The following is a 72,089-nucleotide window of genomic DNA, read 5'->3' on the forward strand; positions in this document are numbered from 1 at the left end:
GTCTAACTACAACATTTGCGTATGCATCAATTAGATACATTTAGTTAAACATATTACTTTGAATTTTCTGCACAATAAATAAGTTCCAAGTCTATCTTCCAATAAATACACCCAATTAATTTACAATAATATACTTACAGTATAAATTACATAATAGAGTCTCCAAAAATGGACTACTGATACATGCCATAATACTTAATTACATAACATACTAATCAACTACCAAAATATCTCTTCAGCTCTGATGCTACTCTTTTGGTCTTCAATCAGTAATATAGACTCCAACCTACGCGTGATAAAATCAACACGCTGAGTATAAAACTCAGTGGTGCTCATAAAACACAACAAACCAATGTTGCGATGGCAACACACTTAAAATATCAATTTTCATCAAAAGATTTACAATCATAAAATCATTAACGCTTTAATATACATTTACATTTATAACAAAATGATCAAATAAAACTATTAATATTTTATTCGTTCAAATCATAAATTCATTATTTGAAATTGTAGTACACCAATACATATACTGGTTATTTAGAAAACCATGTAACGTAATATCCTGCTTTGACAATTCATTTAATAACAAATAATCATTTATTTCCAAGCTACCTGAAAAATATGTTTACAAGGGCTCACATACACTTAGAAGAAAAAGAAACAGATAGGTTTTCAGAACAGATTCAGAATGGCCTTAGGTCGCCAACAGATTCAGAACATATAGAGCGCGTCCGCCCTAACAGAACAGAAGACACCCACGTGTCTAGCATATGATCATAGCTTCTTATCAGAATGGCATCAAATGCCGAGCATGCTCATCAGACAGAATAAAAATCAAATCACGCATCAAATTCACACTAAGTATATGAGAGCCCAAAATCCTTATTTTAATTCTTACTTCATATCACTTATCAGAAAACTTGTCTTATTCGTTAGTCTTCCTAAATTCATAATGTAAGCTTACTTTAGAATCATACTTAAACATAATTACTTAACATAAACAATTTCTTATCATATGAAATCATACATGTAAGCTTACTTTAGAACTTAAGTAACTCATATACTTAAACATAATTACTTAATATAGGAAATTTATCATAAATCCCTTTTCTTTTAAAACTTTCTTAAAGTCATAATGAAATTTATCATAAGAAATTTCTTATCATATAAAATCATATTTTCCTTATTCAAAATTCAAAGCACATACACCTTAAATACCCATTTCTTTGTTAAAACTCTAAACATATAAAAGTTATCAAATAATCATATTTATATCATATATATAAAATAATTAAGTAAGCTTTACTACACCAAGGTGGTACCAAGGGGAGGAATTTCCTTCTCCAATCAAGCATGCTAACACAACTCTTATGCACAAAAGTATCAATTTCAACCCTCATCATGCATTATCTAAACCAATTCCACACTTTTTCAATTTATATCCATTTCAACATATCCACTACAACACTTGTCAAACTTATTGTCAAGTAAATGCTAAACCACACAAATAATCAAGAGAACTTCATCACACATGATTTATACATACTTTTATCCAAATAAACCTATGATTTAAGACATAGAAAATTTCCAGCATTAATATAATCTTGACCTTTGCTGGGTTTTTAAGACATAACTTAAGTTCTGTGTCTCCAAATTGAGTGATGTTTGATTCATTAGAAAGCTAAGACAAAATACTACAAATGTTATGAAGGGACCACAGCCCAGATCAATCTTTAAGATGGCAAACAAAAGCTAGGAACATAGACCAACAGTCTAGACCTGATTCAGCCGAACTAATTTCAATGTTTATCAAATTCCTACTTATCCAAACACTCAAATCAAACCAATCCAAAACCAGAGAAGTCTCAAGACACAGGGAAACAACTGTTATGAAGAACTCAGAACATAATATTACCATTATAGTGGTCAAAATGGGCACTCAATTCAGTAATGCATGTGGCCCGTCATAACAGAGTTAGTTTAGGTGTTTTAGCCATAAGTTGAGCTATATATATCCAAATTGGACACAAGAGGATGGGTTGGAAAGCTAAGAAGTAGACCTAAAACTTTCATGAAGGATTCAGACACCAATGGAAAATCAAAAGGATCGAAAAACAGTCCTTAATCACACCCAATAACACTTTGTCCTAATTTCAGCTTACTTAAATCATATACAAGGTAGAGATTTCTACCACATACTCAATACTCATCAAATATCATCTTAAGATCACAAATCCTCAAAGAATAACAAGAAAACTTAAGGCCTTATTCATCAATAGGTTCTGCCACTCTTGGAGGATGAAGAAGAAAATGTTTTCCTCATCAATTCAACATATAAGCATGCTTAGAAATCTCCCAAGAACACATGTATACCACCAAAATTCAATAATCAAATTATTTCATATAAAATTTCCAATTTTCACAAAATAGTATAAACTTCACAAAATCAAAAATTTAAACAAGGTAAGAGGATTTATGAACACTTACCTTAAACATAAGCTCTAATAAGCTTAAATAAGACTCTTGATGCCTTAGTTTTCCCTTGTCTTTGGTAGGAAGTTATCCACCCTTTGTCCTCCAAATTACTTGAAATTATTCACCAAATATCATTTCTCAAGCTTTAATCTCAAAGATTGATAATTAGATCAAGTTGAATGGTGTCAAATTGGTGGATTTAGTGAGTATAAGTGAAGAAAACAAAGAGAAGAGAAAGAGAGGCTCAAGTTAAAATGGAGGAGAAGAAGAAAGAAGTTCACGTTAGATGGATAGGAAGAGGAAGAAAACATGTTGCTCAAATAATGGAGTTGACTAAAGGGTAATTTGGTCCTTTCACCAAAATTGGATGGCTAGGATTGAGCAATGTAATTCAATCTAATGGCTACAAATATTCTCCAAATTAAATTCCTTCAAAATATTATTTATCTCCATAAAAATTCTTAAATTTAATCCTTAAAAATAATTCCTCTAATTTCCTTAATTAATATAACACCATCTCAAATTTACTCCATAAAAATAATTTCTCTAATTTCTTTAATTAATATAACAACATAATTCACTATTCACTAATTCTCTAATTTCTCCAAAAAATATTCATTACTTACTTTCTACCCATAAAAATAATGTATACATACTCCAAAAATATTAAAGAAAATATTAAACATACATAGTAATTTTTCCGGACACAAATAATATTTATTCTCGGACCGATGGCACTATTCACAGACCGATAACTTACTATTTCAGACACAGAAAAATGGGCGTTACATTGAATCTGATAAGGAGTGCGATAATTGAAGCTTACCCGCGAGAAGATAATTGGATTGTAAATGTAAGTAAAAATGTGTGAAATACACTGACTGATACCCACAAAATAAAGAAAAAAAATTCAATATACAAACTAACAAAAGAAAGAAAGCAAAGTAGTAACCATATAGGTATACAATTAAAAACAAACTAACTATATATTTTATGCAAAAACAATCATCTTGTTTATTTAAGCCAATAACTACGATTATATATAGGTATAGATATAGGTACAAAATTAAAAATTTTCAAAAGCCAAATTATCTTTAAAAAATTTTAAATTTTGAAAAAAAAAACAAATATCAAATAAAATAGAATACTTTTGAAATTAGATTATATTTCAAAATATATTGCTATTATGTAAATATTAATTTTTTAAAATTAAAAAAATATAATCATCCAATCAAAACATAGAAAAATAAAGAAAAAAATTCAAAAATTCCAATTAAAATTTTTCAAAAGCCAAATTATTTTTAAAACATTTTAAATTTTAGAAAATAAAAATCAAATACCAAAAAAATAAAATAGTTGTTAAATTAGATTAGATTTCAAAATATATTGCTATTATCTAAATATTAATTTTAAAATTAAAAAAATATAACCATTCAACCAAAACATAGAAAAATAAAGAAACAAATCTAAAAATTTCTAAAAAAAGATAAACTAGAATTCTCAAAGATTAGAGTGCCAACTCACATCTTTTTGATTCAGGATTATATATATATATGGAAATAGGGGGAATAATGAGATTTTCGATAATATTTTTAGTAAAATTTAAAATATTATAAAATAACCTTAATCATAGTCAATTAAAAAATTTTATCTTAAAAACATATTTATAATATTTAATTATAATTTTAAATATTTTGATTAGGATAGATATAAATGTAAAGAAAAATATTAAAAATATATAATATTTGATTGTAATTTAAAATATTTTGATTAGAAAACTTTTAATTCTTTTAAAATTTGATTGTAATTTTTTATAAATTTATTATTAAATATACATTTACACATAATTAAGCCGTTGAAAATTATTAATTTTTATTTTATTTTTTAGAAAATATTTATTTTTAAATGTCTATATTCTTTATTTCCTACAATTTGGTTTATATAAAATTGATATTTTAAATTTTCCTTTGATTTTATTGGATATATTTTATTGAAACTAAATTTTTAAATAAATACGTGTAGATAATTAAGCCTTTGAAAATTTATAAGTTTTAATTTATTTAAATTTATTTTATTTAAATAAATAAATATGATTAACGAATTTGAAAAATTTTACATTTTGACTTTCAAAGTTATTTTTAAATATATGATTTTATTATTTGAATGTGATTTAAAAGTTTTTATATTAGGGGAGGGAAAGAAAACAAAAAATATATTCTTTATTTTTAATATTATTTTTTCCTTTATATTTGTATAATTTGATTGGATGTATTTTTTTGACTTTGGTTTTATTTTTTTTTTCGTTAAAATAAAATTTTATTAACTCATGGCTTTCCAGTTAAAAGAGAAGCAATTTTCAAGATTCAAATTGGTATTTTTTTTTTAAAATAATTTGGTTCTTATTATATTTGCCTTTTGGAAATAAGTTTTTATTTTCTACTTTTTTCCATTACTCAATCAATTTTAACTATTATCCCGTTCATTTAGTAAGAGATTTGTATCTCTATTGCAATAAATAGATAGCCTCTTGATGATTAAATATTTTTAATTTCTATCTCTTATATCCTAAATTTGTTTGATTCAAAGGGAAGTAATATTTGGAAAATTGAAAAGAAAAATAGAACTATATATTTCTATTTTTGGGTCATTTTTTTGAGTTTTAAAGATCCGCGTATATGAATATGTTCATTTGTCTAATGCATTGAGTAATACACTATTACTGCAGCCAAAGTAGTTACCACTAGCATTTTGGCTCACGTTATTTTTTTAACAATTCAAATTATTTTTTCCTTGCTTTTCTTTTTATATAGCCAAATACGTACATTGCCCTTTGAACTATAGCAAATTAATTCTATTGTACTCTCAACTTTACAGAGACTAATTATGCACCTGAAGTATAAAATTTTACACCAAATAAACAATTTTCCATGCTCCCAAGGGTGTGTATATAGCAAAGAAGATGGGTAGGATAAATCAACGGAAATGAGTCCAATTTCATTTAGACATGCGAAAGTTTAAAAATAAAAACAAGTAACGTTGTTTTGTTGTTTTAAAAATAAAATTTCATTTTTAAAGAGCTATAAATGGCGACATTCGAGCAAGCACCACCCAACGATCCTCAAGCTGGAGAGAAGATCTTCAAGACGAAGTGCGCCCAATGCCATACCGTTGAAAAAGGCGCTGGCCATAAACACCTGATTTGAGTGGGCTTTTTAGGAGACAATCTGGCGCAAATGCTGGATATTCCTACTCTACAGCTAATAAAAACATGATTGTGATTTGGAGCGAGAATACATTATATGATTATTTGCTTTGTGATTATCCGGTGACCACAATTTACAAGTACTTTTGAAGGAAAATATAGCTTCTGTGAAGGAAAATTGAAAACAATAAAGTTGATATTTAAGAAATAAGGCTCTGCACCTGAGAAAGTCGCAGATTGATAGAGATGGAACCTATCATATTGAAACTAAAGTTACATCAATTTTTTTATATCCTTTTGTCTCTCTCCCTTACACTTTTTAATTTGCTAATCCATACATGACAAGTTTCATTGTCATCACTCATGTGTCTCAGGCAAGAAGGGCAACATTTTGATTTTTGATAGCTTATAATGACCATTGCATTAGCTTTCTTGAGTCTGTCATCTGGTGTGGAAAATCTTCTTATACTAACACCAAAATCTTTAATTTGATCTTCATTTATGGCGTGTTGAATTCAATAAATTAATGTGTTTGCAGGTAAATTGACATTCCATTAATGGAGATGAGTGCAAAAAAATGCTACGAATGTAGAGCAGGCTTTCATGATAATGGCCGCTAATATAAAAAAGAGATAGGGTTTTCGAATGTCATTGTCATTTTTCTATATTTCGTATTATAAATGGAAATGCTCTATTTTTGCTCAATGCGATTGTTGTTTCATACGCAGAGGGAGAGAGAGACGGACAGACAGACAGAGAGAGAGAGAGAGAGAGAGAGAGAGACTTTTGGACGGGAATTAGTAAGGTTTTTTTTTATTATTTTTAAAATCATTGATGTATAAATAAAATTGGGTCCCATTTTTATTTACTTATCCTACTCAACTTTTTTATAATACACACACAGTTGCCAAAGTCGAAAGGTGTCGGAAGGTGTTTATTTGGTGCAAAATTTTTGACTTCAAGTGTATAATTGGTTCCCGGCAAAGTTGGGAGTCCTGTAGGGTTAATTTATCAAAGTTCAAAGGGCAACCTATGTATTAGCCATATTTATATTATATACAAATAAAACATTAAACCTTAGATTATTAACAATGAATTTACTACTTTTAATGCTACTAGTTCTTTTATAACGTGCGTTGCATGTTAATTTTGCTCGTTATATATTAGTTTAATTTTTTTATTTATATAATATTGAAGTGTAAATTCTTATTTAGATTAAAATAAATATAATGAATTTTTTTAACATGTCTGACAATGTAAAATCTAATTGAAAATAAAACAACATTTTTCCTTCTCTGTTTAATAAAAAAATATTATGTTATTATTATTAATTATATAAATAACTAAAAATTTGCATTTACCATATTGCTAAATATTTTATAATTTGACGATACTATGACATTAATCTAATAAATCAATACTCTATATAAAATATAAATTTAATTTTGACATCAATTATTCTAATAAGATGAAGTTAAGTTCAAATTTTATCAATGGTATGTAATATTTTGGGCTCCATGTGTTTTGCACAAAATCTAAAATTAAGTTGCTTAAAGTTCCATATAGGGATTAATGTGCAAATAATAATATTGGCAATGGAAGATCGTTTTTCAAGTTTATAAATAAATATAAATGAGATTATATTCAAAAATTTCAAAGTCCTACATATTTATTAAAAAATATTTGAAAAAAATTAAAATCTCAAAGGTCTAATTATCTTTATATCAATTTTAAAATTGCTTTAAAAAGTACATTTAATTAAATCATAAAAAATTAAATGAAATTGAATAAATTAAAAAAAAAGTAAAATAAACTATTGAATAAGAACATATAATTAAGAACATCAAAATCTATTAATTATAAAAATTATTAGAAAATGATACTGCACGATCAAATAGAGAATATAAATGTACATATTTTATCAAATTAAAATCCATAACAAATATAAGTAAAAGGATATTTAAAAGAAAAAATGGAATCTATTTTCTCAACTTAAAAGGTTCTTTAAAAGGATAAACGAATATATTTTCTCCAATTAGAATGCATTAAAAATCTAACTAAAATGATATATTCAAAATTTCAGATGTCATTCTATTAGTATCGGTGATGAACTTTTTTTTTTTCTTTTTCTTTTTCCTTTTTCTTTCTATATCTTCACAAATAGAATAGGTGGTTGTTGATTCATCGCACAATCTTCATATTATTTTGATTTATATTATTTTGCTGCTTTTGATATCAAATTTATCCAATGTAGTCGAGCTCCCAATATATTATCATATAATAGATTTAAATATGTGAAATAATATAAAATAGTATAAATTATTTAACTGATATTTGGATAAATTGGTAAATTAATTTTAAAAGATTAAAAAGTCAAGCTCTATGAACCATCAACTTTCACCTTATCGATGATGATTAAAGGGGAAAAAACTTATTTGTCAAGAAATAAATTTTTTATTAATTTAATAAAAAATTGCCAAGTTTTAACACATACTTTAGTAAAATTATACCACACCAATTGCTTGAATAATGCAAACAATACTGAATACTTGTATAAAATAAATGAATTGTATGCAAATTAAAGCACAAAAGGAAAAAGAGAAGTTTTAATACTTATCAAAAAATTTGTATGCAAACCAAAAAAATTTGTATTCGTTGGAATTTCAGTAATGAACTTTTACTATTTATTTTCCAAAAAAGAAGTTAGTAGAAATGTGGTAGGGGCAATTTTGGGCTTTGAAGAAGTAAACATATTTTGGGTCTGGTTTCATGGTGGGTGACCCGATCCAATTTTCGTCATTGAAGAAAAGAAATCGAAAACATTAGACTAAACGAGAGCAAAAACTATTTCCTTCCAAAACCTGTTTACGCAGAGGAAGATCATCAAATTTCTTCCGAAAACTGCTTCTCTTTCGCTTTGTGCATAGGCAGATAATCGATAATGTCTACTAGCAGCGGGAGATGCCTTACTGTTTTTCGGCTTCGTCGGCCAATGGATATTTTTGGTTCCGTTTCTTTTAGTAGTTCTAAAAGCAGTACTCATTTGAGAGGTAAAAGCAAATCTGATTCATTCCACAACATTGATGATTGTTTAGCTTCCTTTAATTTGATGCTTCATAGTAATCTTCCTTCCCCTATTAAGGAATTTAGTAAATTGTTATCTGCACTTGTTCGAATGAAACATTATGCTACTGTCATTTCTCTCTCTAAACAGATGGAAATGTTTGGAATTTCACATGATATTTATTCTTTAAGTATTTTGATTAATTGCTTCTGCTATCTAGACCATGTGGATTTTGGGTACTCTCTTATGGGAAAAATCTTCAAACTAGGTTTTCAGCCTACCATTGTAACGTTTAATACCTTAATCCATGGGCTTTGTAGGGAGGATAAATTTGGTGAAGCTGTGGATTTGTTTGATGATATTGTTGAAAAAGGGTATCAACCCGATGTTTATACTTATACTGTGATTGTGAATGGTCTGTGTAAAATTGGGAAAACCAATGTGGCCTTTGGTGTTCTGAAAAGAATGGTCGAGGAAGGCTGCGAACCTAATGTGGTGTCATACAGTGCTATCATTGACAGCCTCTGCAAGGATAGATTTGTTACCGAGGCATTAGACCTCTTCTTGAAAATAAAGAGCGAAGGTATCTCGCCTAATGTTGTGACTTACAACACCTTAATCCGTGGTTTGTGCATGTCAAGCAGATGGAAGGAAGCTTTTATGTTGCTTAACCAAATGTTGAGAGCAAACGTCACACCAAATATAATTACCTTCAATACTTTGGTTGATGGACTTTGCAAGGAAGGAAAGGTTTCAAAGGCTCATGGCATAGTCAAATTGATGATGCAGCGAGGAATAGAGCCTAATGTTATCACCTACAATTCATTGATGGATGGATATTGTCTACACAACCGAGTGGATCAAGCTAGAGAAATATTTGACCTGATGATAAGCAAGGGTTGTGCACCTGATGTTTGTACCTACAGCATCTTGATTCATTGTTACTGTAACAGAAAAAGGATAGACGAGGCAATGCGGCTTCTTGATGAAATGCCTTGCAAAGGCTTGATGCCTGACGATTTTACTTATAGTTCTCTTATACGTGGCTTGCGTAAAGCAAAAACCCCTTGGGCTGCACATAAGTTTTTCAAGGACTTGAGTGCTGGTGGCTATTCTCCTGACATGGTGGTGTACTCGGTTTTGATAGATGGCTTTTGTAAGCGTAGCTGTCTTGATATGGCATTGGATCTATTTCATGAAATGCAAAAGAAATTATTGAAGCCTAGCCTTATTGTTTATAATACCATAATTGATGGTATGTTCAAAGCTGGAAAGGTTGAAGATGCAAAAGAATTATTTTCTAGACTTTCTATAGAAGGGTTGCATCCTGATGTTTGCACATACACTATAATGGTCAACGGACTTTGTAAAAGAGGATTATTAGATGAAGCATTAAAGGTGTTCAGGAAAATGGAAGGGAATGGTTGCTCACCAGATAATTGCTCTTATAATGTGATTATCCAAGGATATCTCCAACACAGCGATTTGTCCATGGCAAAACAACTTATTGATGAAATGGTTGGCAAGGGGTTTTCTGCAGATGCCACTACCGTGGAGTTGGTAGTAAACAATGATCTGCTTGTGAAAAAGCTACTGAGCTGCTCTACAAGTTCTCAAGGTGTAAAGTTGGAATAATTGTTGTGCAGTCACAAGAGGTATTGTTCTGTTTTGAATTTAATTCAGTATCTTATGGTTCTATATATTTGTTCTGCAGCTGGCCTTGGCAATAATTTAGAATATTAATTGTATTTATTTGCTTTCTTTCTCTTGAATTTGCTGCGTAGCGTACCCATTGAATCTGGCATAAAAAAGAGAGAACTGGTTCTTTATATTTGCGAATTATATTTCAAACTAGTTTTCTATTTGCCTTCAATATGTAGTTTAATCTATATTATTTTGAAATTATGGTCTATTTTCTGCAATTCATTCAGTATGTGGTGGTTGTATTATATTTGAATTCAATATTTTGAATTTGCTATCAAGAGAAAAAAGGGAGCAGTGTTTTTTCTTTTCACTTGTTAATTTGTAATTTTTGTTCCCTTACTTTAGCAAAAACAACTGTCTTATTTTACTAAAATATATAGGTATTGCACTTACTTTTTGTCTAATAAATAATAAATTTTTGAGCAAATTGACTATATTACACTTAATTCAATACATCCCAAATACCAAAATTTTGAGGAATTGAAGTACTAATTATTGATCATATAGAAAGAGTAAATATAAAAAAAAAAATTTATTACTCTTTAAAATCACAAATGTTACAAATACTTTGAAATATAGTACTTTCTTAAATAAGATAAGTATTTCGAAACTTAGGTAGTTGATTATAACATAGACCAACAGTTAAAACCGTTTGATTGATATCTAATCATGCAGATGGTAATCAATGTAGCATTAATTTATCTTTGTTAAGTACCCCTTCGTCCTAAAAAGATAGTTCATCTTTCCCTTTTGATTTGTTTTAAAATATAGTCCATCTTTCTTTTTTGTATTATAGTTAATGCTTCAATTGTCTTTTATACCCTTATTAAATTGTCAATTATATCCTTATTAAATTTTATCTTATTTTTAATGACTCTCATTAATTCTTATTTATTATTCCAATACAATAATTACTCATGTGTTATTTAAAGTGGGCATATTAGGAAAGTTACATAAATAAAATTGTCTTTTAGCCATAATAAATGTTACTTTTTTAATCTATATGAAAATAGAAAGTGAACTATCTTTTTGGGACGGAGCGAATAAATCATAACTAAATAAATAATAAAATTCTAGCTAATTAAATATATTAGAAAAATAAGAAAAAGCAATAATAATTTAAATTATGGTGCAAGTAAATAATTAATACAAATTAAATTAAACTTATCATAAAAAAATTTGAAATCAAATAAAATTACCTAAATTATTAAAATAAAAAATAAATTTGGAAAGCCAGAATCAAAATGTAATATAAAAAAATAAATAAAACAAAATCAAAGCATGAGGACAATCAAAACCATTAATTGATATGCTTCCTCTAATCAACTGGTGCATAAGGTCCTGCCATTGGTACGTCAAGGCTTAACAACAGGTGCATAAGACTCTTACTTACTAGTCCATAACTGATATGAATAAAATGAATTTTTAATATTTTTGTGGACAAAAATCACTCAATTCAGCCACAAAAACTCAGATTCTCCATTCATATTAATACCAAATTGATTATGAACATCTCCATTGTATTTAAACGATTATTCTCAAAAAAAAAAAAACATATTAAATAAAGTAATATAATAATATCAAATAGCTCTATCAAAACTACGAAGAGAATACAATACATTTAGTTTAGATTAGATTTTTGAGCTTGAGAATTCTAAATCTAAACGCTTGCTAGATATTATTCTCATAAATTGTAAACAAGAATTGTTTTTGACTAAAACAATAGAATTCTCGTAAATTATAGATAAGAACGGAAGAACAACAAAATGGATTTTTATATGCAATGATGCTCTCAGCTTAAGAAGTTTTTCTTCATCTTTTTTTTTTTTTTTTTTTTTTTTTTTGAATTGATTCTCATTGATTGATTGTCTAAGATACGCTCATCTTCTTCGTAATAAGGAGTTCTTAATTTAATCTCCCAAAAATCCTTCTTTCTCTCTTCTGCCTTATGCTCTTGTCTCTTTTTTTTTTTCTCTCTATTTGTTGTTGACCTTCTTTCTCTTTTATTGTGTTTTTTCCTTTTTAGTGTTAACTCATTATTTGCCCTTCTCTATTTTTTCTCTCCTTGATTGATAAGAATCTCTTCTTTTCACTCCCCTACTCTTCTTCTCTCTTCAATTCTTATCTCTTCTTTTTTCCCTACGCTAACTCTCTCCCTCTTTTTTTTTTTTTTTTTTTCTACTGACCCTTTTATTTATCCTCCAATAGTTACTAATTACTTTAGGGTAATTACTAATTATTTTTTGAATTTTGTATTTTGAGCTTTTGCTAATTATTTTTTAGGTTTTAAATATATTCTTAGCCTAAACCAAAATTCAATTCTAAAATATAGTCTAATATCTATGAAAATTATAAACCAAGCAATCCGTAAAATTACCAACGTTAAATTAAGGGAAAATTATTATTTAGTCCTTTAGGTTTGACATAATTATCTAAGTAATCCCTGACGTTTTATATAATATATAACTCTCCAGCCATACCACCAAAAGGCTCCTCTAATGGTTAGTTTTCCCTTTTTCGATATATGATTCGATTCATTCCTGTGTCCCACATTCCTCTACCCTAGCTAGCCTGCCATCCTCGGATTGCTTTGCCAGGTCGGGATGTCACAGGCCCACTAGCTTCCGCATGGTTCTTCCTCGAACAATATATCTACTGGAGAGGGTCCGGCTCTGATACTAACTGTCACGCCCCGACTCTAAATCACCAGAGGAATTGTCCGCTTTGGTGTAGTCCACGGACGCCCTACCCCGTCGTGTAGTCCCCGCACGCCCTACACCTCACGGTTTTGTCCCACAGGTGAAATGGGAAACTTCCCAGGAGGTCACCCATCTTGAGATTTCTGTTAAGCGAGCACGCTTAATCCTGGAGTTTTTCAAACTCTCCAGCCATTCCACCAAAAGGCGCCTCTAATGATTAGTTTCCCCATTTTCGATATATGATTCGATTCATTCCTATGTCCAGCATTCCACTACCCTAGCTAGCCTGCCATTCTCGGATCGCTTTGCCGGGTCGGGATGTCACAGTGCAGCCCTCCCCTTACATTTTGCAGTCACTCTTCTACTATCATTCTTAATCATCCTTATTATGAACTCTCCCCTAACAGCATAATCCCTTAAAACTTCCCTACAACTATCAACACTTAAGAATGCATGCCCAACTCTGAATTCAATATCACCTTCAACTGGTGTTTCAAACATATTGTCATATATTTTCTTCCAAGGATCTCCTGTTTTCTTTATAACTCTTCTCCTTCTTGGTGCATTAACCTCCATGTCACTACTTATAGCTGACTGTTCCTTGTCAGTATCAACATCACTGAGACCAGCATCAACATCATTATTCAAGTCAACTTCCTCTTCTGGATCTATTTCCACACCCTCAAGTGTTTTAGATTCACTACTCTTATCTTCAGTACCAGAAAAGACATAGTCATCATCTGTGGACTGGCTATCAACAACAGTTTTTGTTTATCCCTCCTCCCCCTCCAATGGTTGTTCTTGTTGTACCCTATATCTAAAGCTGTAAGAGACTCCAACTGCAATTGTTATTTTCCCCTTCCTATTGTCCATATTCATATTTTCCTCATGAAGATTTACCCTGCCTCTACATCGCCCTCTCCCCCTCCCTTTGCCCTTGCCTAAACCGTTTACATAGCCTGAATACTTAATGTTGTCAGCCAGCACAATATCTCATATCTGTGATCCTATCAAAATTTCTACCCCCTTCCCCCTACCACTACCTGTACCCTCTGTATTTCTAATCCCACCACCTACATTTCTTGCTCAATAATGATCACATCTCCAAGATCCCCACTTATCTCAATCTATGACCCAATATTATTTTCTGCCTCCCTACACCATTACCTGGAACTTCCCTATTAGGCTGCAAATTTTCATGATGTAAACCCATATTATCTGCCACCTGACTGTGGAACACATTTGGCATAACAACACTCTGTTCACCTTGCTTCCTAACCAAATTCAGTTCAATAAAAGCAGTGTCCTTGAATCTTTCAAACATTAAAGTCACGTCTACATCTTTCTCTATTCTATAATTTTCAGAACCTGTAATATCCACATGCTGTGAACTTTGCATACTTTTGCAAGAGAACAATGTAGCTCATTCTATCAGGTTGTGCATCATACAATTACACAGTATCCCTTTCATATATGACCCCAATAGTGTAACTTTCAGGCAAAGCCATCAAATTCAAGCTTTCCTACATTACAATTTAACACGTGTTAAAAATAAGCATTGACGTCTGCAAAAACCCTAAATGCATTATCATTAAATCAAGCATTGCAATTAAATGCAGACATATTGATCAATTAAACATCGTAATGCAATGCACAATTAGACATCCATACTCAAAAGCAAATAAATAAATAAATAAATAAATAAATAATAAATGCATAATTGAATAATTAAACGAATAATAATAATAATTATGGTAATAATTAAATAATTGGAGCACTTATTTTATTATGTATCAAGTTATAAAATTAATCTAAATAAATTTATTAATCATGTTATTAATTGAGACTAGTCTAGGTTCTATTGAAAGTTCGGCAGCACCTCCCCTAAAATTTAACTAAACCACAATTCAATAATATAATATCAAAGCCCATCCGTCGGGCAATTCAAATCAACTTATTCCGTCTGCCATAATCTTATTTATCAATTATTCGATCAATCAATTCAACCAACCCATCCGCTTCAGACTACATATGTCATTCATCACACTCACATATATACACTTAATAATTCCAAATTAATTAATTAACAAATTATATTAAAAAAGCATGATTCCATGATATTATTAATTGCTCTAAAACTATTTACTTGTCTAAGCTTTAAATTACAACTCCTCCTAACGATATTTATTAAAATTACATAAATATTAGTTAGGAATTCTTATCTCAATATCAAACCTCCTAATTATAATTATAGTTCATGTAATTTATTTGACAATGTTCTAAACTAATTTGCAATTACATTATTCCAAAATCCTAAACCAATTAACTAAACACATCTGGCTATCGCAAGTACCGCGTACTAATCGATTTAATTTATTTACAAAAGATTGAAAATGTTCTATATATATTTAGGCTATTCCAATAACCTAATTTCTTATTAATCAATTTAATTTACTTAATTACTCAATTAAATTCATTAATCAATTAATTCTTTATATACAAAAATTGAGAATTGAGTCTTAGAGCGTACCGATTGAAATTTGGGCGACGATTCCACGATCCTCATGAAGAGAGGAAAATTCTGTCCCTTGGTGTCTCGCCGGCTGGTCGCTGGACCGCCTCCGTACACGGTGGCCAAAAAATCGATTTTTGCCCAGAAATTTGCGATTTGCATATCAAAATGCTCGAAATTATGCCAGGACCTCGATTATATGACCAATTTGAACTGAATGTGCCTCGTTTGGTTGGAAACCACCTCTAAACCTTTCACCAGTCGCTCGTCTTTGGATTTTCCGATCCTGGCGAAATCACCCAAGATTGAAGCCATAAAACAAAAATAGGGGAGGAGAGGAGGTCGACTGCACCTGGCTCATGGCTTAGGATCGCCGAAAAACTGCTCGTGACCCACACGGTCAAAATTTCAGATTTTTGATTTAATAAAAATTCGAAAGTTTCAAAAATAAAAATTTAGGGTATTTCAATTTATTATGCATATTTTTTTTACTAAAATCTTTTAATTAACTATGGCTTATTTATTTTTCAGTTAAATTTTTATATATTTTTAATTAAATTATTTTAATTAGTCATGACTAAGGATATTTTATAATTTTTAACTAAAATTTTTAATTGTCCCATGCTAAGGATATTTTTGGATATTTCGAACTTCACTAAGGTTATTTTTTAAAATCTTATTATTTCCTCATTTATCCCCCCCCCCCCCGGTTTATATATAGTATAAATATATATAGATAGATAGATTATAGAATATAAATATTTCATAATTTGTTGTCAAAAAGAATATATATTTCATAATATGTTGCAAATTCAAATTTATAATTACTAAATAATATCACTTACTAGATATTCATTATTTTTTATTTTTTCAAATAAATAAAATAAACATGTCACAACCCAAAACTATAGGCCATTTAACTATATCGATATGAATTTCAAACAGTCAGCCCATATTGTCATAATGATTAGTCTCATAATTATATTATACTCTAACCCAAATATAACATCTTAAATATTTCATAGCTTGGGCCTAATTATAATACAAAACATCCATAACATGGGCTAATGGTTCATGCATTCACATAAATGAATAACTAAACATCTATATAAGTTTATCGGTTATAATCCTACAACTGCGGAGTTCACTAACAGATAGATATAAATAAGTTTCCGTACATATAGCTACATAATTTAAATATCTGCTGACTCTAAAAGTTACTTTTCTAGCTTTGCGGTAGAGGAAACATAACTTTAGTCGAAACAGCAAGGAATCTACTTCCTAGAAAAATTGAATAAAAGAAGAGTGAGTTTTATAATGAATAATGATTAATGCATAACATAGGCATTCACACGAAATGCTTCCTAAAATACTAAAATGAACACAACCAGTCAAGCATATGGCACAACATCAGTACCCACAAGTAATCGCACCTTCAAATAATCAAATAAGTGAAAATTGGTCAGTGACATCACCGAAACCCCCGACAAGCCGTCCTCACACATGGCCTGCCCTCTCAAAAAGAGGTAGGGTTATCAAATATCATTGTCATTTCTTTATATTTCATATTATAAACGGAAATGCTCCATTTTTGCTTAAAGTGATCGTTGTTTCATACATAGAGGAAGAGAGAGAGAGAGGCAGGCTTTTGGATGGGGATTGGTGAGGTTATTTTTTTATTTTTAAAATTGTTGATGTGTAAATAAAATTGGGTCTCATTTTTATTTACTTATCCTACTCAGCTTATTTGTAATACACGCGCAGTTGCTAATGTCAAAAGGTGTGGGAAGGTGTTTACTTAGTGCGAAATTTTTTACTTCAAGCGCATAATTGGTTTCCGACAAAGTTGGGGGTGCCGTATGGTTGATTTATAAAAGTTTAGAGAGCAATCTATGTATTTGGTCATTTTTATATTATATGCACATAAACATTAAACATTAGATTATTAACAATGAATTTACTACTTTAAATGCTACTAGTTTTTTTATGACGTGCATTGCACGTTGATTTTACTCGTTATATATTCAATTAATTTTTTTATTTATATTATATCGAAGTAAAAATTCTTATTTAGATTAAAATAAATATAAATAAATATTTTTTTAACATGTCTTACAATATAAAATCTAATTGAAAATAAAACAATATTTTTGCTTCTCTGTTTTATACAAAAAAAATATAATGTTATATTTAATTAATTAATTATATAAATAACTAAAAATTTGCATTTACCATATTGCAAAATATTTTATAATTTGACGATACTATGACATTAATCTAGTAAATCAATACTTGCTCTATATAAAATATAAATTTGATATTGACATCAATTATTCTAATAAGATGAAGTTAAGTCTGAAATTTTATCAATAGTATGTAATATTTTGGGCTCCATGTGTTTTGCAAAATCTAAAATTAAATTGCTTAAAGTTCCATATAGGGATCAATGTGCAAATAATAATATTGGTAATGGAAGATCGTTTCTCAAGTTTATAAATAAATATAAATGAGACTAAATTCAAAATTTTCAAAGTCCTACATATTTATTAAAATATTTGAAAAAAATTAAAATCTCAAAGGTCTAATTATCTTTATCTCAATTTCAAAATTGCTTTAAAAAAAGTACATCTAATTAAATCATAAAAAATTAAATGAAAATTCGATAAAATTTTTTTTGAAAAAAGTAGAATAAACTATTGAATAAGAAGAGAGCTCTTGAACTTTCTCTTTATTTTATCTTTAAATTTAAAAGATGAAAATGGAAATGCTAGCAAACATGCCTAAATAACCACTTTTTCATTAATTCAAACTTTATAGCCTATTTTTTCAAAAATATTTCATTAGACTAAAAGAGAAAAAACATCTTATTTGATATATTAGTAAAATACTATCATTCCATAATTCTATTCTTTTTGTTAAATTAGAATTATAAAAAATTTTAAAATACAATAGTGTGTAAATAATCCAAATAAGTCTAAATTAAAGAGAAAAATTAAAAAATTTATTTTAATTTCATTGTATTTAACTAATAGACTTTAATAGTAAATTATTTAACCATATTTTAAAAAACTCAAAACATAATAAATTAAAAGAATTTAAGTTTCATTTTCAATACTTAAATTAATGTTTTTAATTTACCTCCTGGAAAGCAATACATCATATGAGAATATCAAAATTAAGAACATCAAAATCTATTAATTATAAAAATTATTGGACAATAATATTGCAAGATCAAATAGAGAATATAAATGTATATATTTTATCAAATTAAAAAGCATAAAAAATATAAATAAAAGGATATTTAAAAGAAAAAAGGGAATCTATTTTCTCAACTTAAAAGGTTATTTAAAAAGGATAAATAAACATATTTTCTCCAATTAAAATGCATTAAAAATCTAACTAAAATGATATATTCGAAATTTTAATTAAACTAAGGCTAGTATGGAAAATTTCATTATTCCCCCCTTTCCCACATTTATATATAGTGTAGATAGATAGTATAGATAGATTATTATTATTATTATTATTATTATTATTATTATTATTGTTGTTGTTGTTATTATAGATAAATAGATTATAAATTATAGATAGATATCATGAAATATTAAAAATCTATTGTAAATTAATATATTTTTTTTCTATTCTATAGTCTTTAATACTTTAAAATTTTAATTATTGCATTATCTCTAGATATTTAAATTTTATAATAATCTATACCGATTGATTCTCAGTTGTAAATTGTTTTTCTAATTTCAAAAAAGGACTAGATTAATCCTTGAGTTTAAATGAGAATGAGAAAATGATTATCCAATCAACTAATGAAATATAATTTTCTAATCGGTAATTACTAAGGTTACTTTAAGATATGTAAATTTCATCGAAGCGTCATCGGAAATTCCATTATTTCCTCCCCTCACCATTCATAGATTTATATATAGTATAAATATGGATATATATATATATATATATATATATATATATATATATATATATATATATATATATATATATATATATATATTTTTTTTGTTCTAATATACTTGGAGGTTATATTTGCCTCCATATGCACTTTAATCCATCTTACTTCAAAATAATATAACAGTAATCTTCATGCTATTTTGTTTTTTAAAATAGGGTTAATTATAATTTTAGTGTCTCAACTTTCAAAAAATTTCTATTTAGTGTCTCAATGGAAAATATTTACAATTAGGTATTTAAACTCTAAAAAAATTTTTAATCGGGTGTTTTTGACTTACGTAGTAAGCCGGAAATACAACTAAAACGACAAGTAGTGTTGAGTTGGATTTCTAAACTCAAATCCATTAAAACTAAGAGGAAATCAAGAATTGTATGGTTCAGATCAAATCGAATCCGAAAGACTTATAAAAAATTGGATAGTTTTGATGATAAATTCTACATATAATTACCTGATAAATTATACTACATATGAGTTTGTTGTATCTCTGCTTTTTTCTTGAATTTAACTGAAGTGTCCAACAACAAACTAACATTGCTTCATTCAATTTTAAAGGGTTAGTTAACTATATGTACCTATTTAAAAAAATAGTTTAGAAAAATTATATATATTATTTAGTCGATAAGATTGACCATAATTAAAGTTATTTTAAAATATTTTAAATTTTACTGAGGATAATATCATTAGTCTCTCTCATTTCTACATTTATATATACAGTATAAATAGATTAATTAGAGATGAGTTATTTAAAAAATTTTGATATTATCAAAATTTAATAAATAAATAAATAAATGGCAGATAGAATATAATTTAACTATTAATTTATCCCCAATGGGCATATTCAGTTAACTAATTTGTAATTTTCTATTAAAGAGAGACCGACTGATTTGAGTTTCAAATTTTTGAGTGATATGCTTTAACAAATTATTTGAACCAATGAATTCTTCATAAGTTTTTCACGTGGGACTTTTCTACAATGACGTCATGTAAAGTGGCGTTAAAAACCTATAAAATAATAGTTACGGTTATTAATATTTTATTTTATTTTATAATAACTTTTAATTTCTTGTAAGGAGTTGTTTTTTTTTATTATTTTTTTAAAGTTGCTCAATTGAAAAATACTAACTTAATTGCCAATATTTTGTTATATTTTCTCAAAATTCTAAAAAATAGGTATTTTTGTAAAGTTGCTCAATTATAAAATAGTAGTTTTGATTGTCAATATTTTAATAATTAATAATTTGTAAAATAATAGTTGTTTATGTAAAATAGCCGGATTATATAAGAATAGCTTCAGTTGTAAATATTTTGTAAAAGATGGTTGTTTTTAATAAAAGTTGGTGTTTTCCAAAATTATATGTCTGATTTTTAATATTTTGCAATATTTCTAAATATTTTGTAAAGAATATCAATATTTGTAAAAGTTAATGGTATACAAAACACAAAAAATATATTGGGGCAATTGGGCATGACACAATTTTTATTGCGGTGGATTAAAATATTCAAAATGCCTTTTGCGTATATTACGTGCACAATCCGTCTCAAAATCATATTTTGGGTCTGGTTTCATGGTGGGTGACCCGATCCAATCGAAACAATTAGGTAATCAAATTAGACTAAACGACAGCAAAAACTATTTCCTTCCAAAACTTGTTTACGCAGAGGAAGATAAACTGCTTCTGTTTCGCTTTGTGCATAGGCAGATAATCGATGATGTCTACTAGCAGCGGGAGATGCCTTACTGTTTTTCGGCTTCGTCGGCCAATGGGTATTTTTGGTTCCGTTTCTTTTAGTAGTTCTAAAAGCAGTACTCATTTGAGAGGTAAAAGCAAATCTGATTCATTCCACAACATTGATGATTGTTTAGCTTCCTTTAATTTGATGCTTCATAGTGATCCTCCTTCCCCTATTAAGGAATTTAGTAAATTGTTCTCTGCACTTGTTCGAATGAAACATTATGCTACTGTCATTTCTCTCTCTAAACAGATGGAAATGTTTGGAATTTCACATGATATTTATTCTTTAAGTATTTTGATTAATTGCTTCTGCCATCTAGACCATGTGGATTTTGGGTACTCTCTTATCGGTAAAATCTTCAAACTTGGTTTTAAGCCTGACATTATAACGCTTACTACCTTAATCCACGGGCTTTGTAGGGAGGATAAATTTGGTGAAGCTGTGGATTTGTTTGATGATATTGTTGAAAAAGGGTATCAACCTGATGTTTATACCTATACTGTAATTGTGAATGGTCTGTGTAAAATTGGGAAAACCCTTGTGGCCTTTGGTGTTCTGAAAAGAATGGTCGAGGAAGGGTGCCTACCTGATGTGGTCTCATACAGTGCTATCATTGACAGCCTCTGCAAGGACACATTGGTTAGTGAGGCATTAGACCTCTTCTTCAAAATAAAGAGTGAAGGTATCTTACCTGATTTTGTGACCTACAGCACCTTAATCCGTGGTTTGTGTATGTCAAGCAGATGGAAGGAAGCTTTTATGTTGCTTAACCAAATGTTGAGAGCAAACGTTACACCAGATTTAATTACCTTCAATACTTTGGTTGATGGACTTTGTAAGGAAGGAAAGGTTTCAAAGGCTCATGGCGTAGTCAAATTGATGATGCAGAGTGGAATAGAGCCTAATGTTATCACCTACAATTCATTGATGGACGAATATTGTCTACACAACCAAGTGCATCAAGCTAGAGGAATTTTTAACCTGATGGTAAGCAAGGGCTGTACACCTACTGTTGTTACCTACAGCATCTTGATTCATTGTTACTGTAAGAGAAAAAGGATAGATGAGGCAATGTGGCTTCTTGATGAAATGCCTTGCAAAGGCTTGATGCCTGACGATTTTGCTTATAGTTCTCTTATACGTGGCTTGTGTAAAGCAAAGGGCCCTTGGGCTGCACATAAGTTTTTCAAGGACTTGTGTGCTAGTGGCTATTCTCCCAGCGTGGTGGTGTACTCAGTTTTGATAGATGGCTTTTGTAAGCATAGCTGTCTTGATATGGCATTGGATCTATTTCATGAAATGCAAAAGAACTTGTTGAAGCCTCACCTTATTGTTTATAATACCCTAATTGATGGTATATTCAGAGCTGGAAAGGTTAAAGATGCAAAGGAATTGTTTTCTAGACTTTCCATAGAAGGGTTGCATCCTGATGTTTGCACATAATGGTCAAAGGACTTTGTAAAGAAGGATTATTAGATGAAGCATTAAAGGTGTTCAGGAAAATGGAAGGGAATGGTTGCTCACCAGATGATTGCTCTTATAATGTGATTATCCAAGGATATCTCCAACACAACGATTTGTCCATGGCAAAACAACTTATTGATGAAATGGTTGGCAAGGGGTTTTCTGCAGATGCCACTACCGTGGAGTTGGTAGTAAACAATGATCTGCTTGTGAAAAAGCTACTGAGCTGCTCTACAAGTTCTCAAGGTGTAAAGTTGGAATAATTGTTGTGCAGTCACAGGAGGTATTGTTCTGTTTTGAGTTTAATTCAGTATCTTATGGTTCTATATATTTGTTCTGCAGCTGGCCTTGGCAATAATTTAGAATATTAATTGTATTTATTTGCTTTCTTTCTCTTGAATTTGCTGCGTAGCGTACCCATTGAATCTGGCATAAAAAAGAGGGAACTGGTTATTTATATTTCAAACTAGTTTTCTATTTGCCAGTCATATTTTTTTATGGTCCTAGTACAGCTATTTCTATTTTTTTATTTGTTATTTTGATTGTTGAATTCGCAGTGGGTATCAATGAGCTCTATTCCTATATAGAATTACTGCATTTGCTCACTTTATGTCGTTATTTCCACTATGGCTGAACTTTTTCCCTTTCTTTTTTTGCAGTTTAGGGATATGATGGAGTCAATTTGCACATCTATGGAGGCATATGCCTTGCACATCCATCTACTTTGTACATCTAATTAAAGTTATTTTTGAATTATCTGTATATATATATATAGATTTATTTATTTGAAAATTTTTTAATATTAATAGACAATAACTAAATAATTATTACTTCATTTTTTTAGTGTTAGGCTCTAACTGTAAGTGTAACTACATATCTATCTACATTCTCCATCTATTACAATTTATTCCTTCATTTATCGATATATTTGAATTGCTTATTCTTAAATTTATTTATATATTTCAATAATTTAATTTATAATATTGAAGTAGAAATTTATATATGAATTAGAAATAGAAATAGAAATTTATACTTTGTACTATTATTTTATTTCTTCTCTGCAAAATTAATGTAAAATATGAATTAACTTTCGATTAAAAAAAAAAAGTATCTATAACCAAGTTAGCTAGCTCTCACATTTAATGATTTTCTCTATAAAATTCTGTTCCAAGCTCCTACGCTATTATTTAAATGCAATCCAAATACCTAAATATCTTACATAATGGTTCCAAATTTCACTTCAACCGTGGTCATTTGCTGAGTTTCAACAAGCAGTTGGTTCCTCCACTATGAGACTATTTTGATAATGAAGATCGATTACAATGTTAACGATTTATAATATTAAAATATTTCAAATATTGTCATAGTTTTCTTTATTATAAATTGTTTTAATATTTGTCATTATTAATTATTTCAAGTAGCATTTTGATTATAGGTTATAAAAAAATAATAATATATCCAACTACAATAATGAATAAAATAATAATTAAATATACACGTGTAAAGCGACGATTTTTCGACTTGTTCATAAATTGTAATTGTGATATTAAAACATTTTCAAAAATATATGATAATAATGTTACAAAATAAAATATTCTATTAATTATCTATTTATATAGTCAAGTAAAAATTCATACTTTTGAAATGGCTATTTCATTTAGTGTAGAAATTTATATTGTGTTAGTTATTAATTTAGTAAAATGATTATTATTTCTTACTATATTATAGACTATGTCTTGACATTCATTTATTCACCAATGAATTTCAATCAATAGAAAGTTAAAACAAAACAATTAATATACCATAATTATAAATTTTTAAAGCATTTTAGAATCCAATATGGGTTAATTTAAAATTTTCTAATCCTACATGACACTACCAGATACATTTACTGGATACATAAAACATAGTTACAGTGAATGTGTTTATAAGTAAAAAAATGAACAAAAAAAAAAAAAAAAACTGAATCAAATATAAAAATAATATCAATAATAAACCTACCAATTTCAATAATAATTCTATATATATGCTTGCTTTATATATATGTCTGCTTTATATATATGCTTGCTTTATAAAATTCATTACAATTTCAATAATAATTCTACCAACTAATAAGATAAATATTATATATATTGATTGTATATCTATTAATCTATAAATAAATTTTGATCTCTGTTTAAAATAATATTGCATATTTAAAAGATACATATTGAAACACATTAAAAAAATATATTAAACTGCAAAAAAAAAAAAAAAAAAAAAAAAAAAGCTAGAAATCGAGATCTTGTTGCCATGATTTGCAATAGAAAAATTGCTTACTCCAAACGATAATTTGTTATCCTTAAACTCTCTGCTTAGACCAAAGTAATATCTAGGTAAAATCCTTTGATGGCGACAATTTCAGATTTTCCTTTGATGGTGACAATTTCAGATTTTAAATCATGATATTGTAAATAAAATTGTTATGAAAATTGTATAAAGTTAGTTTTTAGTAGAAGATAAAAGAAAATACAGTCTCATATGGTCTAAAAAATAAAGCATTACAGAAATTATACTAACTGCCATAACTTGACGATGCCAAATAATTATTATCCAAAAATAAAAAATTTACTCACCTAGAAATACCCTAAGGGTTATTAAAATTAGGATTCTCCACAGCAGGAGCCGCCTTTTTGGGGTGGTTTTCTGGTGTCAACGCCGGTGCCGAAGTAGGAGGTTTAGGAGTAAACACATCAAGAGGAAGCAATACTCTATCAACCTGAAAAATTGCAAGCCGAGTATCAATATACATACCATAAATAGTTGTATTTATTAGAACTCAAGTAAAATAATTGAAAGAAGCAATAAAAAAACATTCAAGTGAAGAATCGATGATAAATAAAGAGAGAAAATGGGGTAAGTTTTTAAATTTTTTATAAAGAATCTCTTAAATATTGATTAATTAGAAATTAGATATTATAAGAGATATGATTAGGTTATAGGAAGTAAAGATGAAGATAAGCTTTATAATTTAAATAATTTAATATAGATAACATATAATAAAATTTTAATTTTAAAAAATAATTATGCAAAGAAAAATAGAAAAAAGCTCAAAATTTTTTTTAAAAAATGAAAAAGAGATTGCTGAAAAAGTAGAACGCTAAGTCAGCATTTTTAAACTATTTTTCTCTTCAGGATTATATATATACAGAGATAGATGTTGTATCAACCATAATATATATTTTTAAATTCAAAATTTTTTAATTGGCCATTCAAAAACTTTTAAATTACAATCAAATATTATTTATGTATATCTCTTTTTTTTTTTTGAAATACAAATTTTTAATTCTTTTTCCATTTAATTGGTAGATGAAAGCCAGCGCACGTCCACGAATTTGGAGCTACTCATACCCATATCTATTTAGAATTTTATAATTCATACATGTTCTAAGCCCGTTTAAATGATAATTAAATACTCATATTTGAATCCATTTAAAATTTTACAATTTGTTCATATTTTCTTCCTAAACCTGTTTAAAGTATCCCTTAAAGAGATACAGTATCTACAAATTTCAAACCATCTAAATTTGAACTATTTAAAATATATTTTTACTCATAATGGTTAGGGAACCTATAAGTACCTATGACCATACCATTTAATATAGTGGGTAATGGGACTTATACCATTATATTTGTGTGTAATACTCGTCCCAAATTCATTTATAAATATTCATATCTCCATATCAGAACAAGTATTTTAAAATATTCATCACACTTCCATCTTTACTCATGTATAAGGATATTTTAGAATACTTTAAATTTCACTAAGGATATTTTAGGATATTCTCTTTCATTTGAACATTTATGTATAGTGAGTATAGATAACACCGAGTATATGATTAGATTTCTTCTTCAATATTAATAATATCAATCCTGATATTAATATTGGTATTGATTTCTAAAATCTCTAGGATATTTGTTATTTTATTAGTCATAGTTGTTAATTTTTTAAATGTATCATATTAATTTATTTAATTAATTAAAATAGATAATCCTACCAATTTGAAATTTTTAGATAATTCATATTAATTAAAAAGCTTGACATAATAATTTTGATTGTTTAATATAAATCGAATATTAAACATTACAATTAATTAAATATTATTTAATACTTTAAAATTGATTTATTATTTTAATTGCCATGCCCAAAAATATTATCGGATATATAAAATTTCGCTAAACACATTTTAGAAAATCACTTCGTTTCCGCATCATTCACACATTTATGTATGTTATAGATTAGAAGACCAATGAAACATAGTTTGGTCCAAATTAGAATTACTTTAATATCAATCATCTAAATAATATATAAAAGTAGAGAAGTATATCCTAGATGACAGCTAAGTATAAGTATCTGAAATTGCCATGTGTAATGACAGTTAGCACAATTGTATGAAGATAAGACACAATTGTAAGAAAATAAGTTGTTTTATGTTTTTAAATAATATCTTTATCAAAATAATATCTATAAAAAAGATTATATTTAGCATTATTATATTAATATAAATTTATTTCTTATTACAAAACAATTAATAAGCAATCTACACGCTTAAAAGTGTGAATAAATAATATATTACTATTAAATAAATAATATATAAATAATTTAAAAATATAAATTGGAATATACGGATACCATAATTTTTAAAAAGTAAGACATTCACATGTTTAGAATACACTATACTAAATAAGCAATACATTAATATTTCAAATAAATAGACAATCATTTATAACAATCATAAAAATAAAAAAAAAAATTTATTTCAATATAATTAGTTGAATTCTCAAAATTATTATCACCATTAAAGTACATTAATAATGTATGCGCATTTTTTGATATAGGTCATACCATACATGATTTTTATTATTGTTAGTGAAAGACTTCGCAGGATACTTAAGGAAGCATATCTTAGTTAAGAATGACAATTTTATCTGATCCGGCGGGTACCCGATTAGATTCGATCTGATGTTGGCAGATTTTGATGTTGAATAAACAGGTTTGGAACGGGTTCGGATAGTGTTTTTACTACCAGTATCGGATTCAGATCGGGTTCAAGAACTCAGACACCCGTTACCTGTTTAATGAATATTTCAAAAATATTTAAAAAATAATTATTTTTCTAAAGAAAATATTTTTTATATATACACCTTTTTAATTATAATTAATCCTATAATTATATTAAATACTTATATTATAATTTTTTATTAAATCAAAATAATAGTTTTATAATTTTTTTACTTATTTTATTTTTGAAAAATAAAAAAAATTTTTTAATGTAAACGGGTATTTAAACGGGTTCGGGTATTGAAACAGGTAATTATAATTAGGTTCAGGACGGGTTTGGCTATTACAAGTGAATTTCAAAATGGGATCGGGTACTTAATTTCTAATCGAGTATTTAAAGAGTTCGTGTATTTATAATGCATTTCAATCATTTTATTATATAATTTTATTATTTTTAAATGATGTTATAAAAGATTATTTCATCTTTAAATATTGCTCTGCGCAATGCGCGGGTGCTAACACTAGTAATATATAGAAGTAAAGAAGTCTATTTGAAATGACAACCAAGTGTAAGTCTCTCAAATTGTCAAGTGTAAGGAGAGTAGTTATTTACCATAATTGTAAGAGAATAAGTTGTATTGATATCAATTGTAAGAAGATAAGTTGTTTTTTATTTTCAGATAATGTCATATAGGAGAAAAAAAAAACTAAACTAATATTAATAATCAAAAACTATTTTATTTGGAAATAAGAAAGGAATATAAGGGAAAAGAATTTCGATAATTTTCTTTTCAAATTAGAAGAAAAATAAAAAACTATAAATTTAAATTTGTAGAGAAAAATTAATTTTATTTTTCTTTATAACCAAAAATAAAGTAACATATGTTTTTTTCTGAAAAAAAATTTAGTTTCTTCTTATTTTTTCTTAAATTTAGATCCGAAAAATGTTAGTATTCAAAACTATTTTATTTGCAATTAAGAAAGAAATATAAGGAAAAAGAATTCCAATAATTTTCTCTTCAATTAGAAGGAAAATAAAAAAAAATGTAATAATAAATTTGTAGAGAAAAATTAATTTTATTTTTCTTTTATATCCAAAAAAAAAGTAATATAAGTTTTTTCCGAAAAAAATTTCTTATTTTTTCTTAAATTTAGTTTTCAAAAATGTTAGTATTCAACTAATTGGCCATGCTTAATTTTTTTTTGTTCATGTTCATGAGTTTTTTAATCCAATAAACTCCCCCTCTCATTTAAAGTCACCCTTTAACAAAAATTCATCATTATGCTCATCAACTAACATCGAAAATCTGTTCACAAAAGCCTTAGACGTCTTCTCCTTCCAGGTCGTTGATTTCTTACCTCACCTCGAGACAACCATCCAGGGCCCAGACTGAGGGCCTGCTGAAGCCGAAGCTTCTGGAAGCACAGTATCCGGGTTGGGGTTCTACATACTGGCTTCAGGAGTTTTAAATTGGCAGTAATTTACTCGATGCCCTAGTTGTCCACACTCATAACAGATTTCTGGGAGACTTTCGTATTCGACCTTCTAAGTGCGTACATTCAACTTGAATTGAGCCACAAGGGGCTTCTGTGGGTTAACAGAAACAGCGATGCGAGCAAACTTGCCTCGCTAAGGTCCTTAGTATTATGGTCAATTTTTACAACTCTACCAATAGCTGCACCGATAGCATGAAGAATAGCTTTATGATATAAGTGAAAGACAAACCAGGCTATCTAACCCATACAGTAATTGCCCTAATGGAAGAGTCATGCAAATCAAAACTTGGGTGCCAAGGCTCCACCATGAGATAACTCCCAAACATAGTCCAGGGGCCATCCAAGAGAGCATGTTGATAATCAATAAAATTTTCTAATTCGGTTTAGATAACTTAATTGTTCTGCACTACATGAAGAATTTTAATACAACACAAAAAATTTTCTATACTATTCACTTTCTTCAAGTCATATCGAAAAGGTTCATGCTACTATTTATTATTCACGAATTTACTCTTTATATTTTATAAGTTTTCTTCATATAACGATAAATTTTTTTGGACCGATGTAAACGTTACTATATAATTGTGTAGTGTATTATGTAATATCCTTGCTCACACCGATCATATTATTTTACACTATTTTTGTTTACATTGATCCCAAAATTTACTTTCTAACTCTAAAGAAGGGAGAAAATTCATATTTTATGCAACTCTTATTTGTATTTGATGTTAGAAGTAATAATTTTAAAATAAAATTTGTATAATCATCTAATGAAGTATATTCACCTTTACAAATACACTGGTTATAACTAAAACCAAACAAACAATGAAACGAAATAGAGAAAGATGAGTTAAATTATTTTATTAACGTTCGTAACTAATAACATTAGTAAAGTGTTTCTTTAGTTCGAGTTACAGACTTTGAATACCATGATATTAATTATAATAAAAAGAATGATATTTGTTGTTTTACAAAGTTATGTTTAACAAGTTTAACATTGAATTCATTATCTAATCTTTTATTCCTACCAATCATTCACTACAATCCTGTCTATAATATATTTTAAAAAGGAATTGGGAGAGGAACACATCGGGGAGGGTAGGGGACATTAGAGTTGACAAAAATACCTACTAAGTTCATAAATTAACAAAAATAGTTTTAAGACTTTTTAATTTTTATTGATTGAAAAATAAAGGTAACTTAATTGGATTGGTTATATCAGTTTCGTGCCAAATCTAAATTCTATTGGCTAATAAAATAAAATAATTATTATTGTAAAAGATTACAGTTATATGTTTTAATTTAGTAAGTTTATTATATAGCGAGAAAATTACTTTAATTAAAATTTATTGAACACAATGTAATTTATACACACATAAGTTAATATTACATGTAATATTATATAGATATTGATAATAATAAATCAAATACAACTCAAATGATAAATATTGATATTATATATTATAGATATTGATAAACGTGATATTAATAAAGTTTTATGCTCTATATTTTTCTTTGATTTTGTGAAACAAATTATAATTATTTTCGTTGTAATTTCATATTTTTGTATCTATGAAACTATAAATTAAGGTAACAAAATAAAAAATAATTTTAATGTGCTAATTATCATTATTTGTGCTTACATTTTTTTTAAAATATATTGATTTAATTATTTTTCCTAATAAATTTTATTTTTGTTAATATTTTAAAATGCCAATTATTATTATTTATGCTTATAATTTTCTTTCATTAAATTAATGTTTCATCTTTTGTAATATATTGTACGGAAAAAAAACTAAATCACGGATATGTTCAATGAGCATGCGTGCAATACACATTCATAAAATCTAGTAAGTTCAAAAACTTGAACTACGGATATGTTCAATGAGCATGCGTGCAATACACATTCATAAAATCTAGTAAGTTCAAAAACTTGAACTCCAGTGAACTTTTGCTTATACAAAATATTAAAAAATATGAATTTATAAATAAATTATATAAGATTCGTTTAGATTAAATAAGATTGAAATAAAATAGTTAAATTATACTTTATTATTTTACAGAATTTACAGATAATTTGTATGTTTAATTTTTTACGTGTTTCACCAAGTAACACATTATATTATAAAGAAATTTTACTTTATAACTTTTAATCAAGTGGTTTTACTTAATAAAATGAGAGATAATTTTTGAAATTAATTTTAGACAATGGATGTACACGACTAGTTTAATTTACAGTTAAACTAAATAAAATCAAATTAAAGTGAATTTTCAAAATGAAAACTGTCCACTTGAATATAATTCAAAATAGATTTAGTTCAATCGATTTTATGTGTAGTTTCAGATTGATTCGTTTAAGCCTGTTTTTTAAATTTCACTAAAAATCAGAAAAAAAATTAATTTATCTGGTACATCTTAGACCAACCTAAATTAGGTTCTCTTTCTTAGACCATTAGTTAATATAACATTTAATAATAACTCCAATTAAATGCAAATTAGGCCACTGATCTTTGCTATAACCCTTTATGTTCACCCATCTACTCCCACCAGGTAGGTATGCTGTACAATTTCTTTCTGTTTGCTATTTATATTCTTTCTCTTGCTCTCTCCTATATTAGTTATTAACGTGGGATAAATAATTTGAAGTAAAATATAAATATATATTTATTCATAGAATTTCATATAAATATATTCAAGAGAAGACTAACAAAAATCTTAATTTTCATATAAACGATTAGATTAACTAAATGTTTATTATTTTTATTATTAACTAAACATCTATATAAGTTTATCGGTCACAATCCTACAACTGCGGAATTCACTAACAGATAGATATAAATAAGTTCTCATACATATAGCTACATAATTTAAATAACTGCTGACTCTAAATGTTACTTTTCTAGCTCTGAGGTGGAGAAAACAGAACTTTAGTCGAAACAATGAGGAATCTACTTCCTAGAAAAATTGAATAAAAGAAGAGTGAGTTTTATAATGAATAATGATTAATGCAATAACACATCACACGAAATGCTTCCTAAAATACTAAAATGAATACAACCAGTCAAATATATGGTACAGCATCAGCACCTACAAATAATTATACATTCAAATAATCAAACAAGTAAAAATTAGTAAGTGACATCATCGAAACCCCAACGAGCCTTCCTAACACATGGCCCGCCCTCTCAAAAAGAGGTAGGGTTTTCAAATGTCATTGTCATTTCTCTATATTTCGTATTATAAACAGAAATGCTCTATTTTTGTTTAATGCGATTGTTGTTTCATACACCAAAGGGAGAGAGAGAGGAGAGAGAGAGAGAGAGAGGAGAGAGAGAGATGAGAGAGAGAGAGAGAGAGAGAGAGATAGAGAGAGAGCGAAGAATCGATAGAGCGAGAGCGAAGTCTCTCGATATATATCTGCTGCTGTCTCTCGATATCCTATCTCTAGCTATCGCGCGATATCTCTCTCTATCTGCGCTCTCGCTCTAGCGCGGCTTTTGTACTGTATTTATGGTTCTTTTTTTAATTTTAAAATTGTTGATGTGTAAATAAAATTGAGTCCCATTTTTATTTACTTATCCTACTCAGTTTATTTGTAATACACGCGCGGTTGCCAATGTCGAAAGGTGTGGAAAGGTGTTTACTTGGTGTAAAATTTTTGACTTCAAGCACATAATTGGTTTTCGGCAAAATTGGGGGTGCTGTAGGGTTAATTTATTCAGAGAGCAATCTATGTATTTGGCCATTTTTATATTATATGCATATAAAACATAAAACATTAGATTATTAACAATGAATATATTACTTTTAATGCTACTAGTTTTTTTATAACGTGCTTTTATTCGTTATATAATCATTTAATTTTTTTATTTATATAATATTGAAGTATAAATCCTTATTTAGATTATAAATATAATGAATATTTTTTTTAACATGCCTTACAATATAAAATCTAATTGAAAATAAAACAATATTTTTTCTTCTCTGTTTAATAAAAAAATATAGCTTTATTATTAATTAATTATATAAATAACTAAAAATTTGCATTTACCATATTGCAAAATATTTTATAATTTGGAGATACTATGACATTAATCTAATAAATCAATATTTGCTCTATATAAAATATAAATTTGATATTGTCATCTTCTAATAAGATGAAGTTAAGTTGAAGTTTTATTAATGGTATGTAATATTTTGGATTCCATGTGTTTTGCATAAAATCTAAAATTAAATTGCTTAGAGTTCCAGATAGGGATCAATGTGTAGATAATAATATTGGTAATAGAAGATCGTTTGTCAAGTTTATAAATAAATATAAATAAGATTAAATTCAAAAATTTCAAAGTCCTATATATTTATTAAAAATTTGAAAAAAAATTAAAAGCTCAAAGGTCTAATTATCTTTATATCAATTTTAAATTGCTTTAAAAAAGTACATCTAATTAAATCATAAAAGATAAATGAAATTAGATAAATTTAAAAAAAAAAAGTAGAATGAACTATTGAATAAGAATAGAGCTCTTGAATTTTCTCTTTATTTTATCTTTAAATTTAAAAGCTGAAAATGGAAATGCTAGAAAACATTATAAAAAAGATTTCATTAGATTAAAAGAGGAAAAACATTCTTATTTGATATATTAGTAAAATACTATAATTCCATAATTCTATTCTTTTTGTTAAATTAGAGTTAGAAAAAATTTTAAAATATAATAATGTGTAAATAATCCAAATAAGTCTAAGTCAAAGAGAAAATTTTAAAAAATTTATTTTAATTTCATTGTATTTAACTAATAGACTTTAATAGTAAATTATTTAAACATATTTTAAATACTCAAAACATAATAAATTAAAAGAATTTAAGTTTGATTTTCAATTTAAGTTTTATGTGAGAATCTATAATTAAGAACATCAAAATCTATTAATTATAAAAATTATTAGATAATAATACTGGAAGATCAAATAGGTAATATAAATGTACATATTTTATCAAATTAAAATGCATAAAAAATGGAATCTAACTTAAAAGGTTCTTTAAAAGGATAAACATATTTTCTCCAATTAGAATGCATTAAAAATCTGACTAAAAGTATATATATTCGAAATTTTAATTAAATTAAAGATAATATAGAAAATTTCATTATTTCCTCTTTCTTACATTTATAAATAGTCTAGATAGATAGACCATTATTATAGATAAATAGATTATAAATTATAGATAGATATCATGAAATATTGAAAATCTATTGTAAATTAATTTTTTTTTTCTATTCCATAGACTTTAAAACTTTGAAATTTTAATTATTGCATTATCTCTATATATTTAAATTTTATAATAATCTATACTGATTGATTCTCAGTTGTAAATTGTTCTTCTAATTTCACATGCCATTCTGTTAGTATCGGTCGGGAACTTTTTTTCTTTTTCCTTTTCCTTTTCCTTTTTATATTTTCATAAATAGAATATGTGGTTGTTGACCGTTTCATTGCACAGTCTTCATATTCACCGGTTTATTGAGGCTGATAATAAAAATAACACTTAATGAATTTTCTAAAAAAAAATAAAATAATATTTATCAATTTGATTTATATTATTTTGCTGTTTTTGATATCAATTTTGTCCAATGTAGTGGAACTCCCAATATATTAAGTAATAGATTTAAATATGTGAAATAATAATAGTATAAATTATTTAATTGATATTTGGATAAATTGGTAAATTAATTTTAAAAGATTAAAAAGTCAAGCTCTATAAACCATTAATTTTATCTAAATAAATTATCTTTGATGATTAAAGGGAAAAAACTTATTCGTCAATAAATAAATTATTTTTTTTTATACCACATAATTTTGTATTCGTTTGAATTTCAGTAATGAAATTTTACTATTTATTTTCAAAAAAAAAAAAAAATTAGTAGAAATGTGGTAGGGGCAATTTTGGGTTTTGAAGAAGTAATCATATTTTGGGTCTGGTTTCATGGTGGGTGACCCGATCCAATCGAAAAAATTAGGTAATCAAATTAGACTAAACGAGAGCAAAAACTATTTCCTTGCAAAAACTGTTTACGCCAGAGGAAGATAATCAAATTTCTCCCGAAAACTGCTTCTCTTTCGCTTTGTGCAGAGGCAGATATCGCTGATGTCTACCAGCAGCAGGAGATGCCTTACTATTTTTCGGGTTCATCGGCTAATGGGTATTTTTGATTCCGTTTCTTATAGAAGTTTTAAAAGCAGTACATATTTGAGAGGTAAAAGCAAATCTGATTCTTTCCATAACATTCATGATGCTTTGGCTTCTTTTGATTTGATGCTTCGTAGTAATCCCTCACCTCCCGTTATGGAACTCAATAAAATATTATCTGCACTTGTTCGAATGAAACATTATTGCACTGTCATTTCTCTGTCTAAACAGATGGAAATGTTTGGAATTTCACGTGATATTTGTTCTTTTAATATTTTGATTAATTGCTTCTGCCACCTAGACCATGTGGATTTTGGATACTCTCTTATGGGAAAAATCTTCAAACTAGGTTTTAAGCCTAATATTGTAACGTTTAATACCTTAATCCATGGGCTTTGTAGGGAGGATAAATTTGGTGAAGCTGTGGATTTGTTTGATGATATTGTTGAAAAAGGGTATCAACCTGATGTTTATACCTATAATGTGATTGTGAATGGTCTGTGTAAAATTGGGAAAACCAATGTGGCCTTTGGTGTTCTGAAAAGAATGGTCGAGGAAGGTTGCCTGCCTAATTTGGTGTCATACAGTGCTATCATTGACAGCCTCTGCAAGGACACATTGGTTGCTGAGGCATTAGACCTCTTCTTCAAAATAAAGAGCGAAGGTATCTTACCTGATGTTGTGACATACAGCACCTTAATCCGTGGTTTGTGTATGTCAAGCAAATGGAAGGAAGCTTTTATGTTGCTTAACCAAATGTTGAGAGCAAACATCACACCAAATATAATTACCTTCAATGCTTTGGTTGAAAGGCTCATGGCGTAGTCAAATTGATGATGCAGAGAGGAATAGAGACTGATGTTATCATCTACAATTCATTGATGGATGGATATTGTCTATACAACGAAGTGGATCAAGCTAGAGAAATTTTTGACATGATGATAAGCCAGGGTTGCGCACCTACTGTTGTTACTTACAACATCTTGATTCATTGTTACTGTAGGAGAAAAAGGATAGGTGAAGCAATGCGGCTTCTTGATGAAATGCCTTGCAAAGGCTTGAGTCCTGACCAGGTCACTTATAATACTCTTATATGTGGCTTGTGTAAAGAAAAGAGCCCTTGGGCTGCACATAAGTTTTTCAAGGAATTGTGTGCCAGTGGCTATTCTCCCAACGTGGTGGGGTACTCGGTTTTGATAGATGGCTTTTGTAAGCATAGCTGTCTTGATATGGCATTGGATCTATTTCACGAAATGCAAAAGAACTTGTTGAAGCCTAACCTTATTATTTATAATACCCTAATTAATGGTATGTTCAAGGCTGGAAAGGTTAAAGACGCAAAGGAACTGTTTTCTAGACTTCCCATAGAAGGGTTGTATCCTGATGTTTGCACATACAATACAATCGTCAATGGACTTTGTACAGAAGGATTATTAGATGAAGCATTAAAGGTGTTCAGGAAAATGGAAGTGAATGGTTGCTTGCCAAACAGTTGCTCTTATAACGTGATTATCCAAGGATATCTCCGACACAATGATGTGTCCATGGCAAAACAACTTATTGACGAAATGGTTGGCAAGGGGTTTTCTGCTGATGCCACTACCGTGGAGTTGGTAGTAAACAATGATCTGCTTGTGAAAAAGCTACTAAGCTGCTCTACAAGTTCTCAAGGTTTAAAGTTAAAGTGAGATTTTAAAATGGAATAATTGTTGTGCAGTCACAGGAGGTATTGTTCTGTTTTTATTTGCTTTGTTTGTCTTGAATTTGCTGCGTACACATTGAATCCTGCATAAAAAAGAAGCACGCTCGATTAAAAGAGGGAACTGGTTGTTTATATTTGCCTATTATATTTCAAACTAGTTTTCTATTTGCCTTCAATATGTGGTGGTTGTATATATTTGAATTCAATGTTTTGAATCTGCTATCAAGAGAAAAAAGGGAGCAGTGTTGTTTCTTTTCATTTGTTAAATTTGCTATCCAACATAATTTAATTTTTGTTCCCTCATTTTAGTAAATCTGTCTTAATATATACATATATTAGTAAATAAAGTGCTTATAATGAAATATTCAAGGGACGAATTGAATTCAAGGTACAGCAATGGGATAAGTGCTACAGTTCAGAGATGCCAAGTGAAATTAAGCGAAAAATATGTTTATGTTTAGTTGATTTACCAATGTGTATAAATTGATTTAAGTATTTATATGATGATGCTTCCGCAGTATAATTATGGAGTTGAGAATTATTGACTTAGTATGTTTTATTATGAGGAGTTGACATTATGATGATACATAAGATCCGATCACTTGAGGATATTGAAGATTGAGTGTTCATTTGATATTTGTGATATTAAAGTTATTAATATTTTTTCAAGTTTTTGTTAAGTATTATTTTTAGGCAAAATTATTGTAGTGTTTCTAAAGAAATTTCCGAACTTTTATTTTAAATATTTGTAAGTTCATTATCTAATAATATTTAAGCATCTTAATATTTAAAAAAAGTGCCTTCAGAGTATTTTATCTTTTCTTTTCAGCACAGAATGTGACATCTGTTGATATGTCGTTCGGGAACGGTTAATGGGTATTGCATTTGATAGTATCAGCAAGTCCTTCCAACCAAAACTATAATTAGGAACAACAAACAGATTCTCCAAGTGTTGATACTTTGCAGAATCTTGCACCTACAGATTCTACTTGGGAGGATGTCTTCTTCATGTTTCCGGATTTCCATCTTGAGGACAAGATTAATCTCAATGAGGTTTAAATATGAGTTGTAAACCCTAATTTAGTTGTTTAATGAATTAAAAAGAGTATTATCTCCCCTTCTCTCTCTCTCTCTCTCGATCCCTTTCTCTTTCTTCTTCTTCAAATACTTATTCTCTATGATGATTGTGCTCTCGTGAACTCAATCCTTAACTGGTTTCTTATTAATTAATTAATTAAGATCGAATAGTATCTAAGAGCTGTATGGTATTATTTATTTTTTAATTCAAATATTGCATACTTTTTTAATTAAAATCTTTTAATTGCCTACGGTTTACGATTATGATTTAAAAATAAATCACTTTAATTATATTTATTCATATAGTTTAAGATTTTTTTAATAAAATTAATTATGCTCGAATAATCTTTAAGAGCTGTATAATACTCCCTCCGTCGAGTTCCATTTGCAAAAGTACTATGTCTACAAATAAGTGTCACATTTGTGGATTTTAAAAATAATAATTTTTTTCCATTTTTATTCTTTGCAAATGATAAATATTAATTGCTATAATTTTCAAAAATCTTTCTCTCGTTATTGTAAATAAATATAATATAGTCAATTTACTCAAATAATTTATTACAAATTAGACAAGTTAAATGACTTTCTTAAGGAACAAGAAAAGCACAAATGTGACACTTATTTATGGACGGAAAAAGTATTACTTATTTTTTAACTAAAACATTATTTGTTTTTAATTAAAAACTTTTAATTGGCTATGCATGGATATTTTAATATTTTTAATTAAAACCTTTTATTTTAATTGGAAATAATTAAGAATATTTTAAGATTTTAATTAAAATATTTTAATTGCCCATGATTAAGGATACTTTAGGATATCTCTTATATCTACGGATAAATTAAAAAATTTCATTATTTCCCTTCAATATCTAATATCTAATTTAGGATACTTTAGGCTATCTCCAACATCTAATTTTATATTTAACATGCAACTACTTTTATTTCAAGATTTTATCTTTACTAAAAAAAGCTTCAAAATGACATAAAAAAATGTTAATATGTAACTTAAAAATCAATGCCCAAACAATTATATTGGTAATAGAACTTATAGAAGTTCCTCTCTCAAGTTTATAGATAGATATATATGAAGTTAAATTCAAAAATTTCAAGTTTTATATATTTATTTTAAAAAATATTTTAAAAATTAAAATATCAAAGGGTAATTATCTTTGTATCTATTTTAAAAATTATTTTTAAAAAATACGTTCAATTAAATCATAGAAAAATTAAATGAAATTTTATAAATTCGAAAAAAAAATAGAATAAAGTATTGAATAAAAAGAGAGCTCTTAAATTTTTTTTGACATTTCATCTTTATAATGTATTTTTTAATAAGATTTCATGAGATTAAAAAAGAAAAAAAATTTATGATATTATTCAAATACAACAATGTGTAAATAGTCGAAATAAATATACACTATTATCTTAAAAAAAATTAAAGAGAAAGAATATATTTAAAAATTTTATTTTAATTTCATTGTATTTAACTAATAGGGTCTAATAGTAATATATTTACCCGTATTTTAAAAAATTCAGAACATAATTAATTAAAAATTTAAATTTTATTTTCAATACTTGTTTTAAGGTTTTTGATTTATTTTTTAGAAAGCAATATCACATGACAACCTATAATTAAGAACATCAAAACCTATTAATTGTAAAAATTATTGGACAACAATAATGCAAGATTAAATAAAGAAAATATATACACATATTTTCTCCAATTAAAACGCATAAAAGATCTAACTAAATGAATATATTAAGAATTCTAAATTAATCTAAGGCTATTATATGAAATCTCATTATTTCCCTCCTATTCCCACATTTATATATAGTATAGATAGATATTATAGATTATAAATAGATTATATATATAGATACATTACTTTTGTTTCTAAATACTTGTCGCATTTGAAATTTAATGTCTCTAAAGAAAATCATAAAATTTGTCTAAGTTGTAATAAATTTTTGAGCAAATTGACAACAGTCCACTTTCCTTTTTTGTATTATAGCTAATCCTTCAATTGTCTTTTATATCCTTATTAAATTGTCAATTATATCCTTATTAAATTTTATCTTATTTTTAATAACTCTCAGTAATTCTTATTTATTATTCCAATACAATAGTTGCTCATGAGTTATTTAAAGTGTGCATAACAGGAAAGTTACATAAATAAAATTGTCCTTTGGCCATAATAATTGTTACTTTTTTAATCTATGTGAAAATAGAAAGTGGACTATCTTTTCAGGACAGAGGGAGTATATCATAACTAAATAAATAATAAAATAACTAAATATATAATAAAATTCCAACTAATTAAATATATAAAAAATAAGAAAAAAACAATAATAATTTAAATTATGGTTCAAGTAAATAATTAATACAAATTAAATTAAACTTATCATAAATCAACTAAAAACATTTAAAATCAAATAAATTACCTAAATTATTAAAATAAAATATAAATTTGAAAAGCCAAAATTAAAATGAATAAATAAAATGTAATATAACAAAATAAATAAATAAAAATTAAACCATGAGGACAATAAAAACTATTAATTAGTATGCTTCCTCTAATCAACTGGTGCATGAGGTCCTGCTATTGGTACGTAAAGGCATAACAACAGGTGCATAAGACTCTTACTTAATGGTCCATAACTGATATGAACAAAATGAATTTTTAACATTTTTGTCTACAAAAGTCACTCAATTCAGCCACAAAACTCATATTTTTCATTCATATTAATACCAAATTGATTATAAACATCTCCATTGTATTTAAATGATTATTCTCCAAAAAAACATATTAAATAAAGTAATATAACAATATTAAAAGCTCTATCAAAACTACGAAGAGAATACAATACCTTTGGTTTAGATTAGATTTTTGAGTTCGAGAATTCGAAATCTAACCGCTTGTTAGATGTTATTCTCATAAATCATATACAAGAACTGTTTTTGACTAAAACAATAGAATTCTCATAAATCATAGATAAGAACGAAACAACAAAATGGATTTTATATGCAATGATGCTCTCAGCTTAACAAGTTTTTCTTTATCTTTTTTTTTTTTTTTTGAATTGATTCTCATTGATTGATTGTCCAAGATACGCTCCTCTTCTTCGTAATAAGGAGTTCTTAATTTAATCTCCCAAAAATCCTTCTTTCTCTCTTCTGCCTCACGCTCCTATCTCTTTTTTTCTTTCCATTTGTTGTTGACCTTCTTTCTCTTTTGTTGTGTTTTTTCTTTTTTAGAGTTAACTCATTATTATTTGCCCTTCTCTATTTTTTAACTCCTTAATTGATAAGAATCTCTTCTTTTCACTCCCCTACTCTTCTTCTCTCTTCAATTCTTATCTCTTCTTTTCTCCCCTACGCTAACTCTCTCTCTCTCTCTCTCTCTTTTTTTTTTTTTTTTTTTTTTTTTTTTTTTTTTTTTTTTTTTTTTTTACAGACCCTTTTATTTATCCTTCAACAGTTACTAATTACTTTAGGGTAATTACTAATTATTTTTTGGATTTTGTATTTTGAGCTTTTGCTAATTATTTTTTAGGCTTTAAATATATTCTTAGCCTAAACCAAAATTCAATTCTAAAATATAGTTTAATATCTATGAAAATTATAAACCAAGCAATCCGTAAAATTACCAACTTTAAATTAATTAGAGAATTGAAGGGTTTTCATCATTGAGCATAAGGGTAACAACTAAGCATTAACAGTAATCTATATTGTACGTAATTTTTTAACAATTACAATTATTTTTTGTTTCAATTCAATCATTGTTCTTTTTCATTTTTGTACATAATATTAGCAATTCTATAATATATCACATAAATAATTATACATATGCTAAAATGAAAACCATAATCACTGTTCAAGGAACAGTGATTTGGCTTCTCTTATATTACCCATTTTATCCTTTATTATTGAATGTGAGTCACTTTTTTTTTTTTTGAGGGAAATTATTTATATCTTATATATGAGGAATCCAAAATGTCTGAATTAACAATGCCTTTTAGTAAGTGGGGCAAAAAAGCAAAAGTGTGAAAATTACAATTAACTGAGAATAATCTACTGAAACGAGCCGAGAGCTTGATTTCCCTCTCGATAGACATGGCAGAAAGAGACATTGGATCCCGAACTAGATTCTTGATCTGTTTGGCCAATCGAGGCTTGCCGGCTGAATCTGAGGAGGTGATGAAGTCAATTGTAGATTTGGAGTCACTCTCTATAATAAGGGGGTAGGCCTGTAAGTTTTGACTCCAACGGAGACTGAAAAATAAGGATTGGAGCTCAGCATCTTCAGAGTCTCTGGCATGAATTGGGAAGCAGTATGCAGCGATGAGGCTACCTGAATGATCTCTGATTATGGCACCTCCCGCAGAAGAAGAAGAAGTGTAGGAAGCATCTACGTTGAGTTTGTAAAAGCCAGGTTGTGGTTTGACCCAAGACACCAGCATAATTTTCAACTTTTTGCCGAAAAATTCAGGCAGGTAATCTTGAAATAAAGGGATGGACTTTGCAAAGTTTGATTCTGAGTGAGCAACCCCCTACTTGTAGATCTATGTACGAATCTGTTCCAGCAAGTGAGGAACATGAAAACCTCCTTCGCCCTAGGTGAGACAGCAGTAGGCTGACCAAATTGAGTAGAGAATTAATTGGCAAATGTATCTAATAATTATACCTGTTGATGTTTTAGGAGCATAAAGAAGCCACCATGAAACAAGTTCTTGTCAAAGGGAAGGAGCTGTTAACGCTTTATTAAAGAAAGAGTCTCGAAAGAATTTCCAAACCAGCTGAATTTTCGAACAATTAAAGAAAACATGATTAGTTGAACCCTCAGCTGCACAGCAAAAGGGACAGCAAGAAGCAAGCTGGATTCCCATCTTTTGCAAATGAGATGGAAGAGGCACAACCCCTTGCAAAATTTTCCATGTGAAGATTGAGATTTTGGCAGGAATATTTGGATCCCAAATCGAACGGTAAGAGAGAGTGGCTGACTTCCTTTGTCTCACCAAATCATATGCTAATTTTAAACAGAAGCTCTCCCTATTGTTCGCTAGCCAACAAGGACCATCTTCCTCGATAGAAATTAAAGTACTAGCTGTTGAATGAACCTGACAAATTCTTTTCCAGGTATAGGAATCAGTAGTCTTAAACTGCATTAGTCCCTTCCTATGATATTTCTTCTGTAGCAGCTTTGCCAATAAAGATTTTCCTTCGCAATATCTCCACCACAGTTTAAGTGAATAAGCCTCTTGGAGAGAGGTCAGTGATCTAAGACCAAGACCACCTTCTTCCACAAGGAAGCAAAATCTGCTATATTTCAACCAATGATACCTGCGAATAGTAGTGTCAGAAGACCAGAAGAAATCTGCAAACTTTTTTTCAAGGATAGCAATGATACTTTTTGGTAGAGACATGGCTCTCAGCGTATGTCTCGGAATTGAACTCAGAACATGTTTAATAAGGAGCAGTCTACCCCCAATGGAAAGAAACTTTTTTGTCCATCCTTTCAGCTTAGCATCGATTTTCTGAAGTAGATAAGAACAATATTGAGCCCTATTAATGCCTTTATAGATGGGAGCCCCCAAGTACATGAATGGAAGATCTTTACCAGTGATGGAAAGAATAGAATGAATTTTGTCCCTGTAAGCCGAGGTGACTTGTGAAGAACAAACGAATGAGCTTTTGCTAAGGTTAACCAATTGCCCAGAGGCTCTTTGATAAAGTTGCAGGAATTCTTTAAATTGCTTGGCACTTTTAACATCTCCATTAATGAATATGAGGAGATCATCTGCAAAGGCGAGATGAGTAATTATATCACATCCTCTAGCTGTCTTGTAAGGAGCAATTTTCCCTCAAGTTACCAACTGTTTTGAGTCCCCTCGAAAAGCCTTCTGAAGCCAAAATAAACAAGAGTGGCGAAAGCGGATCCCCTGTTTAATTCCACGTGTTGGACGAAACGAGCCATAGCTAATGCCATTGATCAAAACAGAGAAGATAGTAGATTTGAGATGAGAAAGAATCAAGTTAACTAGCTTGTCAAAGAATCCAATTTTCAAGAGAACAGCCTCTAAGTATTTCCACGATATACGATCAAATGCTTTCGCCATATCCAGTTTAATTGCAAGGTTATGCCCTCCAGTTTTTCTGTCAATATCATGGATGAGCTCATTGGCTATTAAAATTTGATCATGGATGGACCTGTTCTTCATGAATCCCGCTTGCTCTGTAGAGATTAATTGATCAAGAAGTGGAGCAATATGATTAGCTAGGATGCGTGTACATACCTTACTCAGGAAAGTAGCAGGCAAATAGGCCGAAACTGTCCAAAAGAGGAGGGATGATCGACCTTGGGAATGAGAATTATCATAGCTTTGCTGAAGTCTTTGGGGATGGGAATACACAAGAAGAATTCTTGTACTGCACTGCACATGTCCCATTTCACAATATCCCAACAAGAACGAAAGAAGAACCCATCAAAACCATCTGGTCTGGCTGCGCTATTAGGATCTAATTGCCACACAGCTTGTTTAATTTCTGATTCAAGAGGTATAGTTTCCAAAGCCTGATTTTGAGCCTCTGTGATAATCGACGGTATAAGGTCAAGCAACGGAACCATATCTTGATCTTCCACGGTAGTAAATAATGATTCGAAAAAACGAACAGCCTCCTTGCCTATGTCCTTTGAATCCTGCAGCCAAGTTCCATCAGCAGCTTGAATGGTAGAGATACGTTGAAACTTTCTCTTCATTCGGACATAATTGTGGAAGAAAGTAGTGTTTGCATCTCCATCTTGTGACCATTTAATGTTGGCCTTCTATCTCCAGAATATCTTAGCTTGCTTGTGTCTTTTAAGAAGTAGTGCTTCCTTTAGTTGCCAGGAAGAACGGTTAGAAGGAGTGGGATCGGCTAAATATTGATTTTCAGCAGTAGCAGCGTCTTCTTCCAACCGAGCCCTCTCATTAAAGACATTTCCGAACTGACTTTGGTTCCAGGATTGGATGGCCCGCTTCAGAGACTGCAATTTCTTGAAAATGCCATGCATACCTGTAACACCCACCGACCAATCCCAAAGAACCAGACGGTGGATGCCACAATCGGTGCCGGAGCACCATCTTATTTCACTATAAAAGCTAGATCACAAATTAGAAGTGGTTAAATTTTCATAAGGAGGCAAGTAATTACCAGTTTTTTTTTATTATTAATTTTTATTTTTTTTACAAAAATAATGTTTAAGAAAATTCCTACGAAAATTTCGCAAGAGTTTCCCCTAAAAATTTACTTACCACACAAAGAAAATATACACACTTCCAATTTTTTTTTTTTTTTTTGAACCCCCAAACCTCCAATTCAACAACATACTACAAGCACTTCTAAATATCCATCAATATACGCATACTCTAATCATCATACACCAAAAATATAATAAGGTGTTATTTCTTTAAATAATCATAACTCTTAATACATGACAAACTTATTATATCCAACGTTCACAACACAATATTTATATACATGCCAAAAATCACCATTTACAAAATATCCTACCCAAGATGTGATATCTACTCTGATGCTCGTCCTCTGGTCTTGAAGAACACCCTCCGCTCCTAACCTGCGCGTGATAAAAATCAACGCGCTGAGTGGAAGACTCAGTGGTGCTAAATAACCAACAATTTAATTAACAATAGCCAAGGAAAAACTTAAATTACTCAACTATATAAATACCGAAATCGCATTCATTTAATTCAAATACTTTGAAAGCAATGAGAAGATTATAAATACAAATATGTCTTCATTCTTTTATAGCAACAATAAAATTTCATTTTTCGTTAAGGCTCATACTCATACAGAATGAACATAAGTAGATTTGATTGTGGCCTATGTTAGCGCCACCCCCATCACACACTCGTGGCCTATGAAAGCACTACCGTGGCCTATGAAAGCACCACCCCCATCACACAATCGTGGCCTATGAAAGCACCACCCCATCACACAAATAAGCGCGTCCGCCTATTTATAAGGGCTGATAACCCTAGCATATGATCATAGCTTCACAATAAGAAAATCCATCACAGTAACTTTGTTAAGTTGTCTGTAATCAATACACAATCTAAGTGAGCCATCCTTCTTCTTTACAAACAATACTGGAGCACCCCATGGAGATACACTAGGACGAATAAAACCCTTATCAAGCAACTCCTGAATCTGTATTTTTAACTCTTTCAATTCAGCAGGTGCCATTCGATACGGAGCAATGGATATCGGTGCAGTACCAGGCATAACCTCAATACCAAACTCAACCTCTCTCTCAGGAGGTAAACCAGGCAACTCCTCTGGAAACACATCTGGAAAATCACATACTGTGGGTATATCATGAACACTAGGAGATTCTGACTCTGGAGCAAGTACATAGGCTAAGTAGGCCTCACAACCATGCTGGATCAGTCTTCTAGCAGAAGAAGCAGAAATAAAATTAGAGAGGTAATCCGACCTCTCACCCGTAACTACAATCTCCTCACCAGATGAAGTCTGGAGTGTAATCCTCTTAAGTCTACAATCAACAATGACCCCATGTCTAGACAGCCAATCCATACCCAATATCACATCATACTCCTGAAAAGGCAACTCTATCAAATCACCTAGAAATACATACTCATGAATGACTAAAGGGCAATCTCTATACACCCGATTAACTACTACACTTTGACCCAAAGGGCTCGTTACCTCAACGCTGTGCTCTAATGTATCAGCATGCATACTACCCAATCTACCCACAGGGATGCATATGTATGAATGCGTGGAGCCCGGATCAATCAAAGCAAGTACAAAAGTGTCAAAGATAGAGAAGGTACCTGCGATGACATCCAGTGCATCCCGCTGCTCCCTGGTCCTGATGGCATAAGCCCTCGCCTGTGCTCTAGCCTCGGGTCTCTCCACAGTCTCAGAAACTGGTCTCTCACTCCTCGTACCAGAGCCCTCACTACGGCCTCTACCTCTGCCTCTCTGACCATAAGGAGCTGGCCTCCCAACCTGGTGAGTTGGACTAGTCACTGTCATAGGACAATCCCTGGTCATATGCTTCCATTGCCTCGGATAGATGATTTGTTTGATCAGTTGAGAGGGGCTAGTGTATTCTCGAAGATAGATCTAAGATCAAGTTATCATCAGCTAAGGGTGAAGGGATCAGATGTACCTAAGACTGCTTTCAGGACACGCTACGGTCACTATGAGTTTTTAGTGATGCCATTTGGGTTGACTAATGCTCCAGCAGTGTTTATGGACCTGATGAACTGGATCTTCCATCCTTATTTGGATCAGTTTGTGGTGGTTTTTATTGATGATATTTTAGTGTACTCTCCGACTAGAGAGGATCATGATCACCACCTACGAACAGTTCTACAGACCTTGAGAGACCGACAGTTATATGCCAAGCTCAGTAAGTGTGAATTTTGGTTGACTGAGATTGCTTTCTTAGGGCATGTTGTTTCTGCCAAGGGTATTCGGGTGGACCCGAAGAAGATTGAGGCAGTGCTTGATTGGAAGCCACCTACGAATGTTACAGAAATTCGAAGTTTCTTAGGTTTGGCTGGATATTATAGGAGGTTTGTCAAGGGGTTTTCTCTTATTGCAGCCCCTTTGACTAGACTTCTCTGTAAGGATGTCCGTTTTGAGTGGACTGATAGATGCCAAAGTAGTTTTGAGCAGCTTAAGGCGATGCTTACTGAGGCTCCAGTTTTGACACAGCCAGCTCCAGGCAGACCATATGATGTTTATAGTGATGCTTCGCATAATGGTTTGGGCTGTGTGCTTATGCAAGAGAGCAAGGTGATTGCTTATGCTTCCCGACAGCTTAAGCCACATGAGAAAAACTACCCTACTCATGATTTGGAGTTAGCAGCTATTGTGTTTGCCTTGAAGCTTTGGAGACATTACTTGTATGGTGAGAAATGCCACTTGTATACGGATCATAAGAGCCTTAAGTATCTGCTTACGCAGAGAGAGCTTAACTTGAGGCAGCGCAGATGGTTAGAGCTACTTAAGGACTATGATTTCACTATTGATTACCACCCGGGTAGAGCTAATGTCGTGGCAGATGCACTCAGTAGAAAGGCATTAGTTGCTCTTCGTGCTATGAATGCACGCTTATCTGTGACTAGAGATGGTACTCTTGTAGCAGAGCTGATGGTGAAACCTAGCCTTGCCCCTCCAGAGGGTGCTATGGTAGAGGGTGATATGCCAGCTGGTGGTGTCGCTGGTGGCATTCTGGGTTCCGATGCAGTGCGTGCCTCGGTTGTAGGGCAGGCTACTGTGGGTCCTGCGGGGCCTAATCAGGGTGATTTGGTACAACAGTTGGTAGCTGCATTGAGGCAAGCTGCGGGAGCTGTTCCCCAGGCTCCAGTCGCACCAGCCCCTGTTCCAGTTCATACCCCGGTAGAGAGACTGAGGAAGTATCGTGTTGAGGATTTTATGGGTCGGAGAGATGATAACCCTTCTGCAGCAGAATTTTGGCTCCAAGCTACAGAGAGGGTTTTGGACCAGATGCAGTGTACTCCTGCAGATAGATTGATTTGTGTTGTTTCCTTGCTAAAGGAAGAGGCTTACCTATGGTGGGAGTCTATGGTGAAGACAGCAAAAGCTGAGGATGTTACTTGAGATTTCTTTCTCTCTGCTTTTCGGGAGAAATATGTAGGGGAGTTATACACGGATCAGAGGATAGCAGAGTTCCTTGAGCTTAGACAGGGACGGATGACTATCTCCGAGTATGAGCGAGAGTTTCTGCGGTTGAGTAGGTATGCTTGTAAGTTGGTCCCTACTGAGGCAGATCGGTGTAAGCGGTTTCGGAAGGGGTTACTGGATGAGTATAGGATGCACTTGACATCCCAGCCCCACACTACATTAGCTGGTTTAGTGAAGGCTGCTACAGAGCTTGAGCTTATTCGGAATGAGAGACAGGCTAGAGGTCAGAGGGCCCAGCAGAGTAGTCAGTATAAGAGATTTCAGAGTGCTACATCTAGACAGATTTCAGGGGTCCAGTCTAGATCACAAATTAGAAGTGGTTAAATTTTCATAAGGAGGCAAGTAATTACCAGTTTTTTTTTTTATTATTAATTTTTATTTTTTTTACAAAAATAATGTTTAAGAAAATTCCTACGAAACTTTCGCAAGAGTTTCCCCTAAAAATTTACTTGCCACACAAAGAAAATATACACACTTCCAATTTTTTTTTTTTTTTTTTTTTTGAACCCCCAAACCTCCAATTCAACAACATACTACAAGCACTTCTAAATATCCATCAATATACGCATACTCTAATCATCATACACCAAAAATATAATAAGGTGTTATTTCTTTAAATAATCATAACTCTTAATACATGACAAACTTATTATATCCAACGTTCACAACACAATATTTATATACATGCCAAAAATCACCATTTACAAAATATCCTACCCAAGATGTGATATCTACTCTGATGCTCGTCCTCTGGTCTTGAAGAACACCCTCCGCTCCTAACCTGCGCGTGATAAAAATCAACGCGCTGAGTGGAAGACTCAGTGGTGCTAAATAACCAACAATTTAATTAACAATAGCCAAGGCAAAACTTAAATTACTCAACTATATAAATACCGAAATCGCATTCATTTAATTCAAATACTTTGAAAGCAATGAGAAGATTATAAATACAAATATGTCTTCTTTCTTTTATAGCAACAATAAAATTTCATTTTTCGTTAAGGCTCATACTCATACAGAATGAACATAAGCAGATTTGATCGTGGCCTATGTTAGCGCCACCCCCATCACACACTCGTGGCCTATGAAAGCACCACCGTGGCCTATGAAAGCACCACCCCCATCACACAATCGTGGCCTATGAAAGCACCACCCCATCACACAAATAAGCGCGTCCGCCTATTTATAAGGGCTGATAACCCTAGCATATGATCATAGCTTCACAATAAGAAAATCCATCTCATCATACTACGTCTCAATCATGTATAGTAGAGCCTAAATCAAAAGCATTCTTTCACAAAAGCAATAATTCTTAATCAAAACCTCTTCATGTAGTACTCATCAGTTCAAATATTTTACTCAAAACACTATAAATGTATATATACTTAATATAATATAAAAGTACATAAATCAAGAACTTTTCAGCATTGTTATAAACTTGACCTTTGCTGGGTTTTTAACACATAATTTGAGTTATGGGTCTCCAAATTGAATGAAATTAGATTCATTAGAAAGCTAAGCCAAAATGATACAAATGTTCAGAAGGGACCACAGACCAGATCAAAGAGTAAGATAGCAAACAAAAGCTCATAACACAGACCAACAGATCAGACCTGATTCAGCAGAACCAAGTCCAATGTTTCTTGAATTCCTACTTCACCAAACACTCAAATGAAACCAATCCAGAACGAGAGAATTCTCAAGACACAGGGCAACAACTTTTATGAATAACTCAGAACCTAATCATGTCATTATAGTGGTCAAAAAGGACAATGATTTCGGATATACTGGTAAGACACCATAACAGAACCAGTTTTGGTATTTAAATCATAAGTTGAGCTACAAGTACTGGAATTAGACATAAAAATATGTTTTGGAAAGCTAAGAAATAGAGCTGCAACTTTCATGAAGAAGTCAGAAACAGATGGGGAGTATAAAGGGGTCGAAAATGAGTTCTAATCTCACGGCAGAACATATCTAACATGAATTCAGCAAGTTAACCAATACATACAAAATTCACAAAATTCATTCAAAAGCCTAATCATGTAAAAACAACTTAAACAAGTGAAAGTATAATTGCACTAACCTTCAAACCAAGCTTTAACAAGCTCAAGCTTTGGTCTTGCCCTTATCCTTGGTGGAAGGCTCTCCACCCTCTACATGTAAGACACTCAAAATCAAACAAAGAAAACACAAACAAAAGAAGAAGTGGAGCATGATTTAGCATGTATATGCTAAAGAAAACTCTAAACCCCAACATAAATACCTTATCCTAAAATCACTTACCAAGTAGGGAAAATCACCAAATTCCTTGAAATTAGTCACCAAATATTACTTCTCTAGCTTCAATCTCTAATATGTCTTAATTAACTCAAGTTGTATGGGTGATTTTGATGTGTTTACTAAGGAAAAATTGAAGAAGAAGAAGAAGAAGAAAAAGAAGAAGAAGAAGAAGAAGAAGAAGACGTAGGAAAAGAAGAAGAAGGATAGTGTTGCCCAAATAATGGAGGTGATAATGATTTACTCCATAAAAATTGGATGGCTAGGATTGAATGTAAATCTAATCTAATGGCTACAAATATTCTCCAAATTAAATTCCTTCAAAATATTATGTAACACAACAAAATTCTCAAATTTACTCCATAAAAATAATTCTTCGAAGTTCCTTAATTAATCTAACACCATTTCAAATTTCATCCACACAACTATTGCCTCTAATTTCCTTCATTAATATCACACCTTAAGTCACTACACACTAATTCTCTAAAATTCTCCAAAAATATTCATTACTTACTTTCTACCCATAAAAACCATGCATGCATGCTCCAAAAATGTGATAGAACCTATTACCTATATATAATAATTTTTCTGGACCAAAATAATACCGACTCCCGGACCGATAGTACTATTCACAGACAGATAAACTACTATTGCAACACAGGAAAAATAGGGCGTTACATACCTCCCCCATAAAAATTGCTGTTCCAATTCTCTTTGACTATGGATAGGAATCCTTCATGAGTAAACTACATATGCTGGAATCTGAAGGGCTTGGGGATTTTGTTATTAATCTTGGAGCAGTTTAATAAAAGAGGTGAGTGATCAAATGAGGCATTCCTCAGGTGTCGAACATGAACATCGGAGAATAGATCAAAGAAAGATACTATTGCCATAAGTCGATCTAATCTTTCCCAAACCCTGCCTGAAGAACGCATACCTGTCCAAGTGTAATTACTACCATAGAAGGGGACATCCACTAGACCACAGTCATCTGAGCAAGAAATAAAATCTTGAATGCTATTGAGACAAGGAGAAGAATTACCCTTATACTCCGCAGGGCTCTTGATGACATTAAAGTCCCCGCCAACAAGCCAGGGAAGAGAGAGTTGAGAAGAAAGGGTTCTCATAGCATCCCATAGATAATTCCTGTCAATTCTGTTATGAGGACCATAAATAGAAGTAAAAAGAAATCTGAAGCCCAAAGAATGTGCCAAAAGAAATCTGAAGCCCAAAGAATGTGCCTCAACTTGGCACGACAGCAAGCTTCGACCACCACTAAATTTAGCTAATGAAACATATTGAGCTTTCTAGAATATCCATATTTTATTATCATCTGAAAAGACAGCATCACTAAATCCCAATTTGCAAGCATACCACAAATTTTTCTTGGCATTAACCATAGGTTCGATAATAGTTAATAAGTGAAAGTTAAATTCTTTACAAAGACCTTGGAGCCTAGAAAGAGAAGAAATCAGGCTCCTAGAATTCCAGATCATAATATTCATTTATCAGAGTTGGATAAGAAAGTGACTGAACGATTGCCCCTGTAGGAGGTTCTCGAGGCTCTGGAAGATCGTCTCTTGAGAATTTCTTTTTCGTTCCACACGCACAAAGCTTTAATCTTCTTCTGTATCGCTATTGTGCTACCCCGCAACAGCTTTTAATTTGGTGTCAATTATTTTACTAGCATTTTGCAGTTCATCTCGAGTGCAAGTAGTATCAGTGGCAGGAAGATTCGAGTCAGAATTGTGCTGGATGCAATCATCATCGGAGTTGCGAGCAGTTTCTAATTCTGATCCACCCATGTCATTCAAAGCCTACATTGTTACAGTCTCGTCTTTAAAAAGAAGATGAGTATCCGGAGGGTGCTCAGATAAAGTTTGTGAATCAACTGGTTATTGATTAGAAGAGTCTGTGGCAATATCGACCTGTGCGGCAACAAGATTCTAAGTGGGAAGTTCAGCAGAAGAGACTTCGGATCTGTGAGAAGAAACAATAGTTGTGGGTGCAGTGGTTTGTGCGGCAACAAGAGTCTGAGTGGGAAGTTCAGCAGAAGAGACTTCAGATCTGTAAGAAGAAACAATAGTTGTGGGTGCAGTGGTTTTAGGAATCCATTGTTGAGTAACTTTAGCCAATTCCTTAACATCAGCAGGGGAAGTAGGGACTGATGAAGAAGAATTAAGAGGGCAAGATTGAATTTTGTGGCCAAACCTACAGCACTTGGGGCAAAATAAAGGCAAACTTTCGTAGCTAACTGGTTGGAAAAAACCTAAATCACCATTATCAATCCACACTCTATTATGTAAATCTTTAGATAAATCCAGTTCAACGCAGACACGCGCCACTGAGCGTCTGGATAATGTTGATGTGGTCGCATCCACCTTTAATGGTTTCCCAATTAAATTAGCTATAGGAAAGAGAGCTGCTTTGTCAAATAGATGTATAGGCAGGCCTTCAAATAAAATCCATACAGGGACAATTGAGCAATCTGTATTGGGACGAAAGTTACGCGTCCATTTAGAAACTCTCATTGAAAAACCTTGAAAATACCAAATTTGTTTCAACCAGCATCTGTGGAAATCTTCTTCTAAGTCGAATTTGATTAGAACATGTGAAGAGTCTAATAAACCTAGAGAGAATTCTCCCTTAAAACCAATCTTATCCATAAATTGTTGAAGGGCTTTCATGCTAGGATGGCCAGATTGAAAAATACCAATAAGAGCAAATCGAAATTGATTAGCTAGCTTCTTGGATTCATCACATGAGAATGAAATAGAAGGAACACCTTGAATCGACTAGGTTATTTCGATGTTAAGCAAGGGTCGTGAACGATGGCCGACATAAAGGATCTATCGATCTTAGTTTTCTCCTTAGTGTTTCGAACTGCAGATGCATAAGTAATCCTCTGAGAAGCCAATTGATCTGGACAAGTGTGATGGCCATGAACCTCCATCTCCCGTCAGTTATAGAGAATCAAGTTAAAGGAGACACTGGGGCAGCTCACCATCACCACAGCACTGAGAGGCTGCTGCAACTAAAGCCCAGATTCTGCGCCGATCTCGTTATCTTCTTTAAACTCCGAGTTTGATCTCAAAAAAAAAAAAAAAAAAAAAAAGTAGTCGCAAGTCCGGAAAAAATGATAACCATTAGGGAACATAAAGGTAAATTGCAGTAATTGCCACATGACATTTTGTGGGTCATAGGAACAGTATTTTAGATTTCCTCATATTACCCAGTTTGTCCTTCTTTACTATTATAAATCCAATCCAAGTCTATACCGTCAAAAAAAAAAATTGACAATATTTATGAGCATAAATGTCAATAGAATAATGATAAAAAAATAATAGGCATATGACATTCTGTGGGTCTCATGTCCATATATATATTTTTTCACTATGTGTGTTTTAATGTTTTACATGGAGTATAAGAATATATATATATATTTGTTATTATTGAAATTTAATTTCAGTCATGTTTAAATTTTTTTTTTTTTTTTTAACGAAGGTTACTTAAATCTGCCCATTTATTTTAATAAGTATATAGATGAGTTAATTTAATTATAACTTATATTTTTTAGACTAGCCATGATACTATAAAATAATTATTTATTTATTTATTTAAGTCCAGCTATATCAATTTTATGATTTTTTTTTAAGTTTCGGAATATCAATTATGTAATTTTTTTAACTAAATTCAATTAATTTTATTAATTTTAAAATCGAATCTCATTTATTAATTCAATTAATTTTAAGTCCAACTATATCAATTGTATAAGAAGACTTCCGTCAACAAGTTTAACTCATACGTAGCTCCCTTCTTTTTTGGTGTGAAACAATGTCAAACCAAAATACTCAACAAGCATTACCTCTCCCTGAAAAGGAGGTGATCCAGCCGCACCTTCCAGTACGGCTACCTTGTTACGACTTCACTCCAGTCACTAGCCCTGCCTTCGGCATCCCCCTCCTTGCGGTTAAGGTAACGACTTCGGGCATGGTGTCACGACCCAATTCCATGGGCCGGACCGGCACTAGGGCCCAGGTAAGCTTAAGGCTCCCGAGACCCGTAGTAAGCCTGAAACACTAGAATCCATTATCTCGGTATAAATTTCAACATTTAGTCCATATGATTATGAAAAATAAACCTCAAGATTTTATTAAATCTCGGCCCGAATTTATCGGCTAGAACATTCCACAGTTCGGGCCTAATTAATAATGCATCACATTTATAATATGGGTTCACATAATTATCTCGTCTATAATAATAAACGATTAAAAGTATACAAATCCTACAACTGCGGAGTCACTAACTGTTAGTATACATAGCAAAATAATTATGGATCTAGGAAAAATTCTTTATTGCCCTGCGCCGAAGAAACATAGCCTAAATCGGATTAAAGGAAAAACCTACTTCCTGAAAAATCAAACAAGACATGTGAGTTTTCTAAGGAGTAATAATTATTGCACCACACACACAGTCACACAAATGTGTACACATATTAATCTAGTCATCCGACTAGTTATATGCTCACGCAGCCAGTCACACAAATGGCATATCACCAGCACTCACAATCATAACATCTTCATATAATCACATCACGTGGAAATTAGTCAGTGGCGCCACCTGAAACCCCAACGAGCCGTCCTCACACATGGCTCGCCCTCTCATACATGTGCACCAAGGAGCCGATCCCCCATACGGCCAACTGGTCTAATCCTCACTGACCAGTCCTCTCATTGTATTTCCATTCTCTCTTTTCTTTTCCATACCAACAGGAGGCAACCCGGTGGTCTCCATCCAATCTAGATCATCAAGTGCTCACAACAGGAGGCCACCCTGCGGGCTACAATCAAATCTAGATTATCAGGTGCGCAACAACAAGAAGCCATCCTGTGGTTTTCCACATAATCCATATCATCAGGTGCACACGGGGGCGCCGATCTCCCATTTTCTCGGCCGACGGTCAAATATCATATAATATTCGGATCCATATCACAGACCGTCCTCACAGACCGTCCTCACAAACCCACGGTGGTCCACTTCATCCCAATTCCACACAAACAAAGCATAGCATTATCACAACACAATTAATCAAACATTGCAATCAAATGCAGACATATTAATCAATTAAACATCGTAATGCAATGCACAATTAAACATCCAAAATCAATGCAAATAAATAAATAAATAGTATTAACAATAATCAACAATAATAAAATAAATAACAATATTAACAATAATAATGAAAATAAATAAATAAATGTGTAAATAATTAAATGAATAATAAAGATAGTAAATAATCAGAGCACTATATTTATTATATACCAAATTATAGAACTAATCTAAATAAACTTATTAATTATGTTGTTAAATAAAAATTTAGTCTAATTTTTATCAAAATTTCGGCAGCACCTCCCCTAAAAATTGAACTATCTACCTGCTCACATATCACAATATCATTATATCTTTATCAATCAATGCACACAGCCCATCCGTCGGGCAATCAATCAATTTAAAATCCCATCCTCCTTCCATAACAACAATATCAACACTCAACCAAAAATTTACAAACTAATTCTAATAATATCCATATAAGATCATTTATTAAGTCATTAATTAATTAAATTATTAGCTTTACGGTAACTAATTTGTTAAACAGCTAAAACATATTTTTAACCATAACTAATTATAACTACTACCTATTCAAATTCGATTTTTATATCAACATCGAAAATGGCTAGGCCTCCCAAATCTTAATTTATCAAATTTCGATTCTAACCGTTAACCAACTAAAATTCGCCTTACTTCTCTTATGCACAATCGGCTAGTTTTAAACTAATGGTTATCTAGTTAACTAATTAACTAATTCTAATTTATTCTTTCTCCTCAAATCACCTAATCATAATAATAATCATGTAATTTATTTGACAATGTTCTAAACTAATTTACAATTACATTATTCTAAAGTCCTAAACCAGTTAACAAATCATGTTCGCTATCCAAATACGCACACTAATCAATCTAATTTATTTACAAAAGACTATAAATGTTCATATATTTTTAAGTTAATCCAATAAGTTAATTTCTTGTTATTCAATTTAGTCTATTTAATAACTCAATTAAATTCATTAATCAATTAATTCTATATATATAAAAATTGAGAATTGAGTCTTAGAACGTACCCATTGGGAATCGGGCGACGATTCCATGATCAGCGCGAAGAGAAGAGGATTCTGTCTCTCGGGGCCTCACCGGAGTGCCGCCGGCCGGTCACTGGACCGCCACTGCCGACCGCCGTACACGGTGGCCGGAAAAGTGAAACCGCCTAGAAAATTGCAAGGTCACCACCACCCGCCTCCAATTTTCGTAAGGAATCCAAATCTGCTATCACTTTGTTGACCCAGTGCCTCGTTTGGCCGGATCTAGCTCCACAGCCACCTTCAAGCCGCCGTCCATGGTGGTTTATTAAAACTCAAGCAACATCACAAATTAATGGGGGAAAAAGGTTCATATGTAGGAGAGGAGTTGTTTGAGACCAACCCCAGCACTTGGAGTCGACGGAATTGATAAGATTTCGCCGGAAAACTTCATCGCGCAGTGGACAGCCTTCCAATCGCGATCTCTCTCAATTTCAGGCCTCATCACGCGAACTAAGACCATAGAAGAGTTCATCTCGACGAGAGGAGCAAGATGGAGTGCTTGGTGTCGACTTCCATGGCTGGTGGACGGAGATCGTAGTGAGCAAGAGAGGGGAGGATGTCGCGCGAGGAAGAAGAAGAAGGAAAGAAAAGAAGGAGGGAAAGGAAAAGAAAAGAGAAAAGGAAAGAAAGTGGCTTCTAGACCATTCTGGTTCGATTTGAACCGGTTTGGTCTGATTTAATGGTTTGGTCTCATTTTGTTTGGTTTTCGAGTTTTTCACTCGGTTTTTGGATAATTCGTGGGGTTTTCGACAATTCAAATTGATTTCCGGGTCCGGTTCGATTTATTTAATTATTTTAGTTGGGTCATAAAACATTTCTTCAATTTACTTTCTAATAATACAAACAATAATAATAACACTAAGTTAATTCAAGATAATTAGTTTATATAGTAGCATTCCATTTTATTTCATCAAAATTTCCGGACAGTCTGTTTATTGGGCTTGGGCCCAATTCAAATTTGGGCTCAAGTTAAACTTGTTCAGTCTTAACAACCCATACTATCAAAAATTCGGATTTTTGATTTAATAAAAATTCGGATTTTTGATTTAATAAAAATTCCAAAGTTTTGAAAATAAAATTTCGGGGTATTTCACATGGCCAGCTCCCATAGTGTGACGGGCGGTGTGCACAAGGCCCAGGAACGAATTCACCACCGTATGGATGACCGGCGATTACTAGCGATTCCGACTTCATGCAAGTGAGTTCCAGCCTGCAATCCGAACTGAGGATGGATTTTTGGAGTTAGCTTACCCTCGCGGATCGTTTTAAGCAATAAAATAATTATATAAAAATTGATTAATTTATGGGTTTTAAATAGTAATTTATGTATTATCATGCGATTCAAGTTTTTCTCTTGCTGATATATCGTACCTATAAATTTTTTTGGCCAAGGCCATATATAATGTTTAACAGACACAAAACATTATTTTTTAGATAATTTTACATTAATTTTCTTTATTTATATTGCTTTATAAATTACAATTAGAATTTTTTCTGTCAATTAAGAACAATGGTCATTAATTAAATTGATACTTTATATATTAAATTGATCCTAATTAATTTGAAAAATTTTTCGATTAAATTTTATTTCTATTAACTTCAACCTATTTTAAGTTAAACAAGCAGATTTTTTTTATTTAAAACAATTAAAAATTAGAAGACGCATAAGCTCTACTCAAAAGAAATGAAATAATACTAAAAGAATCTTCTTGTTCAACTGAATAAAATAATGAGAATTTATTCATATCGACAGGTTTGGTTCATATTTTTAAAATGTATGATTTAAGTTTATTTTTTTTATCTTATTACACCAAATTAACGTGTGACATTTTTTTTTAAAATTTAATTCTAATTTTTTGTATTATATTAAATAATTAATTTTTATTTTTTTAAATAAGTATTGACTTTCAATAAAAGAATTTATAAAGATATTTAAATCTTATTTTTCAATATTACATGGGTTAAGTTTTAATTAAATTAATAGCACATATGTTAAATGGACCAAACTGCGTTCCACATAACATATTGTTAATGTATAGTACATATAAATATTTTAATTAAATTTAAATATTAATATTATTTGTGAAAAGATAAATAAAGTTATGAAGATGAGTTTTGACTAAATTCTTATTGATGTGTATAATTACTAAATAATACTTATATTTTTTTTTAGTTTTTAAAAATAAAATAATTAAATAATATTTTTTGAATTTATTTTTTTTTTATCAAAAGCGCAGCGTAGCGCGGGTGTACTCGCTTGTTAAATACTAAAATAATTCCACTAAAATTTAAAAACATAAAAGGCTAAAAAGGTAAATTTTTGGCACATTCGATTGTTAGTTTGGGAAGAGTGGATTTTAAGAAACGTGGATGGCAAATATCAAAGAAAACTAACTTTCTCCTGTTTGGGAAAGGACAGAAAATTTCGAAGGAAGGAATTTGGTCTTTATTTTTGTAACACCCTATTTTTTCTGTGTTTGAAATAGTAAATTTACCAAGGTGTAAATAGTACCACCAATTCGAAAATCGGTATTATTTTAGTCCGGAAAAATTACTATATATTTTTTATATTTTCTTTAATATTTCTGGAATATGCATATATGATTTTTATGAATAGAAAGTGAGTAATGAATATTTTTGGAGAATTTAGATAATTAGTGAATAGTAAATTATGGTGTTACATTAATTAAGGAAATTGGAGGCAATATTTTTATGGAGTAAATTTGAGATGGTGTTATATTAATTAAGGAAATTAGAGGAATTATTGTTAAGGATTAAATTTGAGAATTTTGTGGAGAAAATAATATTTTGAAGGAAATAAATTGGAGAATATTTTTAGCCATTGGATGAAATTACTAATAGCCATCCAATTATGGTGAAAAGACCAAAATACCCTTGTTGCTCAAATAATTGAGCAACACTTATTCTTCTTCTTCTCCTCCATTTCCAACGACAACTTCCTCTCCTTTCTTCTTCTCTTTGTTTTTCCTTCAATTTCTACATGGTAAACTCACCAAATTTACGCCATTAAACTTGATTTAATTAATCCATCTTTGAGATTGAAGCTTGAGAATGGTTTTTTGGTGAATAATTTCAAGTAATTTGGAGACCAAAGGGTGGAGAACCTTCTACCATAGAGAAGGGCAAACTAAGGCTTTAAGAGTTTTATTTAAGCTTGTTAGAGCTTGTGTTTAAGGTTAGTGTTCATAAACACAATTACTTTGTTAAAATTTTTGATTTTGTGAAGTTTATACTACTTTGTGAAAATTGAGAATTTTATATGAAATGATTTGATTATTGAAATTTGTTGGTATAAATGTGTTATTGGGAGATTTCTAAGCATGCTTATATGTAGAATTGATGAGGAAAATATTTTCTTCTTCATCTTTCAAGAGTGGCAGAACCTATTGATGAATAAGGCCTTAAGTTTTCTTGTTGTTCTTTGTTGGTTTATGCTCTTAAGATGATATTTGGTGAGTATTTAGTATGTAATAGAAATCTCTACCTTGTATTTGTTTTAAGTAAGCTGAAATTGGGAAAAGTGTTATTAGGTGTGATAAATATTATTTTTCAATCCCTTTTATTTTTCATTGGTATCTGAGTCCTTCATGAAAGTTGTAGGTATATTTTTTAGATTTCCAACCCATCCTCTTGTGTCCAATTTGGATATATATAGCTCAACTTATGGCTGAAACACCCAAACTGACTCTATTATGACGGGCCACATGCATCACTGAATTGAGTGCCCATTTTGACCACTATAATGGTAAGATTATGTTTTGAGTTCTTCATGAGAGTTGTTTCCCTATGTCTTGAGACTTATCTGGTTTTGGATTGGTTTAATTTGAGTGTTTGAATAAGTAGGAAATTGATAAACATTAGACTTAGTTCTGCTGAATCAGGTCTGGACTGTTGGTCTGTGTTCCTAGCTTTTGTTTACCATCTTAAAGATTGATCTGTGCTGTGATCTCTTGATAATATTTGTAGAATTTGGTCTTAGCTTTCTAATGAATCAAACTTCACTCAATTTGGAGACATAGAACTCAAGTTATGTCTTAAAAACGCAGCAAAGGTCAAAGTTATTTTAATGCTGGAAATTTCTTATGTCTTAAATCATAGGTTTATTTGGGATAAAGGTATGTATGAATCATGTGTTGATAAAGTTCTCTTGATTATTTGTATATTTTAGGATTTATTTGACAAAAATAAAACATAAGTTTGAAAAGTGTTATTGTGGATATGTTTAAATGAATATAAATTGAAAAGGTGTGGAATTGGTTTAGATAATGCATGATGAGAGTTGAAATGGATACTTTTGTGTATAAGATTTATGTTAGCATGCTTGATCGGAGAAGAAAATTCCTCCCCTTGGTTTTCATTAAGAGGTCGAACCACCTTCGGGTAGTAAGGCTTACTGAATTATTTTATATATATGACATAAGTATGATTATTTTGATAACTTTCATATGCTTAGAGTTTTTTAAAAAAAAGGGGTATTTGAGGTATATGTGCTTTGCATTTTGAATAAAGAAAGTATGATTTTATATGGTAAGAAATTTCTTATTATAAATTTTATTATAATTTTAAGAAAGTTTTAAAAGAAAAGGAATTTATGAGAAATTTCCTATATTAAGTAATTATATTTAAGTATGAAGTTTTCATGAGTCACTTAAGTTTTAAAGTAAGCTTATATATATGATTTCATATAATAAGAAATTTTCTATGTTAAAGAATTATGTTTAAGTATGAAATTTTCATGAGTTACTTACGTTCTAAAGTAAGCTTACATTAAGAATTTAAGAAAACTAAAGAATAAGACAAATTTTATGAGAAGTATTATGAATTAAGAATTAAAACAAGGATTTTGGGCTCTAATATACTTGGTGTGAATTTGATGCGCGATTTGATTTTTTTTTTTATGTATGATGAGCATGCTCGGCATTTGATGCCATTATGATAAGAAGCTATGATCATATGCTAGGCACGTGGGTGTCTTATGTTAAGGCGGACAAGCTCTATATGTTCTGAATAAGATGGCGACCTAAGGCCATTATGAACACCTATCTGCTTCTCTTTCTCCTAAGTGCTGCTTCTCTTTCTCCTAAGTGTATGTGAGCCCCTTGAAAAATATTTATAAAGCAATTAAATGAATCAGATTATATTATTTTAGTAAACCTTACTTTAGAAATTAATGATTATGTTATCAAACGAATTTTCAAAGTATGATATTTCGGTACATGGTTTTAAAAATCAATAGTATATGTTATTAATTATTTATGATTTGAAAGAATTAAATATTTATATTATTAATTATAAGTTTATTTGATATCTTTAAGTAAAGAACTAAAGTATTTATGGTGATTAAATCTTTATGTAAGGGATTTATGGTATAAAGAACTAAATTATTTATGTTATTAAGTATAAGATTATTTGATATTTCTTTTACTATAAATGTAAATGCATGTTGAAATTGAATGACTCTATGATTGTAAATGATTTTATAAATTTTGTGTTTTACTTAACTTGCCATTGCAACTTTGGTAAGTATGTGAATTATGAGTACCACCTGAGTTGAAGACCGTGGTTGCTACTTGAAGATCAGAAGAGTAGCATCAGAGTAGAAGTGACTATATTAGTAGTAGTATATTGAGATTTATGCAATTAAGAATTATGGCATGTATAATTATTACATTTTCGGAGATTTTATTATTTGAATTATAACTTAAGCATATAATTATCAATTATGTTGGTGTATATATTTGGAGATAAGCATAAGATTTATGAAATGATTGAATATAAATTATTTTAAGATAGTTGGTATGATTAGTTCATTAAGACTTGATATATGTAATGAATGCAATTAATTGATGAATATTTAAATGCTATTGAGGATTTATATAGTTATGAAAATATATAAGTGTTGTTGTGTTATGATGATTATTTGAAGATGTTGGAAATTTAGAGTTTAATTGAGAGTGTTTTGTATTCACATGTTTTGGCGAGCTCAGTTTTTAAAAAGATATTCTTACAGTATTTTTGTAAGATTTTTTCCAATCTATTTAAAAAAAAATTTACTCGCTAAACTTGTGAATACTTAATTACTTCTAATTTATAATTTTAAATTTTATGATTTATATGTTAAGTTAAGACGATGCCTCCGGCATCGAATATGACATTTGCCGTCGGGTCATTCGGGATTGGACGACGGGTGTTACAATTTTCCCCGCGGGTCCACGTAACTGGATTCTCTCCAAATCGGAGAGAAAATGAGCAAATAAAGAGTGAAAATTTCAATGTGCGAAAATACCCCAAAAATCTTGCTCTGAAGATCGGGCCCTAGGTCTTTCCCCAAAACGAACGTTGAAGACATTGCCAAATGAGACAGCCAAGGGACTTTGTGTTACTGTCAAGCTTACGGTGCAGAATTGTCAGGCCAAAGTAACGGTGGTGCTATCGACGGCGGTTGGTGATCAAAGCACTCAAAGGAGCCCAAGAGAAGAACACTAAAATAGCAAGCACTCAAAGTACTCAAATTTCAGTTGTTAGCCATCGATCTTGCATGTAGGTTCATCATTCTTGGTGGTTCTCTATCTTCTGAGGTGATCCAGTTGAATAATTTCTTGTTGCATGATCTTAGATTTGGAGAAATCTGGGATTTTTTAGTGGTTGCTTCACTTCAATGGGTTATGCCTAATGATTTGTATTTTGCAAACTTTATTGGATATGGTGTTTGGAATTTTTCTGTAAGTATAATGTGTTTATTGCTACTAAGGAAGGAAAAGTGATGATTTTTTTTTTTTTTTTTTTTTTTTTTTTTTTTTTTTTTTTTTTTTTTGCTAACGTGAAGGAAAAAGTGAAGATAATGCTTAATGGAATTAGATCTATAAATTCTGGAGAAAATTTGGATGGTTGTGTTTCATTCTTTTTGCTAATGCTTCTCCAAGTCCCTTTTTTATCCCTGGTTTTGATTTCAATTTAGATTTGGATCTTTGATTTGCTTTTGATTAATTTACAAGAACTTGATTTTTGGGTTGGGTATTTGAAAGAGAAAGGTATTAGAAATATTCAAATTTCAAAATTGATTATTTGCTTTTCTCTCCTCATTTTTTTCAAAAAACAAAAAATAAATAAAATCACCATTTTAAATTCTAGTAATGTTAAACAAATCCTAAATCTACCTTTTAGTTCAATAAAAGATATATCATTCAAATGTAAATTGAAAAAATTATAAGTAAAAAGTCATTGTGTATGATTAAATTTAGACAATAAAATATGAAATAAATTGTATACCTTCTTTATCTTTTCTTTTCTTTTTTGACAGTTTCTTTTACATTGCTTTGCTTATATATGTATTATAATTCTCAAGCAATTTTATGAATATTTTTTATTTAAAAAACTATAGGGTAGAAAGTTCTTTATTTTCACGCTTTAAGAGTATATAAGGTTAAAATGGTAAATTAATAATTATAATATATTTTTTCTAAATCTTTTCAAACAATAATATGCTTCAAGAAATCAGTAGAAATGTGGTAGGGGCAATTTTGGGTTTTGAAGAAGTAATCATATTTTGGGTCTGGTTTCATGGAAGGTGCCCGATCCAATTTTCTTCCTTGAAGAAAAGAAATCGATAAAATTAGGTAATCAAATTAGTCTAAACGAGAGCAAAAACTTTTTCCTTCCAAAAACTGTTTACGCAGAGGAAGATAATCAAATTTCTCCCCGAAAACTGCTTCTCTTTCGCTTTTTGTATAGGCAGATAATCGATGATGTCAACTCGCAGAGGGAGATGCCTTACTGTTTTTCGGCTTCGTCGGCCAATGGATATTTTTGGTTCCGTTTCTTTTAGTAGTTCTAGAAGCAGTACTCATTTGAGAGGTAAAAGCAAATCTGGTTCATTCCACAACATTGATGATTGTTTAGCTTCCTTTAATTTGATGCTTCATAGTAATCCTCCTTCCCCTATTAAGGAATTTAGTAAATTGTTATCTGCACTTGTTCGAATGAAACATTATGCTACTGTCATTTCTCTCTCTAAACAGATGGAAATGTTTGGAATTTCACATGATATTTGTTCTTTTAATATTTTGATTAATTGCTTCTGCCACCTAGACCGTGTGGATTTTGGGTACTCTCTTATGGGAAAAATCTTCAAACTAGGTTTCCAGCCTACCATTGTAACGCTTACTACCTTAATCCATGGGCTTTGTAGGGAGGATAAATTTGGTGAAGCTGTGGATTTGTTTGATGATATTGTTGAAAAAGGGTATCAACCCAATGTTTATACCTATACTGTGATTGTGAATGGTCTGTGTAAAATTGGGAAAACCAATGTGGCCTTTGGTGTTCTGAAAAGAATGGTCGAGGAAGGTGCCTGCCTGATTTGGTGTCATACAGTGCTATCATTGACAGCCTCTGCAAGGACACATTGGTTACTGAGGCATTAGACCTCTTCTTCAAAATAAAGAGCGAAGGTATCTTACCTGATGTTGTGACCTACAGCACCTTAATCCGTGGTTTGTGTATGTCAAGCAGATGGAAGGAAGCTTTTATGTTGCTTAACCAAATGTTGAGAGCAAACATCACACCAAATATAATTACCTTCAGTACTTTGGTTGATGGACTTTGTAAGGATGGAAAGGTTTCAAGGGCTCATCGCGTAGTCAAATTGATGATGCAGAGAGGACTAGAGCCTAATGTTATCATCTATAGTTCATTAATGGATGGATATTGTGTACATAACCAAGTGGATCAAGCTAGAGAAATATTTGACCTGATGGTAAGCAAGGGCTGTACACCTACTGTTGTTACCTACAGCATCTTGATTCATTGTTACTGTAAGAGAAAAATGATAGATGAGGCAATGCGGCTTCTTGATGAAATGCCTTGCAAAGGCTTGAGTCCTAACCAGGTCACTTATAATACTCTTCTACGTGGCTTGTGTAAAGCAAAGAGCCCTTGGGCTGCGCATAAGTTTTTGAAGAACTTGTGTGCTAGTGGCCATTCTCCAGATAATGTAACCTACTCAATTTTGATAGATGGCTTTTGTAAGCATATGTGTCTTGATATGGCATTGGATCTATTTCACGAAATGCAAAATAACTTGTTGAAGCCTCACCTTATTATTTATAATACCCTAATTGATGGTATGTTCAAGGCTGGAAAGGTTAAAGATGCAAAGGAACTGTTTTCTAGACTTTCCATAGAAGGGTTGCATCCTGATGTTTGCACATACAATACAATGGTCAATGGACTTTGTAAAGAGGGATTATTAGATGAAGCATTGAAGGTTTTTAAGGAAATGGAAGGGAAGGGTTGCTTACCAAATAGTTGCTCTTATAATGTGATTATCCAAGGATATCTACGACACAATGATTTGTCCATGGCAACAGAATTAATTGATGAAATGGTTGGCAAGGGGTTTTCTGCAGATGCGACTACCATGGAGTTGGTAGTAAACAATGATCTGCTTGTGAAAAAGCTACTGAGCTGCTCTAAAAGTTCTCAAGATGTAAAGTTCAAGTGAGATTTTAAGAAAGAACAATAGTTATACAGTCACAGGAGATGTTGTTCTGTTTTGGGTTATATGACTTAAATTTGTCTCTATTTTCTGCAATTCAATATTTATATTTGTATCAGACTTCTATGCAGCTGGCCTTGGCAATAAGTTGTAATACTAATTGTTTTTGTTTGCTATCAAGAGAAAAAAAGTGGCAGTGTTTTTTCTTTTCACTTGTTAAAATCTGCTGTCCAATTTTCATTGCAAAAGCTTGTAATAAATTGGCAAATTTTTTGTTGCAGGCTTTTACAATGAAATTTAGACTCTGAAATACAGGAGATTGTGATCTAAATGTTCTGGAAGCTTACGTTCAGAAGGAAATTTTGGAAGCAAATTAGCAATATTTTTTGCCATCTCTAAATAGGAAGTTTGTTTGTTGAAAATTCTCCCACCACAAGCTAATAGCAAGTCCTTAAATGCCTTTTTCTTGAAAGTCCAGTTGCCATTGTTCCAATTGAAATGATATAATGGAAGAACTCGTTGGCTGTAAATGGCTATAAATTCAACTGCTGCAAGATTGAACTCAAATTCCTCTTCAGACATGTAATATGGGATACTAATCCTTGTCCATCCTGGCTTTACTCCAACATACCACTGTAAAAATTCATAAATTTTGTTGGTAAATTTTGCTATATTTACTTTATGTTGCAGTATTTTTCACATTGTCAAATGATCACATTGTAACATACCAAATTACCTTTTGTATTGCTGATCTAATTGCAAGAGAGGTAGTCTGATTGATGTTGAGCAAAAAATGACCATAAGGACCAGCACAGGCACTCCCACCTCTAGACTGAATTCCAAACAAGTCATTAAGCAAAGCAGCAACAAAAGCTCCATGTAAAGGCTTATCTCTTTTGTTTCTGTCTCTGCCCACATGTTAAGATCTTCTTCTCCCTTTTCCTCTAAAAATTCACTACTAGTAGTTGTAGAATATATGAGGAAGGAGAATATAGCTTGTCTCTTTTTTTCTCTTGCTATTATTTTTTCCTAAAACCCATATATTTTTGTTGGATTTCAGCCTCTCTAATGCTTTTTCAATGTAGTTGTTTTCTTGTTTTTCAATCCTTTAAACTCGTAAATTATGTTCCTCAAAATTGAATTTGATAACCTATGAGATCAACATAAAAAACTAATAATTAAAAAATAAAAATCAAAGCAAACATTGGAAACTGGTATTCCATTTCTTTATCTAAACATAAAGAAAAATAAAACTATTAAAGATGCATATGCGATCCAATAGTAAAAAATTTGTATAATAACATTCTAATATGCTGATATTTATCATAAATTTATTAATAACTATTAATTGACACAGACAACATTCTTTTAGTTGATCTCGAATTTTCCTTACAATCAGGTTTAAGAATGGTTATTTAGGCCACAAAAAAAAAAATATGAGGAATAAGGGTATAGACTCTGAATTTACTTTTGCTTTGAAGAAAAACTGAGATTGGACAAAAAATGACAAAAAAAAAAAAAAAAAACCTAAGAACTTTGTTCTTTTATCAATGATTTAAGACTTGTTTATTTGATTAGTGTTTTAGGAAAAGCTGATTGCAAATCCAATGAGGTTCCTTCGAGAAAATTAAATTCTCCCTTAATCCAAATAAAAAAAAAAAAAAAAAACTTGTTAGAGATTTGGGTTAAGTGGTTTTGAGAATAAAAAATTAAGAGTTTAGTTAGGCAATCAATCTTCCTCCCCTTAGTCTATTTATAAGCAAAAGGGTTGCTAGGTGGCCCTAATTTTAGGGCTTACGTGGCACAGGCCACTGATGGGCCTCAAATAAGTCGGGTCAATATTTCACGAAATTAGCCCGAGTGGCATGCAAAATAAGGTAGTGCACTGAGACGTGTTACGAGGGTACTCAAGATGCGCACTGTTTTGATGCGGACCCTGAAAACTTGAAAACGACCCGATGGGTCACATTTCTTAAACTCGGATCCTTGATCCGTGAATCAAATTTATTAAATGTCTTAAACTCATTTTATCAAATATATATATATATATATATATATATATATATATATATATATATATATATATATAATCATCGAGTCCTTTTGAAGCAAAAATATAATGTCAATAATAGGCTAAAATTGATTTAAGAATATTTCAATGGAATGATTGGACTAAAGTAGACACATGAATTATAATTTTGTAGTTTTCAATAAATTAGGCATAATAAACAAATGAGGATGTAAATTTTAGTTTTAGTTCGGTTCTACTGTTTGCAATTTTGTTTTCTTATGATGTGCATGAATGTAAAGGAAAAAGAAAGAAAAGTGCCAACTTTCAGGGAAATCAAAAGGAATTCATCAATTGTGGAAAGATATGGAAAAAGCTTGGCTATCATCAATTATTAATTTTTTTTTTTTTTTGTTTGGTTAAGCAAAAGTATATTAAAATCAATTGAACCCACTAAATTAATAAATATTACCATAAAAAGAGGAATATTCTCAATTTCATCATTATACATTAAAGAAATTTTTTTTTTTTTTTTTTTTTTTTTGCAAAAATTAGCAAATTTGTAATTTGAACATATGAATTTGGATGATCAAATAAAATTTTTTCTCCTGACAATGAGATAAAATTAATTAGATTGTTATTTAGGACTGTTTACCTCTAGATCATACTAAAATTTATTATTTTGAAATTTAACGACTGAAATGAAATTATTTAATTATTTAAATATTTAAAGGCGAGCATCGTCATTTAAAAACTATAAAAAAAATGAAAAAAGAATTGGAATAACAAAAATAAAACTCGTAAAACATAAAGGAGGTAACTAATAATAACAAACTCTTTACTAAAAATAATCCTCCATTTGCTAATTCAAAAAAATGGTAGAAGATGAAAAATAAATAATAAAAAAAAGAAATTTTTTTTTTGTTGTTTTCATTTGCTTTTATACATGTACAAATAATCAAAAGGCCAAAGTGGCAGATTTTAATTCACCAATATCTTCTTTATCTTCATTTTGTAGCTCAAAGAGTTTAAAGTGTCCAAAGATTCTGCACTTGCATCAAACAGTTGCTCTACATGTGATATATATAAGAGTAAATTAAATAACATAAAAGAAAATATAAAGCTATAAAAAAGAAATTCAAATTATATATGCTAAATTGGAAAGAAAGAATAAAAAAAACCTGCAAAATTGAAAAAAAAAACCTACTATTCAAATAAGAAATTAAAGAGATCTTCCTAAAGCATAGGAGAGAAAAAAAAAAAAAAAAAAAAAAAAAAAAAAAAAAAAAAACCAGAGAGATGCCGCTAAAGCATAAAAATATATATAGAAGTAGACATATATGTAAAGATATAGATAAGAATAATATTATAATTCATTTTAAATGTAATTATCTATTTATCTAGTTAAATAATTTAAAATTTTCAAACTCATAATCATCTAAACATATCTAGTAAAATAATTATAAATAAATTTTGATTTTGAAAATATATTTAACAACCAATCAAGTTGTAGAAAAATAAATTAAAATTTTAAAAATTCTTCAAAAAAATAGAAAGTAGGACGATAAAGAGTATTGAGTTTTCTCTTTGTTCAGCTTTTATATAGATATACAAATAGATATTAAATTTTTTATTGGCCATAAGATATTTCAGAATATCTCAAAATTTATTAAAATATTTTAGAAAATCCTATTATTTTCTGCACTTTGCTTTTGATTAAATGTTGAGATATATAGATATATCGATATCTCATAGTCTTATAGTATGTGCAATTTTTTTTGTTTATAGAAGAAAATCATCCAACTGGTTTCGCATGAGCTAAATATGAGTTAATACAATATGATATAGTGACAACCAATATTTATGAAAAAATAAAAAAAAAACTAAAATGTTGACTTTAGAAATAAAAAAATTTGAAAAATTTAGATATATATAAATAGATATAAAAAGAAAATGATTCAAAATTTTAAAATTGAATATATATATATATAACCCGCAAAATAATATTTTTCGCATTTTAATGTTTATTTTAAAAGTAAGATAACAATCTGTTTTTTGTAAAATTAATATCCTAATTAAGCAATGATTGAAAATTCGATTAGGAGAATATGTTGAAATAATAATATTAAAATAATATAATAAAAAGTTTTCAAATCAATGAATAAAAAATTATTAAAAAAACTGAATTGATTAAATTTATCAATTGTTACAAACTCAAGTTATTTAATAAACTCAAATTATTATCAATTATCGAAAAGGATATTTTAGAATTTCTAAAATTTCATTAAGGTTATCATAAATAATTCCATTATTCCCTCTCATTCCATCTTTTATACTACCTCGATTCCATAATACTTGTCACATTTGAGAAAATAATTTGTTTCAAAATACTTGTCAAAAACTGCAGTTTCAATAAGTAATAATTTTTTTTTATGATTACCCTTTATATATTAATTATTACTTCAATTTAATAGTTTTTTTTAAAAATTAATATCAAATTAATAGTAATATAGTCAATTTCCTCAACAATTTATTGTAACTTAAAAATTTTAATTATTTTCTTAAATGATGTGAAATTTCAAATGTGACAAGCAGTATTTAGTATATATATGTGTCACAATCCGTTTCTGTGAATCAGACTAACACTAGAGCTCAAGTAAGGTTAAGGCCACCGGAATCCGTAGTAAGCCTTGAGAAATTATTTATCAATCAATTCAATATAGTAGATATATCTCAAAAAGACAAGCACAATAAGAATATTCAACTGGATGACCAACATAATGATAACAATCCAAATTTTTTACAAAGGCCTAAATAAAATACAATATACTTATCATTTATTCAATTTTCTTGGGACTGTATTGCATGTAGACATAGCCACAGTTTCGGAACCGCCGATTTTGGTTTCGAAACCGAACCAAAAATTGAAAGTTCCGGTTATGATTTGGAACCGACCGGTTCCAATTCCGATTTCTTAACAGTTCTAAAACCGACGATTCCGGCAGGTTCTCC

At 30.2% G+C, this 72,089-nt stretch overlaps 3 protein-coding genes, 2 long non-coding RNA genes and 1 pseudogene across 7 annotated transcripts in view; 4 read left to right on the forward strand and 2 right to left on the reverse strand.

Moving 5' to 3' along the window:
- LOC149497748 (uncharacterized) overlaps positions 1-3,238 on the reverse strand; it is an 8,897-nt gene extending 5,659 nt beyond the window's left edge. For both annotated transcript variants that reach the window (XR_016320242.1, XR_016320241.1), the window contains exons 1-2: positions 2,491-3,238; positions 1-286 (exon numbers count right to left, since the gene is read on the reverse strand). The exon at positions 1-286 is cut by the window's left edge. This is a non-coding gene — a long non-coding RNA (uncharacterized LOC149497748). The remainder of the gene's footprint in view (positions 287-2,490) is intronic.
- Positions 3,239-8,476: 5,238 nt separating this feature from the next.
- On the forward strand, positions 8,477-10,758 carry LOC119369239 (uncharacterized). Its single transcript, XM_089719180.1, has one exon. It carries the CDS (start codon positions 8,622-8,624, stop codon positions 10,377-10,379), a length of 1,758 nt encoding a protein of 585 aa, XP_089575306.1. The 5' UTR covers positions 8,477-8,621; the 3' UTR covers positions 10,380-10,758.
- Positions 10,759-21,199: 10,441 nt separating this feature from the next.
- LOC119369266 (uncharacterized) lies at positions 21,200-23,761 on the forward strand (annotated as a pseudogene). The gene is made up of 2 exons (XR_005176947.2): positions 21,200-23,119; positions 23,496-23,761. The product of XR_005176947.2 is annotated as an uncharacterized LOC119369266 (transcript).
- An 11,625-nt stretch (positions 23,762-35,386) lies between these two features.
- LOC119369265 (uncharacterized) lies at positions 35,387-38,507 on the forward strand. Its single transcript, XM_037635464.2, is given in 3 exon segments — positions 35,387-36,360; positions 36,363-37,281; positions 38,087-38,507. Coding segments are annotated over 2 exon segments (1,728 nt in total). The 5' UTR covers positions 35,387-35,513; the 3' UTR covers positions 37,244-37,281; positions 38,087-38,507.
- An 11,150-nt stretch (positions 38,508-49,657) lies between these two features.
- Positions 49,658-54,463, reverse strand: LOC149497749 (uncharacterized). The gene is made up of 3 exons (XR_016320188.1): positions 52,038-54,463; positions 51,162-51,231; positions 49,658-49,856 (listed from the first exon to the last, which is right to left on the reverse strand). It is a non-coding gene; the product is annotated as an uncharacterized LOC149497749 (long non-coding RNA).
- Positions 54,464-65,922: 11,459 nt separating this feature from the next.
- Positions 65,923-67,281, forward strand: LOC149497750 (uncharacterized). Its single transcript, XM_089718672.1, has one exon. It carries the CDS (start codon positions 66,074-66,076, stop codon positions 67,073-67,075), a length of 1,002 nt encoding a protein of 333 aa, XP_089574798.1. The 5' UTR covers positions 65,923-66,073; the 3' UTR covers positions 67,076-67,281.
- Positions 67,282-72,089: the final 4,808 nt, after the last annotated feature.

Source organism: Jatropha curcas, chromosome 3 (genome assembly GCF_041381405.1).
Source record: "Jatropha curcas cultivar XTBG-Jc1 chromosome 3, XTBG_Jcur_1.0, whole genome shotgun sequence".
Classification (NCBI taxonomy): Eukaryota; Viridiplantae; Streptophyta; class Magnoliopsida; order Malpighiales; family Euphorbiaceae; genus Jatropha; species Jatropha curcas.

What these genes read in the sequence shown, in the direction of transcription:
- LOC119369239 (XM_089719180.1), top strand. Translation starts at nt 8,622, where the DNA reads ATGTCTACTAGCAGCGGGAGATGCCTTACTGTTTTTCGGCTTCGTCGG.
- LOC149497750 (XM_089718672.1), top strand. Translation starts at nt 66,074, where the DNA reads ATGTCAAGCAGATGGAAGGAAGCTTTTATGTTGCTTAACCAAATGTTG.